The sequence below is a fragment of the Camellia sinensis genome, chromosome 4 (assembly GCF_055761805.1).
Source record: "Camellia sinensis isolate YWXY chromosome 4, ASM5576180v1, whole genome shotgun sequence".
Classification (NCBI taxonomy): domain Eukaryota; kingdom Viridiplantae; phylum Streptophyta; class Magnoliopsida; order Ericales; family Theaceae; genus Camellia; species Camellia sinensis.
Window position 1 is genome coordinate 179,483,345 of NC_138964.1, and position 72,089 is coordinate 179,555,433.

Consider the following 72,089-nt stretch of genomic DNA (forward strand, 5'->3'; position numbering starts at 1 on the left):
GTCGATGTAGCACATCTTTTGCCTTTAGGTGGCCCCTCTTAGTTTTCTTTTTTTTGTTCACCCAAAGGGGAACCATCAGTGGTTTTGCTGTCAACCTGAAGTTGGGAAGTGGGAGATACTACCAGCACAGGAATAGAAGTCACCACTTTCTGCAATTTGTTTGAGGGAGATCTAGGTCCAAGTCTCCTAAACCTTTTCTCTTGAGAGATAGATGTTGTAGGGCCTGAGATAAACCCCCCTCTAAGACATGGGTTGGATTCAGAGCCAAAGTTTCCACAATTGGGCCTTTCAAAGAGTTTGTATCCAGTACCTGTGAGGCCCTAGAATGGCTTGGGCTATTTGGAGGTTCTGCAACAAAGAAAGTGGGCATTTTGGGTAAGCCCAGAGCTGCCTTGATGTTTAAACTGGGTATAAGGCGATGACCCACTACAAGATTGGGCCCACAACCCCTTGGTGGGTCAAAGGAGATAGAAGAAGGTTTCCCTAACGATGTATGCCCTAGGCCAACTGTGGAGGGTGTACTGGAGTATAGCTGTCCACTGTCGAGCGCAGAAAAAATGGGCTGAAGTCCACCACGTGGCACGTCAGGGGTAGAGGGTTCTGATTCTGCTCCTGATCATAGGTAATGCGCATGGGTGTACCAGGAGTACTAGCCAACGGTCATGGTGGGGACGTCTCCGGCGGAGGAGAGGATCCTTTCCCGTGGTTTTCATGCGCCGGTAGGCCTAAGGAATCCATCCGATTTGTCTGTTTTGCTTCGGCCAGAATTTGGTGTAGACAAACTGGCTTCCAATTCATCCACTTTCCGTCGATAGTGCTCTATAGGTAGACCAGTGATTCCAGCAATGCCTGTGCTTAGCGCTGGGCCATAACCAGATGAGGCTCCCTATTCTTTGGAGGCGAATTTGCAAGTCTTGCTTTTATGTCCCAATCTGCCATAGTCATAGCAGAAGTCCGAGAGCTTTTCGTATTTGAAAAAGACCCGTGAATCTGTGTTTCCCCGTCCCCGTTGCAGCCAAATGCCCCTAGGTAGGGGTTGCTGGGTATCAATCTCCACTCTAATCCTTAAGAAGCTTATATACAACAACAAACCATCAGTGTGAGCTTCGACCCGAATTAACCTTCCTATTATGTTCTCCAAGATCTTACCATTATGTTTAGTTAGCTTCTGAATGGGGAGGCCATAGACTTGTACCCAAAACTGACACCATTTGAACTCTATTCCCTTCGTCGACTGCCTCGGTGAAAGGGGTTGAAAGATTAAAAGCCAGCCCATCACTGACCAAGGGCTGTCACGGAGGATTCTATGTCTGTCATCTTCATCACTGAATTGAAACAAGAACATATTAGCATTCCAAGGGGATATTGTGCGTTCCCCTCTTGTTCTCCAAGATGCTCGAAGAATATTACTCACTGCTTCCCTACAAGACACAGATTAGATATGTCTTCATTCTCCCCGCTTCCATCCTCCAGAACTAGCCCAGTTGGATCAGCCAGAGGGGATGAAGAAAAAGGCATCTAGGTAAGAAGAACCATGAATGACGAAAGAAAAAAGAGAAACAAGGTATGGAGAGAGGAAAAAGAAAGAGACAAAAGAGGGGGGGGGGGGGGGGGGTGGTGGAGGTTCGAGAAAGAGGCTTCAAGGATGGAAGAAAACTGGATAAAGCAGAAAAATCCTTAGGTAATAACTCTCGGTATAGAGAGAGAAGCTCTCATTCTAGAGAGAGAATGGGAAAAGAATTGCCCACTATTTTTTTCTTGTTTGATAGCTTATACAATTTTTTTTTTTTTTTTTTTTTTTTTTTTTTTTTTTTTTTTTTTTGAGGGGGGTGTTAGGGTGTGGTTGAGATTTGAGAAACAGAAATAAGGAATATTAGAAAGAATTTATTTATTGGACAGTGAATTTTAAAAATTTTGTGTAAAAAACCAAATAATTACATAATATACTATGAAGATTAAACTAGTTTAATATTTTTGATTTTATTAATTTAAATTCTAAATTTTTTAATTGATTCCAATTGAAGTCATCCATCCATTTCGATTTATAGACACTAATAATAGATTTAGATAAAAATTTTGAAAGAAAAAAAAAAAAGTAAAATGTGAATAAAATATAATTATATTTTAGGATTGGGCAAAAAAAATTAAGAAAATCATAAACTAGTCCAATCTAGCCAAACTGCATTGCTTGGTTTGGTTTTCTCAATGCATAATTCGGTCTTGATTCTTAAAATAGGTGCGTCATATTTTACAATTTGATCTGTGATTTTATAGTTATGATTTTGATTTTAAATCAAATCAGACCGTTTAGATAGATATATATATATATATATAGTTTGTTATTTATTATAGACAAGTATCTTATTAGTATTCTATATATATTTATAAGTTGTTAACTCTTTGTTTATGAGTGTTATTGTATAATAGTAAAACTAGTTCTAAATAATTGTTTAAAGATTTTTATTTGTAAAATAATGATATATTACTTGATATTTGAGTAAGTTGTAATTGCGTTGTAAATGATAACAAAATTTGTGAAAATCATAGTTCCAAACCGATTCAAACTGCATTTTCATAGTTTGGTTGGATTTAATTCTAAGATTTTCATGATTTAATATGATTTTAAATTTTATTTCACCGTATGTAGTTATTTGATTTTAATTTACTTCAAAATCAAAACACGGTCACCCTTATTATATTTCACTCACATTTTTCTTTTTCTTTTCATTTTTACCTATCAAAATTTATAATCCAATCATAGTTTTACATTGAAATGGTGATGATGGTGGTTATGACAATGTGATAATGATTATGAAGGTAAAGGTTATAGTAATTGTTGCCATGATAGGGGTAATGATAGTAATGAAGTTGTAGTTGTGAAATGATAACAATGTTTATGATAACAATGACAATGATAATAAAAATGTTGGTTGTTAAAGAGTGGTGGTGGTGGTAATAGTGGAGGTTAAGGCGGCAGTGACAGTAAATGTGAGGTTATATTAGTGTATCTTAATTCACTTATTTATTTTTATTTTTTTACTTTTTAACCTACATTTTAAGAGAAACTTAATTTTTTAAATAATAGTAATTGTGATTATTAAACGGATTTAATTGATTATCTCTTAATAAATTTAATTTTAAGTACAGAATTAAATTTTTTTTTAATCCAAACCAAACATGCCTTGACATGTGCACGTTTTTTTGTTTTTTTATTGAACTATTAGCATGTACACACGTTAGACAACATCGAAGAAAACTGCGGTCGTACACGACAGTCCATACACGTAAACCAACAACAGCAAGGTGTAATCTGACGGGCTTGGAGATCCCAAATTGCAGACACCGTGGACAAGCTTCGAATCTTCATTCGTGCACTTCCTTCCACCACGACCACCACCGCCGCCTTCAATCTTCCACCAAATCCACCATTAACGTCTTCGATTAAACCCCCCTATTCAATTCAAACAACCACCCAACTCCTCTCTGCCTTCTCCATCACAAAATTCCCAATCAGCTAGTCCGGTGAACCTCGCCGATGAATCAGAAATTGGTCCCTTTCTTATGCATTTTCTTGCTCTTCGCTGTGTTTTCCGGCGACGTTTCATGCTCTCAAGTTTCGAATGTTCCGTTTACTAGTCTAAGTCGGAACGATAATCTCAATGCCCTCGCTGCACCGCCGGCGAGGCGCTCTCTGTTGTCTCTCTCTGAGTGAGTTCAATTCTGCTTTTGCTTTTTTGTTTTTTGTTGTTGTTGTTGTTGTTGTTATTACTTGTTTTTTGAACTTTAGTTTTAATTGCAAACGAGGTAAGTGACATAGATAGAGGGTTAGGGTTTGATCGTAGAATCGTTAATGCTGTTATGATAAGTGCATGTTTATTATGTGCTTGTTGTATAATTCAATATACTCTATGGTGATTCCAAGCTCTAAACATAAACACATTACAGTATTCAATTCGAGCATTTGTCCTATTGCCCTAATTTTTATGTTGCCATCAGGCAGTTGAGGCAGCTGCCTTGTTGATCAATATTATGGAAGCCCTCATTGTCTTGTAGACTTGTGGCCAAATTGTATAAAGTCCCAATTTTTAAATGACACATTTATAATTTGTGCTATAATTGGGATTTTGTTTAAAAGGCCACATTTATTGTTACACCTAAAAGCCCTTTAACAAGAAAAAGAAAAAAGAAAGCTCAATATATATAACTTTTTTTTTTTTTTTTCCATTTTATATTACATGGCAAGATACTATTCACCTTCATTACTTCTTTAATGATGATTTTCAAATAAAGAACCAATCACAAGAATTCATGTATACAGTGATATAACTATTTATTTATTGAGCAATGCTATATATTAGTTTATTTTGACTTTGGCGTGAACCAATCAATAAGCCCAACTTAAAGGCATCGCCTTAGTTAGGAATCAAATTGCCTTGGGCTGGCCCTGGTTGCATGGTTGATATTTCGTGTTGGGCTTTTATATATTCTTGAAATGTACTCTCTGGTTTCATGGTTTCTAATTAGCTATGGAAAATTAAAATAAGATTGTGTCCCAAAGCCTGTCCACTGTGTCCTTGCCTGTTCCCACCATGTCCAATGAAAAAAAAGTTGTAAAAAAATGGACACACCAGATGGCGTGCCGGACACGTGTCCCTACTTACCATGTCCATGCCCCATACATGTAGACACTGCTTCACCCAATACCTATTTTGAAGTGTCAGTGTTAATAGACATTATTCATTTAAAAGTTTTGTATTCATGTTTGGCATGGACTCTACCAAATTCATTTACATGCATGCAACCATTTTAAATCAATCAGTTGACCATGAAACTTCCAATTTTTCAGCATATCTAATCTTTTTGAAGTTTCAATTCCCGGATATATCCTATGTCCGGGGAAAAAAAAAATCCCAATATATTTGTTGGCTTGTGTGAGGTGTGATTATCTTCAAGTATTTATGCTGGCCTATATTGTGCTTGTTTTCATTTTCGTTTTCATTTTTGGTTTTTTGTATTTGTTTTCCCAGACCACTGTTACGATAATTTTCTTTAAATTTAGTCATGATTTTAACTTGCTTCCTTTTTTGTAATTATAACCTTATCTTTGCTTATGCTTGATTATTATTATTATTATTTTTATTTTTTTAAACAGCGAACATGATACTGCACTGGTTGCTGCCCTGGATGGTACAATCCATTTAGTGGAGCCTAAATCCAGGAAAGTATTCTGGTCATTCACATCAGGACCATCAATTTACTCTTCATATCAGGCTCCTGTTGAGGGCGATAATGATAAGGAAAATGCCTCCCAACTAGGCAGTTTCTTTATAGATTGTGGCGATGACTGGGAATTGTATATGCATGATGCCTTTGGTAAGAGGGTATGTCTGAAAATGTCATCTCTATCTTTCTTATTTATCAATGCTTTCTGAAGTTGTCTATTGATATGGGGTTAGCTTTGAGATTGTGGATCCTTGTGTGATAAATAGCCTGAAGCTGACAGGTTTTGCTTGGACTAAGGCCTTGTTTGGGAAGTGGCTAAATTAGCCAAAAAGCTACTATAAAAAGTCAACTCAATCTCTCTATTTTTTTGCACATCTTTCATAAAGGCCAAAAAACCACTAAAAAGGCCAATTCCCAAACAAACAGCCTGATCCGCGTTTGTCCCTTGTCTATGAAGCATGGATACTTCTAAAAGGGGGCCGTATCCATATTGGATACTGATACTTCTTGGATACTTGCAGATACGTATCAAATACTTCCTAAACGTATCCGATACTTGATATTAATTTTCTTGAATTTTGAGAAGTATCAAATACTTTTGGGATATTCTAGGTCACGTATCTGAACTATTTTGAAAGTGAGATTGTTATAATCCTTGCATGACATTAGAGAAGAAGAAACTAGTGAGATTAAAAAAGTACCTTACTTTTTCAAAGTTTATCAGATTGAGATATTTATCCCATATCTATATCTTTAACTTTTTAAAAAGTAAGAATAAATAAGAAAATATGATAATATTAAAATCGAATTTCAACAATTAAAAAGCAAGGAAACTTGCAAGTAACACTTTTGCATATAACACATTTAAGTATGAAAAAGAAAAGTATAAGGGCAATAAAACAATTTAGACTTGATAATGAAATGAAATTTTCATAGGACTTAATGGTTAGGCATTGACTCTGAAATGAATGCATAATTCTTAATTTCTAAAAATGATTTTTGCATTGAGGTATAATACAATACTAAAAATTATGAAAATATATTTTTCCGCGAATGTTTCATGCCGTACTAGTATTTTATTATTTTAGGCTTTGTCGTATTGCCGTATCTATATCGCACTCGTATCCCGTATCTGTATCTATGCTGCATAGTCCCTTGTATGGACTACTATTTAATGAACATGGGTATGTGTTTTTTTGTTATCTTGCATAATGGAATACCCAAAATCAATTCCCATCTAGTTATTGCTCTCCCCATTTGTTGAAATGAGCACTCATCTTGCCATGTCCTCTTCTTGTTATCATTTGGGGACAAGTTCTACTTGCTGGTGTTTCTTATGGGTCTAAACATGCAGCCTTTTAGTTCCTTAGGACAGCTTATGAATTATAGAGAAATTTTTATATGGGACGTAAGTTTATGTTATTCAAGCAAATTGTACTAATATATTATAAGACGAACAAAATATTATCATTTTGTTTCTTGGTTTAGTAAAAGATAATTTATCATTTTTTGAACTCTTGTACTGTAGAAACAGAATATTAATTTTGCTCTTCACATGACTCCATTTTCTATTTGTAATTTCTCTTTAATCTAAATGTGATTAAATGTCCTCTATGTTATCATAATGGTCCACCTTTTGAAAACTTTTCAAAACCAGTTGATGATCAAATGCAAAAATTTTGTCTAGTCATGAATATTTTGTAAAAATGCATGAGGTTACTTATCTGGGCGTGGTCAGTTGACTTTTCAATTGATCCATGCAAAATGCATGTATTCCATTACTACTCTTTTCAACAAATTGTTTACCTTTAAGATATTGTCTTGTACAGGTGTCCAGGGACGAAATTAGGAGAAGACTATGAGGGGCCTGCATGGCCCCTCTGTTTCTGTGAAAATTATTGTTTGCCCTAAAACTTTAAAACATATATATATATATATATATATCATTTTATACATAAAATGGCTCCCAATATAAAAATATATATATGTTATTTTTCTTCCTTCTTGAATTCTCTTTCTATTTTACACCCAAAAAACTTATTCATCTTATTAGAAATTGCTTCTATAGTGTTTAAATTTTTTTTATGTATATATAATTTATATATATATATATATATATCATATTATACATACATGTGTGTTTTGTGTATATGGTGAAAAAATTTTTTTTTTTTTTGACTCCTCCGATAATGAAATCTTAGTTCTGTCCTTGCAGGTGTCCTAAACCAAACCAAACCAAATCAAACCAAACCAAACCAAACCAAGCCTTAAGTCCCATCAAATGAGGTCGGCTACATGAATCCTTCTTCTTCACGAAGCCCTATCAAAGGCCATTTCGCTAGTCAAATTAAGTAGATCCATATCTCTATTTACAACGCTAACCAATGTTAATGTAGGCCTATCCCGTCCCTTAACACTTTCATCTACTGTTACAGCATCGCATCTCTTCACTACTGATTCTCTCTCAACTTATCTTCTATCGGTGCTACTCTTACTCATTCCCAAATAAACTCATTCTTAATTCTGTCTTGTATAGTCTTACCACACATCCACCTTAGCATTCTCACCTCAGCCACACTCATTTTATCTACATATTGTTTCTTGGTTGCTCAACACTCTGTCCCAACAACATCGCTGGTCTAATAGCTGTTCTATAAAATTTACCTTTAAGTTTAGTGGGTATTCGTTTATCGCACAGTACCCCAGACGCACTTCTCCACTTACACCATCCCGCCTTGATCCTATGGGCCACATCTGCATCAATCTCCCATGTTGTTGTGATAATCGACCCTAAATAACGAAAATGTTCACTCTTAAGCAGTTCTTGGTTCTCAATCTTCACTTCTCTTCGGTTTTCATTGTTACTGTTACTAAATTTACACTCCATGTACTCTGTCTTAGTTCTGCTTATCCGGAATCCTTTAGATTCAAGAGCTTTTCTCCAAATCCCCAACTTTGTATTAACTCCTTCTCTAGTCTCATCCACTAGCACTATATCGTCTGCAAAAAACATACACCATGGCATGTCATCCTAGATATTTCTCGTCAACTCATTCATAGCTAAAATAAAAAAATAAGGATTTGAGGTAAATCTTTGGTGTAATCCTACAGTAATAGGAAATTCATTTATTTCTCCAGCAAGCGATCTAATAGTGGTCACCACCCCTTCATACATGTCCCTAATTACATCAATGTAACTTTTTGTCACCCTTTTCTTTGTTAACACCCACTATATTATATCCCGAGGCACTCTATTAAATGCTTTCTCAAGGTCAATAAACACTATATGAATGTTTCTTTTCTTTTTTCTATACTTTTCTATTACTCTCCTCAAAAGATAGATCGCTTCCATTGTTAACCTACCAGGCATAAACCCAAATTGATTCTCTGACACTTTTGTTATATCTCACAATCGGCGTTCTATCACTCTCTCCCACACTTTCATTACATGACGCATTACCTTGATTCTTCTATAGTTGTTGCAATTCTAGACATCTCCTTTATTCTTATAGATTTGCACTAAAATACTCTTCTTCCACTCATCTGGCATGCTCCTAGTCAACAAAATTTTACTAAACAACCTAGTCAACCAAGCAACCCCCTTTTTTCCTAATGAAAGAATTTATTTCTTGTTGATACATTTTTTCTAGCTATGATTTTATTTATTTATAATTTCTATCCCCGTGTTTTTCTAGTTTCTTTATGCTATGTCCTTTGTGAAGTGGGTGGATTAAATCATTCAAAACAATATGAATGGAAGAGAATTTATATGGCTAGAAGAGTTTGAATATAGAACTAAGGAATTTTAGGATGCTCCATAATACCCTATGGCCTATTTTGGGAAGTGGCTAAAATAGCCAAAAAGCCACTACAAAAAGTCAACTCACTCTCTGTACTTTTTTGCACGTCTTTTCATAAAAAGCCGAAAAGCCACTTCCCGAAAACAACCCTATGTGCTGTTTTTCAAGCCGTTCCCATATTTAGTTTGTTCTACTAAGGGCAACTGTGCAGAATTTGCAAAGATGGCAAGGGGCATATCAGGTAAATATGCAGCTGCTTATTACTTCTCTTGGTGGAAACCAAAGAAGGTTGTGCCTCTTTCATTGTCGATTTTTGTGTCTAAGACTGTTTTTACATACACAGTGAAGTTGGCCAATTCTTATAGTGAGCCTTTACGTACTTTCTATGAGACCTAACTATTCCTAGAAAAGCAACCTATCTGGTTCTAAGGGCAGTTGTTACTGAACAACAAATTCCTAGAACTTATTGGCCTGTTCTAAGCACTAGACGAAGTGAATCCTTTGTGCATCTGATGATGCCTGAGGCATCCAATGTACTGGAGGTGGGCTGCGTAATAAATTGCAAGGTTATTGTTATTAAGGCTAATTTCTGTTATGTATTTAAGGTGTGTTGTTAATGCCCGATGTCATGATGTGATAAAATATATTAGTGAGTCTCAAGTAATATGATTATATCATAAGTTTAGAATTGTTGATCCAAATACATTTTTGCTCTTGGGATGTGTTTTTTCTGAGGTAGGTTTTAATGTTGTTGCATCAAGATTTTCTAAATAGAATTACCAAACTCAACAGAGTTTTGGTGTCATGTTTTGTTGAGGACAAACTCTTACTCAAGTTATTAAAGGCAATAGAGTCAAATGAAATTGAATAGGAGTTGCTTAAAGATAAGATCGCCTTCGAAAATCGGTGTCCTCTCTCCTGGTCTGCCTAATTAGGCTGTGGACCTGTGGTCTAAGCGCTATCAAGGGGTTCTCTCTGATCCATTTTTTTTGTTGGTAGGGGGAGAAGAGTGGAGAAAAAGAGAGCATTTATATATTTACTTTTTAAAAAAAGCACAAGAACTATAGTCTCCATAAGCCAAGGAAGTTACGCATGCAATTTGCAATATGAGATCCAAAAGAAGCAAGTTGCACGTCTTTCTGCTAAAAGTTTGCTTTTAAATCAGCTGACCTAGGTTTCCATATAAGCAAGCAATCTCAAGGTTTTGGAAATCAATTGTTAGGCTGCATAGTTTCATTGATTCAAATTTTCTTTTGCGAAAAGTGTCGTGATTGTTAAACTTCTAGGTTGCAGAACCAAGTTGGCTTCTTCTTGCTTATGAGTTTCACAGGGTGAGGCTGTTATCCTTTCCCTTTGTTTATTTTCAAACTCAAACTTTCATTACTAAATTTGAAAGCAGCTATCTTGTTTTCATCCTGAAAGCTAGGATTCTGTTAACTATTTTCCTATACTTTTGAGACTGTTTTGAGTCTGGAAAATTTTCTTAAGATTTGTTAGGACTGATTTTGATGGATTGGAGAGAGAGATAACTGCTCTCCGCCTGCCGTGAACTTAATGACTAGGTATATTCCCATGGTATGCTTTTCAGTTAAAAAACATTTACGGAGCATTATAGATATTGATGCACCCTAAAACTGTTCTGATTCTGGAAAGTTTTCTCAAGATTTGTTAGGACTGATTTTGATGGATTGGAGAGAGTTATAATTGCTCTCTTCTGGGGTGTGAGCTACAACTTAGGCATTCTGGTGTTTTTCATACAAGCTTATAATTATGGCGTCAGTATATATAGAGACTACAATACAGTTTGGGATTTAAATAATCTGATGATCGTTGACCCTGCTTCTGGGCTCTTTTTCATGTCAATGTTGATTACATGAACCATATTTTGGTATGGTACTAACTTTTTGTCATAAGCAGGTCCTGTTTGGTTTGGCTATTTCAGCCAACAACAACTTGTCCATTTGGTAATGGCTTATTTAGCCGACAAAAGAGAAAAAAGCAACTTTCCCACTTACAAAAATGTAACTTTTTTAGCATTTTCCAAACACATTGGCCATTTTATACTAAAAATCGTTGGCCAAACCCCACTTCACTTACCATATGCTCTTGAATACTTGTATCGTTCTTGCTGTATCAGAAACTGAAAGAGACCATTGAAGAATTCATCAGCATCACACCACTTATAGCAGATGACGGAGGGATTGTACTTGGATCCAAAAAAACTACTGTGTTTCTGGTTGATGCTAAGACTGGAAGGCTAATCTACACTTACAGGTTGTCTGATGAGAAGAGTGTGTTAAACAGCACTACCTTTAATGAACAGGGACAGTCTGGTTCTCTGAACCTTAACCCTGATGAGCTTCCTCTTTACATCACAAGAACTGATTATTCACTAAAGTCTTTTGTTCTAAATGCGGAGAAAGTTCTGTGGAACATGACAGTTTCTGAAATTGGGGCGGCTTTTCTTTGTCAAGACATTGAGAATTCATTTAGTGGGGCCCTTTCAGATCCAGGATATGGATTCCCTTCTGAACCTGGTGTTCACTTTAATATGCCATTGCCATGTCAATCAAAGGCTATTGTCTACCGCTTTCGCAGTCATAATATGTTAGAACCCTTTTATAAGCCTAATATGCTATCTGAAGCTCATGATCAAGATGTGATGCTCCCAGTGCTTCAAGCCAAGGGTGATAAGATACTTTCACTGCCTTCTCCAAATCTTTTTCACAATAGTGACAGTGATCTAGTGCCATCTTTGGCTCAAATGACTGAAAATTTGGTGATCTCTGGTATGCAAGATGTGAATGGTGGACTGAACCTACATTCTGAAAGGCCTAATGCATTGTCTTTCATTTCTTTTATCATCATTCTCGTGGGCTTTGTCACATACCGCTGTGCTTTAGTGGCTAGAAAAGACATTGAGTCGAATAAGCAGCCCAGTTCTTTAAATGCAAGAACTGTGTCTCCAAAAAGGAAGAAGAATCGGAAGTCAGGAAAGAATAGTGGCATTGTTGAGGACAAAAACACCTCATATGGTGATGGATATACTTCCTCTGAGAGTGGTAACAGACCATGGTTGAAACTAAACACATCAGTGCATGGTCACACAGATGGACGCACAATTGGGAAACTATTTGTCTCCAATGTAGAAATTGCTAAGGGGAGCAATGGTACCATTGTCCTTGAGGGAATTTATGAAGGTCGTCCGGTTGCTGTAAAACGTCTTGTCAAGACCCATCATGATGTTGCCTTTAAAGAAATCCAGAATCTTATTGCATCCGACAGACATCCAAATATTGTTCGATGGTATGGAGTGGAATCTGATCAAGATTTTGTGTATCTGGCACTGGAGCGTTGCACTTGCAGTTTAGGAGATCTAATTGAGATGTACTCAGAGACTTCGGAAATACCAACCTTTACTGAGGATCAACCTACAGGAGCTATGATAGAGTATAAAGTCCGCTTGGACTCAATGAGGAGCATTATGCAGGATGTTAAATTGTGGAAAGCAAATGGCTATCCTTCACCTATGTTACTGAAATTGATGAGGTCAGTTGAAAATTTTAATTTTGCAATTAGATTTTACGCTCAAGTTGTCACCATCTCTTGCTGAGTATGTCACTGTTGTGCTTCTATCAAACAATGGCATTCTTGTTCTTACCACAAGATAGATGTAACCAAACCTTAATGTCCATTAATTTTTGCCAGTCCATAGGTGAGTCACCCGCCCCCCCCCCCCCCCCCCCCCCCCCCCCCGAGTCATAAGTTGCCTTCTGATTTAGTGGCTGGATTTATGACCTACATCTTGAGTGCCAACACCAGCAAAGCAATTGTTTATTTCTGTGAAAACAAATGTGGTTATAAATAGAGACTAGATAACCTTGTTGGTCTTCCCAAGTATGTAGGTACCTGTTTATGCCAATTTAATTGGACTAAATTCAGTATTTGCTTGATCTTCTGCTTATCTGTAACACAGAGATGTGGTTTCTGGGCTTGTGCATTTACATGAATTGGGAATAATTCATCGGGACTTAAAGCCTCAAAATGTATTGATAATTAAAGAAAGATCTCTATGTGCAAAGCTTTCTGATATGGGTATCAGCAAACATCTTGTTGGGGATGTGTCTTCCTTGGGCCATCATGCTACTGGCAAGTATTCTTGACTAGTTATTACTTATAAAAAAAAAAAGAAGTTAAATTCTTGACTATTTATTATGTCAGCAACTGCATATATCCTTTGTTTACTGTGCATTTGAAGCTTTATAATCTGCGAGGTTTATAGCCTCTATTCAACCAATTGTGTTGGTTTCTACGATCCCTTTGCAGCCTCTGCTTGACATATAAATTTATGTAGATTACGATGTAATAACTTAAAGTTGATTCGAAGTTAATTTTGGTTTATGGTAGACCTGAGAGCTATGAAGAATAGACACGGACACGGACACGGGACACAGCAGGGGACACGGCAAATTTTTATTATTTTAATTTTATATATATTTGCTATGTAGATTAACATTATGTTACCAAACAATCAAAATTAATAAAAACTAATATTAATTCAACATATATATATATAAACCACTACATTTAAACAAATTAATAGATCATCTATATTTGGACATACATGTCGTCAGCATGTCCCCGCCGTGTCCCCTAAAAAAAAAATAATAATAATAATTAAAGGCGTGCCCCCGTGTGTCTTAATGTGTCCAGATTTTGACACACGCGTCCCCGGTGTGTCCCTGCCATGTCCCCTGCAAAAAAAATAATAAAATTAGGACACACCATTTGGCATGTCCCGTACGTGTCCCCGGCGTACCCCTGTGTCTGACACCGCTACGGTACCTATTTTGAAGTGTTCATGCTTCATAGCCTGGGAGAGCCAAGAGAATTATGCTACTGTCTCTCTCTTCATATGCACTGCCTGGCCTCATAATTCACAAAGGGTTACTAGTTCTTTTGTTCAGTATTTTATTTTATGACCTATTGCAGGTTATGGAAGTGCAGGATGGCAAGCTTCTGAACAGCTTCTCCAAGGACGCCAAACTCGAGCAGTTGATATGTTCAGCTTAGGTTGTGTTCTCTTTTACTGCATCACTGGTGGTAGACATCCATTTGGTGATCGTTTTGAACGTGACATCAATATTGTTAAGAACAAAGCGGACCTCTTCTTAGTGGAGTATATTCCAGAAGCTGTGGATCTGATATCGCGTTTATTGGATCCTAATGCTGAATTGAGGTAAGAACCAAAGTTTTTAAAGGCAAATGTGTAACTCGAATCGTTTTTCTCCTCGTGAGGTGAGGCGTAAGCATTTTAAATTCAAATTTTAATAGTTAGTAAATAAATTGAATATTTTTAAATATTACAAAAATAAATAAAAACAACTTTAAAGGTTTAAGTACTTTTCTCCTTGAGGCATTGAACATTGCACTGTAGAGAAGAAAATCTTGCCTTCATTGAAAGTTAACATTCTTAGCTTTGGCGATTGTGCTTCTCACTTGAGCATTAACGTTGTGTTTTTTTTTTATTGATCATTCACTACTATAAAATATAGTTGCAACTTTGGTGATTGTACTTCTCACTTGAGCATTAACTTTGTGTTTTTTCTTGATTGATCATTCACTGCTATAAAATATAGTTGCAAAAGGAGTTTCGTTTTATTTTTGCTTTTTTATGTTTAAACTTGAAGCTTGGGTAACCAGCTTGGGGAATGATAGAATATCACCCCCTATTTATAAAAGAAGATTAGGGTTTACAAGAAATGCAATTTACAAGATGATCCCTGAGTGCTATCCCTGAGTGCTGATTACAGTGATTACAGACAGACCCTAGTGTGCCTTTCGGCGAATATAAAATGCTATCACTTAATATAATATGCTAACACTCCCCCTCAAGCTGGTGCGAAGATATCTATCATGCCCAGCTTGCCTACGATGTCATGAAATGGTTTATTCCCAATTCCCTTGGTGAGAATGTCAGCAAGTTGTTCACCTGACTGGACAAAGGGAGTACAAATGATACCACTAGTGAGTTTCTCCTTAATGAAGTGGCGATCAATCTCAACATGTTTTGTCCTGTCATGTTGAACTGGATTGTGAGCGATGTTGATGGCGGCCTTATTGTCACAGTATAACCGCATGGAGTCCGTCTGATCAATACCTAGATCATGCAACAATAATTTGATCCATAAAAGTTCACACACACCTTGTGCCATAGCTCTAAACTCAGCTTCTGCGCTTGACCTGGCAACCACATTCTGTTTCTTACTCCTCCAAGTAACTAGGTTGCCGCCAACAAATGTGCAATACCCTGAAGTTGATCTCCTATCAGTTACTGACCCAGCCCAGTCAGCATCTGTATAGGCTTCTACACGAAGATGATCATACTTTGAAAAATACAGACCCTTACCAGGAGCAGACTTCAAATACCTCAAGATTCTCATGACAGCCTCAAGGTGAATCTGATGAGGAGCATGCATAAACTGACTAACTATACTGACAGCAACAGCAATATCAGGACGGGAGTGAGAGAGGTAAATGAGCTTTCCCACTAATCGTTGATAGCTCCCCTTATCCACAACTTCTCCTCCTTCATCATCCCCTAATTTCTGATTGGGTTCCAGGGGGGTGGCACATGCCTTGCAACCAAGCATCCCAGTTTCCTTCAACAGGTCAAGCACATATTTTCTCTGTGAAATAAATATCCCATCCTTAGAGCGAGCAACTTCAATGCCCAGAAAATACTTCAAGCTGCCCAAGTCTTTGATTTCAAACTCTTTAGCTAAATATTTCTTCAATAGAGGTATTTCCCCACTATCATTGCCTGTAAGAACTATGTCATCTACATAAACAATAAGTGCTGTAGTCTTACCGTGTGAGGAATGTTTCACAAACAATGTGTGATCTGCCTGACTTTGTTTGAAGCCATATTTAATCATAGCCTGAGTGAATCTCTCAAACCAAGCCCTTGGAGACTGTTTGAGACCATATAATGACTTCCGAAGTTTGCATACTTTGCCTTCTGTTTGATGATCCTCAAAACCCGGAGGAATGTCCATATATACTTCTTCTTCGAGGTCACCATGGAGAAAAGCATTCTTGACATCAAACTGATAAAGCGGCCAATCTAGATTAGCTGCTAGAGAGAGAAGTATTCTGACTGAATTCATTTTAGTCACGGGTGCGAAGGTCTCCTGATAATCAATGCCATATGTCTGAGTAAATCCTTTTGCCACAAGTCTTGCCTTGTAACGCTCAATAGACCCATCTGCTTTGTGTTTCACAGTATATACCCATTTACATCCCACAGGTCGTTTGCCCGGAGGTAACTCAGTCAATTCCCAAGTGCCATTCTTCCTAAGTGCTTTCATTTCCTCAATCATGGCTAGTTTCCATTCAGAGGTAGCAAGAGCATCCTGAAAATGGTTAGGAATGCTAACAGAGGAAATATTGGACACAAACGCTCTATATGAGGATGACAAATGAGAGTATGATACAAACTGTGAGATAGGATGTTGAGTACAAGATCTCACACCCTTCCTCTTGGCAATAGGAACATCAAGATCAATGGACTCGAGAGATTCAAAATTACCTCGACTCTCATCAGAAGGAGGCGATGGCAGTGGGGTAGCAGAAACGGTCCCGTGTATCCAGTTAACTTGTTTTCTGTCTATGTCCCGGACATAAACATGCCCGTCCGTATTCTTGGTGACAGTGGGTTCTATAGTCCTAGTAGAAGAGGGGGGTTCAAGAACAACTGGTTCCACCATAGGAAGCACAGTAGTAGAGGGTGGTGCAAGAACAACTGGTTCCACCATAGGAGGCACAGGACTCACTTCACACCAAGGCTCCCCCGGAAATGAGGACGGTGACACCGGAGAGGACAAGAAATAGGACTGGGATTCAAAGAAAGTGACATCCATGGACACAAACCACTTACGAGACGAAGGGTGGTAACATTTATACCCCTTTTGAGTAGGAGAGTAACCAAGGAAAACACACTTGAGGGAGCGAGGGTCCAACTTACCACGAGAGGGAGAGTGATTGTGGACAAAACAGACACAACCAAATATTTTAGGAGGAATAGAAAACAAGGACTGAGAACCGAGGAGGACGTGAAGCGGAGCCTGTTTGGCCAAGACCTGGGTAGGGAGACGATTAATAAGATGGGCAGCGGTGAGAACAGCGTCGCCCCAATAGGGTCGAGGCACATGCATAAAAAAACACATGCACCGAGCCATGTCAAGAAGATGCCGATTTTTGCGTTCGGCCACCCCATTCTGTTGAGGGGTATTTGTGCAAGAGGTCTGATGGATAATGCCATGAGTAGAGAAATATTGTCCTAACCCAGAATCGATGTATTCCCCGCCATTATCAGAACGAAAGATTTTGATAGTGGCCCCAAACTGAGTACAAATCATCTTATGAAAAGTGCGAAACACAGAGAAAACCTCACTTTTATCTTTCATGAGATACACCCAAGTAGCACGAGAAAAATCATCAATAAATGTAACAAACCAGCGATGACCTTTCACAGACAGAACACGAGAGGGACCCCAAACATCAGAATGTATTAATGAAAAAGGAACAAAACTTTTATTCAAACTGGGAGCAAAAGAAGCTCTATGTTGTTTTCCAAGTTGACAAGACTCACAAAGAAAGTCAGACACATGATGATTTGCGAAACTAGAAGGAAATAAATGCTTAAGTAAATGAAAGGAGGGATGCCCAAGACGCCGATGCCACAGCCATACATCAGCGGGGGTAGTAGAAGACGTGGTGGAAGAATAAGCAAGTTTGTCCGGTTGATCTAGGAAGTAGAGACCATTTGCTGCACTACCACTGCCAATCGTCCTCCCCGTGACAAGGTCCTGAAAAAGACAATGATCAGGAAAAAACGTCACACGACAATTCAAATCCTGGGTAAGACGACTTAAGGATAATAGATTAACAGAAAACTTGGGGACATGGAGAACAGAAGATAGATATATGGTAGGAGTGACTTGGACTAAACCTTTGCCAGAAATGGAAGAAACAGTTCCATCGGCAATCCTAACTTTGTCCTGACCTGAAGAGGGCTTATAGACAGAGAAAAGATCAGCGGAGCCAGACATATGATCTGAGGCACCAGAATCAATAATCCAAGGCAAAGATGTATGACATAGAAAAGCACAAGGAGAAGATGCTAAGTTACCTGAGCGGGCAAAGGACGAGGAAGCGGTACTGAGAGCAGTAGAAGATCGGCGGTCCAACAATTGGCGCAAAGCATCCTCCAGCTCAGTATCAGAAGCTTGGGTAACAGAAGTAGAAGTAGTATCAAGGGTATCAACGGCACTAGACTGATGAGCCCGGGAATAGGAACCACGTCCCCTAGATGGACCTGACCGACCTCCTCGAGAACCAGACCTATCACTGCGACCCCCGGAGGGAGTCCCATGAAGCTTCCAACACGTCTCACGAGTATGCCGCGGCTTCTTGCAATAATCACAAAATACAGACTCCTTAGCAGCAGATGGATGAGGCAGGCTGAGGCCATCTCGAGGAGTAGACAGTAATGCGGAACGGTCAGTAGAGACAGGGGACATCATAGCAGACCGGCGACTCTCCTCATTTTGTACATAGGAAAATGCCTCCTGAAGTGAAGGAAGAGTATCCATACTCAGAACCCGACCCCTAACTGGATCATACTCCACATTTAGGCCGGCCAAAAATTTAAAGACCCGTTCCCGTGCGATGAACTTCTTGTACCCGATAGAATCAGTAGGGCAAACGGGCTTATAGTCTTCCAGGTGATCAAGGCGTTTCCAGCCGTTGGTGAGGAAAGTGAAGTACTGAAGAACAGTTTGCTCCCCCTGAAGTGTGCTCTCAATAGAGCGGCGCAACTCAAATGCCTGTGAAAAATTCCCTTTGCGGGAATAGGTAACAGCCACAGCCTCCCAAACATCCTGGGCAGTCTCCATAGACAAGTAGCCCTCACCAAGTTCTGGAACCATCGAATGGATAAGCCAACTCATAATTAAAGAGTTGGTAATCTCCCATTGTTCATAACTTGAGTCAGTGGTACTAGGGGCCTGTATCCTGCCATCAACATATCCCATCTTCCCTCTGCTCTTCAAAAACATAGTCAAACTTTGGGACCATGCTAGGTAGTTCTGACCATTAAATAGAGAGGTGGTGATTTTCAGACTAGGGTTGGGATTCTCAATCATGGCAGTAGGTAGAATGGGACTCTCACTCTTTGGTGTTTGAGAAGAAGGAGACACACTGGTGGAGTCTGTCATGGATACAATACTACCGAACCCACAACACAACTAGGGGTAATCACAAACCTGGAAGGTGGTAGTGATATAACAGGCACAATGACCACTATAAAGATATAACAAAATTAAGAAACCATTTTTTTTTTTTTTTTTTTTTTTAATTTTATTTTTTGATTTTTTTTTTTTTTATTTTTGATTTTTGTTTTTTTTGTTTTTTTTGTTTTTTTTTTTTTTTGATTAATTTATGTAGATATCAGGATATATGCATATATTTATATATAAATATATATATATCAGGCTATTTATATATATATATATCAGGCTATTTATATATATATATATCAGGCTATTTATATATATATATATATTTATAGATAGACTAGAGTCGGAGAGTATACCACAGTGAGGACGACGAGGGACGACGAGGGACGACGAGTGACGGAGACGACAGAGCTGACGGAGACGAAGAGGGCGACGAGTGACGGAGACGACAGAGCTGAGGAGACGAAGACGAGCTGAGGACCTGAGGAGATCGGCGAAGCAGGAGATCAACGAAGACGAAGCAGATGATCCAATCGGCTGATGAAGACGAAGCGGCTGATGAAGACGGTGGCTGACGATCGACGAAGCAGATGATCCAACTAGGTACGGTTTTGAACCCTAACCCTAGAGCTCTGCTCTGATACCATGAAGCTTGGGTAACCAGCTTGGGGAATGATAGAATATCACCCCCTATTTATAAAAGAAGATTAGGGTTTACAAGAAATGCAATTTACAAGATGATCCCTGAGTGCTATCCCTGAGTGCTGATTACAGTGATTACAGACAGACCCTAGTGTGCCTTTCGGCGAATATAAAATGCTATCACTTAATATAATATGCTAACAAAACTATCTTCTAAATTATGTTTAACAAGAGCCTAAGGCAAACTCTTCATATGCGTATACAAGACGCACCTAAGGCGCATGCCTCAGACTGTGATGCGCAAGCTTTTTGGGGAGTATAGCCTTTAATCAAAGCCTTTTAAAGCCTTGAGGCAAGCCTCGATAAAGCCCTTTAAAACTTTACTAAGAACTAAGGACATTGTTGCCTTGATGACTATGTGGCAATAGTTTTGAGTTGTTGCCTTTCAATGCATGTATTTTTTTTTTTTTCCCTTCGTGATATTCGGAGACACTAATCTGTTTCATGGAGGGTACAGAATTATTAGACAATATACTGTCATTTATGAACTGCTAAAAATTGCAATCTGTTGAATGAAAATAATGTAACCTCTAGTGTGATGTACAGAACATAATGGATTGGCCCAACTGTGGTGTTAGCTGTACCTTCTATCATTAATACACTGATGTTTTTGGGACATTTATGCAATGACTTTTGCTGGCTTCTCAGTTCTTTGATTTTTATTTTATTTTTTATTATATATTTATGACACTAATTCTCTGAGTTCTACTATTCTTTTTGCAGGCCAAAGGCATTGGAGGTGTTTCATCATCCTTTGTTTTGGAATTCTGAGATGCGATTATCATTTTTCCGTGACACGAGCGACAGAGTAGAGTTGGAAGATAGGGAGACTGACTCTGTTCTTCTAAAAGCATTAGAAAGTATGGCTCCTGTGGCTTTGGGCACCAAATGGGATGAAAAGATGGAACCTGCATTCCTTAATAATATTGGACGGTACAGGCGTTATAAGTTCAACAGTGTTCGCGACCTACTTCGGGTGATGAGAAACAAGTTAAATCATTATAGAGAACTCCCTATTGAAATACAGGTTCATTTCTCATGCCAACAGTGAATAAATTGGGTTGTGTTCTTGTATGTGTATATATATGTATATTTTTAATTCTTGGATGCTTGCTGTTTAGGATCTGAGAGGAAGATGACCCATTTCTTCTCTGCTCATTGAACTCTGTTTTGTTTTGTTTTCATGCATTTTTATATATGACAGTAATGACAAATTGATATTTAGCAGCTATTTACCAGTGTTCTTCAGAATTGAAGTATCAGTTTTGTTCTTTCTTTGAATGGCTGATATGAGTTTGATTTTTGATGTTTATTTCAGGAAATCTTAGGACCAGTACCTGATGGATTTGATGACTATTTCGCAAGTCGCTTCCCAAAACTGTTGATTGAAGTATACAAAGTTATGTACAAATATTGTGGGGAAGAAGAATGTTTTCAAAAGTACTTCAAAAGCAATGCAGTTTGAGTCTTTACTCCAAGAGGCTGCCTTGTAAAGGCTCATGGTCTGCACAAAATAGTTGGTATCCAAGTAACTACTGATGGTATGATATTTGGTATTTATAGTTCATCAATTGTAAATAGTGTATGCATGTAATTATGGCTGTCACTGAATGATGTATCAATTAACCGTTTAATCTAATTAGCTTTTATAATCCCGTATTTATCTTTTGGTATTCCTCTTCATTGTTCATCATCTCTTGATTTTGCTTGGAGGAGACTTCATAGTCTGCATTCTGCAGTGGGTTGTGTATCATGTAAATGTAGTCTGATTGAATTATGGACAACGAAACACACATTAATTTAACCTTATTGGCTTGTATCTGTTGTGGAATTTTTCAAAGTGGTTTTTAAAATGTATAGTTTAATTTTAGATGTTTTCAAAACTTTGTTTGTTTTTTTTTAAGAAAGCTTGAAATAAGTTTGGTGACTTTGTCCCATATTGAAAAAAGAGGAAAATATGGAGCACTTAATAAAGTGTTACATAGAATATTCCTTTGAATAAGGAATTGTAAGGTGAAAGCTAGTGTGCATACATCCACACCATCCACACTTGCGCGCGTGGCGTGGCCTGTGAGGTGTTTGATGGTGCACCTTGCACTTAGTCCGGACGCAATTTGGTCATAGCCATTGATTGGAGATGCGTGCGATCGTACGGATGAGATGGCACCCGATCGTGATCAGGTGTGAGAATGATCTGCATCGTAGATTGTTGATTTGCACTTAGCCCGGACGTGATTTGGTCATAGCCATTGATTGGAGATGCGTGCGATCGTACGGATGAGATAGCACCCGATCGTGATCAGGTGTGATTAGTCAAGGCATCTTTTCGGTGTGAGAATGATCTGCATCGTAGATCGTCGATCCAACGCATCAAGACCCTATAAATAGGCTGCGAAATTAGTCATTTCATTCCATCCACAAAATTCAGAAGCATTCCTACAATTATCTCTCTCTCTTCTCTTGATTTTGAGTTTTTGATCAAGAGTTTCTTAAGTAAATTTTTGTTTTTTTTACTGGTAATCAAGTTCTGCAGATTTGATTATCAGTATCTTGGTTTTCTTAATTATATCAACAGTATTCTGATCTACTGTCGTCAGTGCAGACGTCGATAGACTTGATCTTTAGATCAGGCTTCATTGTATCCTGGAGGCGAATTTGCTGTAACCCCCTACACACCTTCTGGTGGGTGCAAATATTGTCTTTAGGAAAGCGACTAAGTAATGTGACTTCAAGCATCATATTTCTATTCTATATAGACAAGTTCATCGCTAAGATTTGAAGACCCGAAGACCACCAATTGAAGAATTCAAGACGAATTGTTCCAACAATCTAAAGACTATTTAGATATTGCGATGTCTATTCAGAAAATGACTCAAGATTTCATGAAGCTTGACTATTTTGATGGAGGAAATTTCTGATGCTGGCAAAAGAAGATGCACTTTTTGCTCACCACTCTCAAAGTGATCTATGTGCTAACTACCCCTTATCCGGTGGAGCAAGAAGACGAGACTATAAAGCAAACCCGTACCAAAACCAAATGGGAGAATGACGACTACATTTGCTGAGGACACATTTTGAATGCATTGTCAGACTCTTTGTTCGATGTGTATCAACATCTGGAAACGGCAAAGCAACTATAGGACATATTACAGTCAAAGTACCTCACCGAGGATGCCACCAGTAAGAAATTTTTTATTAGTAATTTATGCGTTTCACTATGATTGATACAAAGCCCATTATAGAACAATTCCATGAGATCCAACATATTCTGAGTCAGTTTCAATAAAAGATTATGAACATGGATGAATCTATTACAGTTTCATCTATAATAGAGAAACTGCCAACTTCTTGGAAGGATTTTAAGAAAATTCTGAAACACAAAAAGGAAGATCTTACTTTAGAGAAATTGGCTCAACACCTTCGAGTTGAGGAAGAGTCAAGGCTTCTTGAAGGTAAAGATAACCAATTGGCTCAGACTTCCAAGATCCACACGGTGGATAATGGCAAGAGGTTTAACAAAAAGAAGTGTCAGCGTGAACCCCAACCCGAAAAAGATGTTAAGAAGCCAAAAGACACTTGCTGGCACTATGGCAAGCCAGGGCACTTCAAAAATGAATGTCGGTCATACAAGAAGAAGTCGGAAGCATCAAATGCCAAGAACAAGTTTGTGGCTGTTATATCCGAGGTGAACATGCTCAAAGATGCTGGTGACTAGTGGGTTGACTTAGGAGCAACAAGGCACGTCTGCAATAATAATAGTCGTTTCACTACTTATGAACAAGTGAGTGATGGAATAGTTTTTCTACATGGACAACTCTTCAACTGTTGCTATCAAAGGCAAAGGGATGGTAGATTTAGAGTTCACATCTAGAAAAGTCTTAAGTCTTAGTAATGTTATCATGTACCTGATGTCAGGAAAAAACCTTGTATCTGGAAGCCTACTTAATAAGCATGGTTTCAAGTTAGTATTTGAGTCGAACAAATTTGTCTTGTCTAAGGGTGAGATTTTTGTTAGGAAGGGCTATATGTATCAAAGAATGTTCAAACTTAATGTTATCAATAATACATCTGTTTCTGCTTATATTGTTGATTCTCTTTTTTTATGATATACTTGTTTAGGTCATGTTAATACTAGGAAAATGCATGATATGGTTAATTTAGATTTAATTCCTAAGTATGATAATGATATGTTTGAAAAATGCAAATTTTGTGTGCAATCTAAAATCACTTGCATTCTTTTTCCTGAAGTGATAAAATCACATCTCTGTTTGAACTTGTGCATAGTGATGTATGTGACATGCATAGTGGTAAGAAATATTTTGTAACATTCATTGATGATTTTTCTAAGTACTGTCATATCTATCTTTTGCATTCAAAAGATGAGGTGCTTAATAAATTCAAGATTTTTAAGACAGAAGTAGAAAATCAATTTAATGTCAAAATAAAGAGATTTAGGTCTGATAGAGGCGGTGAATATCATTTTCCAGAATATTGTGAAAAAGTTGGTATTATTCATGAGAAGTCTACACCATACACACCACAACAAAATGGAGTAGCTGAAAGAAAGAATAGGACATTAACAGAAATGATTAATGCTATGCTTTCCTACTCCAGTTTAAGTTCTGGTTTTTGGGGTGAAGCCTTGCTCATTGTCTGTCACATACTCAATAGAATTCCTCTGAAGGGAAGAAATGTTACTCCTTATGAACTTTGGAAAAAAAAGAAACCTAATCTTGGTTACTTGAAAACATTGGGCTGTAGAGCAATAGTCAGATTGCCTGAACCTAAAAGGAAGAAATTAGATGAAAAAGGAATTGAATGCATATTCATTGGCTATGCTATACATAGCAAAACATATAGGTTTCTGGTAGTAGAGCCCTATGGTTCAGTGAAAACAAATACCATCATTGAATCACGGGATGCAATTTTTTATGAGAATTGTTTCACAACCATTCCAAGGTTGGATTCTAATCAAGAAAACGAATCAACTCCTTTGATGTCTACAGAGGAAAGTGAACGACACAAACCCATTGAGCCTAATAAGCCTATTAAGCTAAAGATGAGTAAAAAGGCTAGGACTGAGAAATCATTTGGCCTTGATTTCATTGTTTACCTTATAAAAGGAACTAGGAAAGCTTATTGTAAGCAAACAATGATTTCTTTGAATATGGATTCAGATCCATTAACCTTTGAGGAGGCTATGAAGTCTCAAAATGTTGCTTTCTGGAAAGAAGTAATAAACGATGAGATGGATTCTATCATGGGTAACAATACCTGGATACTTGATGATTTGCCACATGGATCCAAACCAATTGGTTGTAAATGGATTTTCAAAAGGAAAATGAAAGTTGATGGCATGATTGACAAGTTCAAAGTAAAATTAGTTACTATGGGTTTTACTCAATAAGAGGGTATTGATTATTTTGATACATATGCTCTAGTGGCCAGAATTGCCACCATTCGAGTGTTGATTTCCTTAGCCTCAATCTATAAGCTTGAAATCCATCAAATGGATGTTAAGACCGCTTTCCTAAATTGAGAGTTAGATAAGGAAATCTACGTGCAACAATCGGAAAGATTTGTTGTACAGGGTCAAGAACACAAAGTGTGTAAACTTGTGAAGTCACTATATGCCATACATGGACTAAAACAAGCTCCAAAACAGTGGCATGAGAAATTTGACAAAGTAATAGTGTCAAATGGTTTTAGGATACATGAATCTGATAAGTGTGTATACAGTAAGTTTACTGGCAATAGAGGTGTAATCATATGCCTATATGTAGATGAAATGCTTATTTTTGGTAGTGACACTGATGTCATTGAAAGTACTAAAAGTTTCTTGTCGTCTAGTTTTAGTATGAAAGACATAGGCTTGGCTGATGTAATTCTGGGTATTAAGATCAAACGAGAGTACAATGATTTGATTCCAACCCAGTCGCACTATATTGAGAAAATTTTTAAGAAAATTAATCAATATAATTGTAAACCCACGTCAACACCTTTTGATTCAAATTTAAAATTGTATCCTAATACTGGAAGAGCTATTAATCAGCTAGAATACTCAAGAGTAATAGGTAGCTTGATGTATGCCATGACATGCACTAGACATGATATTGCATTTGCAGTGGGAAAACTTAGTAAATACACTAGTAATCCCATAGTGTGCATTGGCATGCTGTTAACGGAGTACTTAGGTACTTGAGGAAAACCATAGACTATGGAATAGTCTATAATGGCTATCCAACAGTGCTGGAAGGATTCACAGATGCTAGTTGGATAACTAACTGTGAAGATCACTCGTCCACGAGTGGTTGGATTTTTACTCTTGGAGGATGAGCTGTCTTTTGGGATTCTAAGAAGCAAATATGCACTCAACTATGGCGATAGAATTTGTAGCATTGGCTTCTTGTCGCAAAGAGGCAAAACGGCAAAGGAATCTCTTGTTAGAGATTAAGATATGGCCAAAACTTATGCCACCAATATCTTTGCATTGTGCTAGTGAAGCAACTCTATCATAGGCCTACAACCATGTCTATAATGAAAAATCCAGGCATATAGGACTGAGACATAGCTGTGTTAGGTGGTTAATCACAGAAGGTGTGATTACCATTAGTTATGTAAAGTCAAGTGAAAACTTGGCTGACCCCTTAACAAAGGGACTTGCAAAGGATTTGGTGTGGAAAACATCAAAAAGGATAGGTCTTAAGCCCACTTAACATAATCACTCCTGGTAGAAACTCGACTCAACGCTTGAAGAAACATCAAAGTCTTGAGTTTAATGAACGCAAGTACACTATATGTCGTGATTGCAAGCACTTAGTGTTATTTCATTTTCATCCCAAGGTTGAAGTGCTTCGTACCTATAATGTGAAAAGAGGATGATGAGTTAGCAAACTCTTAATAAGCTTACAACTGAGTTGTTAGGGAACTGTAAATTATAAGGGTACTCTCAGTAAGCTTACCTATGTGAGTGTAGGAGGTGGTGCCGCTTCCTATGAGTCTGAGGGTTTGACTCTAAAGCGCTCATGAAACAGGATATAGACACAAGGCCAATTCACGTGTTGGTTTGTTTAAATACTTGAGGTAACCTGAACTGTGCATGAGGCATGTCCGGTTAGTCGTATAAGATCGCTAGTTCAAAGACAAGTCTACTATACCATCTTGACTAACTTTGAGATGTTTTCACTAAGTGAATGATTCAAATTGTAAGATATCTTCACTTGTGCATAAGGCTGCCAAGTGAACTAAGAGTCATCATCTGGTATTTTGAAAATGGTGGGGGAATGTTAGGAAATTTTTCAAAATGATTTTTAAAATGTATAGTTTAATTTAGGTGTTTTCAAAACCTTCCTTGTTTTTCTTTAGAAAGCTTGAAATAAGCTTGGAGACTTTGTCCCACATCAGAAAGAGAGGAAAACATGGAGCACTTAATAAAGTGCTACATGAAATATTCCTTTGAATATGGAATTGTGAGGTGAAAGCTAGTGTGCATGCACCCACACGAAGCACCATCCGCACACGCACACGCGCGCGCGTGGCATGGGTTGTGTGGCGTTTGATGGCGCACTTTGCACCAACGCATCGGCGCCATAAGGGCGCTTTCCTATTTGCATCGGACAGGTTGGAGAGATGATGTGGATCCAACATGGAATACAATCAGCTCTACGTGGCGTCCGTTGGCAATGAGTCAACCAACTGATCGAACGGTTGTATGTCCGATCTGGAGTGATTTGATCATAGCTGTTAATTGGAGATGCACGCGATCATACGGATAAGATGGCACCCAATCGTGATCAGGTGTGATTAGTCAAGGCATCTATTCGGTGTGAGAATGATCTGCACTGTAGATCGTTGATCCAACAGTCAGATACCATTAGATCAGGTGCATCAAGGCCTATAAATAGGCTGCGAAATCATCCATTTCATTCCATCCACAAAATTCAGAAGCATTCCTGCAATCATCTCTCTCTCCCTCTTGATTTTGAGTTTTCAATCAAGAGTTTCTTAAGCAAATTTCTATTTTTCTTACTAGTAATCAAGTTCTGCAGATTTAATTATCAGTGTCTTGGTTTTCTTGATTATATCAAGAGTATTTTGATCTACTATCGTCAGTGCAGACGCCGGTAGACTTAATCTTTAGATCAGGCTTCATTATATCTTGGAGGCGAATTTGCTGTAACTCCGTACACCCCTTTTGGTGGGTGCAAATATTATCTTTAAGAAAGCGACTAAGTAACGCGACTTCAAGTATCATATTTTTGTTCTACATAGACAAGTTCATCGCCAAGATTTGAAGACCCGAAGACTACCAATTAAAGAATTCAAGACTAATTGTTCCAACAGTGTCAACCCACTTTTAGTTTTTTCGGTTTTCTGTTCCTATTGGCTAGGTCAGCTTATGCTTATATTATTCATAATTTGTTGATTTGCTGGGTTTATTCATGCCCTGTACCCTTGAGATGCCTTTGCGTTTGGCAGCATGATGACGTCAGGAGTGACAAAATATTGTCTGAGTCTCTGCCCTTTCCCTAGAATCCACTTTGGGTCGGAGGAGCAACAAGTCCTACTTCTTGATCAGCTGAGATATTGACCAAACAAATGTCTTATTGAATTCCTTGCCCTCACCCTTAGAGGAGAGGGTAGGTCTGATTTGCTTGAATGAGACAATAAGCTGAGGAGCTGGACAATAAGGGTTGCATACGAAAGTTTTGTACACACGTTGCAGTTCAAATATTTGTGAAACAGTCTCTACATTTGAATCCTGATGTTATGGGTTGGTCAAAGACCTTGTCGTTGAGGCAATATAGAAACCTCAATTTTAGGTTGAGGGGAGACCAAACCATGCCTTGGACCTTTTTCAGATTTGAGGTTCAACTGAGTGTCTGCATCTTCAGTGATAAGAGAGGTTCCAAAATTGGCCGTGGACAGGAGTTTATGGGCGCTGAAACATGAACTCTGTTAAAATAGCCGTCTGTTGTGTTTTTTAACTTTGGATAAGAAAAAAATACTAATCATTTAACCAATATTTATATAGCCAGAGTTTGCTATGTCTTCCTTTGCAACTTCACGGGACAACCAGAACCCTAGGAGTTGGTCTCTCAATGACTAGGCATAACCACAGAAACCGAGCACATTAGGCCACACAACTCACACAAGCCACCAATCAATGGACAACTTACCCATACCGCTCACATATGCAACACTGATCAATATTAACCTTACATCTCCTAAGATTATGATTCATGCTAAGTACTTCTACTTCATTCTTGAGTCAAAGATGGTGGAATGCTAGATTCGTTTAGAAGACGTGTCGGCAAACATAAGCACGAAATGTCTAGTTACTAAAGACAATAATTCCAGGGAACCACCATGATTTGGGTTATAGTTTGTCAAAAACAGTTTAGAAGAAATCAACATATATATATATATATATATTCATGCCATGCCTAGTTAGAAAGACACTTCCAAAGGACCAACATAGTTATAGCTATAGTAATAGAATTCCCAATATTACAGTAGATTGTGAAGATAAAAATAAAAAAAAAAATTTTAAAATTTGTATACCTTGGTTCTGGATGAAACTAATTTACTTCAATGCTAAAACTAACACTTTTTTCTGTACGACTTTTCTTGGAAGCATTTGTTGAATCATCTTCCCCATTCCCTCTATTTGAAGCCCTCTCCAGCTGCCTTCTCTTGGATCGGTTTTTCACAGTCTCTTCCTTTTCATCGACAAATGAGAGGAACGTCTGAAGACGTGCCGATCGGGAGCTTCCAGAAGACTCGGACTCATCAACGTAATGCTGGCTGAACTGACGTACCATCAGCATGAAATATATGAAAAGCGCGAGTAAAGAAGCTAATCCACATATGAGAAAGAGCCCTGAAAAGCTTTTGAGTTCAAGACGGTCCACTTGAAGCTTTGCCCCTTGTGAACTGCAAGCACTTCCTATCAGCCATTTGTCGTGTATTCGTTGGAGTTCACCATTTTCCGACAATTTCAGAATGGCTGTTGACATGTCGACTGCTAATGGCGAGTCACGTGGGAAGGCCTAATAAGAAACGAAGAACAAAACAGCATAATTCAATTATTGACAGATATATTGTCAACATTGAAACACATCGACATGTTTGGAAAGAAGGTCAAAACAAGAGCGCTTTAGCTCGAAGTAGAAGTCGAACATTTTTATGGAATATCCAATTTATGAATCCTGGAAATTACTGGGATGTTTTGAAGTCCTAATCTTTTGTTTTTGCCTTTGAATAACCGATTACATTAGTAATCAGATTCTAATTTGGCAATAGTATACAGCTCCAAAAGTTCACAGCCAACATACAAGTCCAGAGTTAAATTGAAAAAATAAAAAATGCAGGGTTTTAGTAGTTACTTGGATTAAACCCTAGTTTTTTTATTGCTCGCCTTCTTCCTCAAGAACTAGAACTGCAGAGCAGATCACAGTTGTGATGAGTTGTGGCCTCTATTGAGGATTCATCATGGGTTAGTGGTCATATGATCGGAAAGGAATGACTCATGATAATAATGCTGTAAAATGAACCAACCTACATGAATTGAGCTCAACTAGAAGTCGTTCAAGATTAACTTGTGAGATAAATGAGCCAAGCTGGATCTTATTTGAAGCACATTAATTCATTACCGAACTGAACAAGCTAATAAGCACTATTTATTGTACAAAAAAATAGACAACTTTTAAGGTTGGCTCCGAATTAGCTCAGTCAAAGGAACTGTGAATCTGAGATCAACTCAAGAGATAGCAAACCAAACTTGCTCACATCTTAAAGGTCATTAATTCTTGAATAGAGCTTGAACAACTGATTACTCAGCTCAACTCGTTCACAGCCCTAGTTGTAAAATGGTTCTCATTGAGATGGCAATGAAAAACCCTTCATAAGGAGCAAAAAAAAAAAAAAAGAGAAGAAAACCCCTTCATTATGTGGTTCTGATGTAGGTTGAATATAAAAGGTATAATTACGCTTCCTCCCCTGAGGTTTTGGACAATTACAGGGACCTCCTTGTGATTTATAAAATTACATTGTCATTCCCCATATCAATCTGAGTTTATATATGTGTGTGTTTATATAGCCGATTGAGGTTCTGTGGGCTATAATTGTGTTTGTGGGAGAGAGGGAGGGCCGATTGGGCTTCTATGGTAGGAGGTTTTAGTGGGCCGAGAGAGAGAGAGAGATGGGGTGGTGGGGTGATCAAATCAGCAAGGCAGGGGGTGGTGGTTCACGACAATAGTGATTGGAGAGAGGTGATTTGGGCTGGTGGGTGGTTGTAGTCGTGGTGGTTCTGGAAATTTCACATTATTCTTGAAATTGTTTCACTTCCCTGCAAAAATTCTAGGCTAGAGAGACGGCGATACGGAGAAGCAATTCTAGAACTTTCACATTATTCTTGAAATTGTATGTCACTTCCCTGCAAAAATTCTAGGCTAGAGAGACGGGGATCGGGAGAAGCAATTGTTTAACCACAAGGATAGAGGCAATCACAATACAAGTCGGGTTTTGTTTGACTACAAGTATAGTGTCGAAATTTGATTTTGTAAAAGGGCAAATTGGTAATTTTATATTTATCATCGACCGCAGTTATCTGACAACTCTAACAAGGTCAGTGTAATTTCAAAGACCAAAATTGAAGTCTTTAAAATGATAAAGAAATACTTACAAATCCCCATCCATTTTTGGTGAACTCTTGACCTACGATACTGAATTCACAACGGGTTGAGAGGAAGAGTTCTATATACGCCCGCTCATCAACAACAGCAGCGACACCACCTTTCTTTGGACCTTTTTGTAAGGCTTTCTCATAATCTTCTGGTGAGTTAAGAGGAATGAGTCTAGACTCATGAATGCCGAGTTCATCGCTCAGATAATTCTGGGCAAATGAACCATGTTGGTAGCCGATGGGATCATTGCTTGTTATTAAACTCTCTATCCCTTTAATGGGTGAAGAAAGCTGTTGTACTGTGAGGATTGAGGTCAGACTGGCAGTGTAGCTCGAATTGATTATTAGAACCACAAATAGCCATATGATAAGCACCAGGCGACCGAGCGTGCTGACTGTGTTTTCTCCTGCACAAAACAGAGAGAGAGAGAGAGAGAGAGAGAGAGAGAGAGAGAGAAGAATCAGTACTGGGGAAGCTCCTTCTAGTGGTGAGTCGAGAAGATCATTTAAACTAGTGCTGTATTACTTACTATGGGCAAAGAACAGAGTTGAAAAGCTAAACCTGCAAAGTGAAAAGACAAAGATAATTATTCAATAAGGAGATTAAATTGAATGAATCATATCATTTTCTTGGAAAATACACAATTGTAGGAGAAAGAAATGGAGAAACAATCACCACTTATGTTGCATAGACTTGCGTATGAGTGTTGGGTGTGGATTTGTATCTAGAGTTCGCACCCATCAAACCTTAAATTTAAGGGTACACAGAGTTGGCAAAAAAAAGTATTATGCAATATTAAATAGTGTTATATTAACATTAAGTGTCAAACAAGCATTTACTCATTTTATAACAATTATACAACAATATATATATATATATATATAATGATAGTGTAAAATACAAATATATAAAAAGTGTCCAAGTGTTGGTTGTATGACACGGATATTTGATTTTTGGTGCTTTAACCATGTGTTATCTGTCATGTAGCTTGTCGTTTGAGAATAAATTACACCCCCCTATGTTTAATCTTTTTTTAACAAGTTTCCGGGAAGTGCCTTTCCTTTTTTGGTTCATTTAAGGGGTGAAGAAAAAGGTTGATTAGAAAAAGGTTGGTTAGAGACAAATTGTGCAAAGAGGCGATTCGGATTGAAAGAAGGGAACTTAGACTTCAACAGATTGCTAACGTTAATGTACATGCACTAGGAAAGTCCTCTTACAAGTTAGAATTAATATTTCTTAGGAACTTACCATAGAGTAGTGACAATTTGTCTCCTGGGAGGGCCACGGAATTCATCATTTATCCTATGCTCCAAAATCCATACAACTACTCCCACAATAAGGAAAAAAATAGCCGTGACGCCCCACATCTTCGGAGTAAATGGCCTCAAGAATGCCCAAGTGCTAGAGTTCAATTTCCGAATTGGTGCCACTACGACTAGCCCAGACTCAACATATGGTTGTGTAAAATCTGCCATCTTTGTTCGGTTAGTGATGATCGCAATGTCACCTATTGCAGCGTCATAGACCTATACACGAGAAGAAAAACTGAGGAATTAAACATATAAAGCACACAAACGTTTTAGAGTTATGATATGAACTCGGTATCTCATACTCACCCCTGCTGTGATCAAGCGCACAAGCTCAGTGCAACTTGGGTTTTCAATGCCATCTCCAAATGGTATTAACTTATATGGAACTGCATATGGCAACAAGTTTAGGGCAGCAGTGAAAACATCAATACAGTACCCTTTGAACATATCAGTGCCTGGCACTTCTGCTATGAATTCACGATAACTAACTCGGTTCGGGACTCCAATTTTCAATTGCCTTCCATCGTTTGGAAAAACCCACCCACGAGGTTTATCTGTTGTTTCCCCAGGCCAGATTACGCCATATAGTTGTTGGTTCGAACTGGAACGATTAGGTGGCTTTGTGTAGAGAATTTCTGGAGGCACAATCGATAACCCGGAGTAATTAGACCAATAACCAATCGTCCTAATGCCCGTGCCAATCACATTGATTACTTCATATGCAGGACGAATGAGGGATTTGTCTGAATCAAACCTGATAGGTCCGGTTAAACCAGTCAAATTGACTTGTAAAACGCTGTCGCGTAATAAATATCCTCCATCAAAGATGCTCATAGCATCTAAATGCAAATTCCCTCCACTTAGACTGTTTAACTTCAAATCCTTTGAAAACGAAACGTTTCCTCCCTGATCAAAAAAAGCATCAATTGCATGTGCAAGCATCCAAACAGTGTCATAGGCATATAGACCATAAGTATTCAACCCGATTGGGCCATTAGCTGTTTGGTTACTTGTCAAGTTGTTCCACTGAGAAACAAAGTTTCGTTTTAGCTCTGAATCTGGAGTGTACATTCGCAGCGTGATAAGCCCTTGCATATTTTCCATTGTTCCCCAAGGGAGCGGAGAACTAGTGTCCACAACAGTCGAGAGCCAATTTGTCGCTATCCAAACATACCCACTTCCCATCATTCCAAGATAACTTGCCACGGCAAGTACATCAAGACCCCAACCCGGAGAAGCGTGAATAACAATAATCCGAGACTCGGCTAAAGCCACCTTAACCAATACATCTGTGATGTCAGTTCGGCTCGGTTGAGCATGCAAAGGTGCTTTGTAAGAGATCTGACAACGTTTTGTGGCAAGTTGATCAGCTAATGCAGCTATCCCATTCCTCCCATCATCGTCATCAGTGTAAGAATTTATGTATTATTGATTGATATTGATATAAGATTGTTGTGTATATTGATTGTATGTGATGTAATTACAAGAGAAATCAACTCTCTCTTTATAGAGAGAAGCAATATACATTGGATTCCAAATGATGGGCATTACCACCGAAAGCAAAAAGAGAAAAGAGAAAGCTATACAATTGGCAATATTATATTAACAGCCCCCCTCAAACTCAAGGAGGATAGGTACTAGCCAACTTGAGTTTGGAGAGAGTAACAAAACAGAAAAATAAGCTGACAATTAAAAATGGGATAGGAGACACTGTATGGTCGTGTCGGACCGTTGTAGCAGACAGTTTACGGGGTCATGTCGGACCGTTGTAGCAGACACTGTGTGGTCGTGTCAGACCGATGTAGAAGACAGTTTACGGGGTCATGTCGGACCGTTGTAGTAGACAGTTTACGGGGTCATGTCGGACCGTTGTAGCAGACACTGTGTGGTCGTGTCAGACCGATGTAGAAGACAGTTTATGGGGTCATGTCGGACCGTTGTAGCAGACAGTTTACGGGGTCATGTCGGACCGTTGTAGAAGACAGTTTATGGGGTCATGTCGGACCGTTGTAGCAGGACAGTTTACGGGGTCATGTCGGACCGTTGTAGAAGACAGTTTACGGGGTCATGTCGGACCGATGTAGCAGCTGACCGGAATCAATGTCGGGACAGTTTACGGGGTCATGTCGGACCGTTGTAGAAGCTGACCGGAATCAATGTCGGGACAGTTTATGGGGTCATGTCGGACCGTTGTAGAAGCTGACCGGAATCAATGTCGGGACAGTTTATGGGGTCATGTCGGACCGTTGTAGCAGCTGGTTGTGGTGGTGCACCAAGGGGGCGACTTAGGGAGTGCGCCATGGGGTGACTTGAACATGATACTAAGTGCGCCATGGGGTGACTTGAACATGATACTGTGTATAACCCCCCCTCAAACTCAAATAGGTTGGAAGATAAAAACCTATTTGAGGTTGAAAAGGGATTGATAAAGCTGACTGGTGTAGAAGACACTGGATGAGTGTGTATATAGGCTGCCCAAAAAATATACATGGATGTAGATATCGAGCCCTTAAAAGTTGTGCCCTCAAAAGGTGTGCCCAATCTGTCAAAAGGCGTGCCATCAAAAGGCGTGCCCGATGCATCAAAAGGCGTGCCAAAATGATGGCGAGGCACGTGAGTGCCTTGGCTGGCGTGCCTGTTTGTCTGGCGTCAAGAGGCGCGCGATGCGCGTGGCTGCCTCGGCTATAAGACGGAGGCTGAGGCTGAGGCAAAAAACCTGCGAGAGATATTCTGAGAGAGATTTCTGAGAGAGATTCTGTAACACTCTGTTTTCTGAGAGAGATTGCTGAGAGAGATACTGTGTAACACTCTGTTGCCTAGAAAATGGCTGCATCGTCTTCCCGCGGGCTGCTCACCCTCTTTCCCGAGCTCAACGAGTCCACAGGAGAGAGAACTGGTGCGGTGTCCCGTGAACCTCAACCAAACACCACTGGGTTTGCTCCGTTGAACTTTCCGATGCAGTCGGTAGAGCAAAAAATGGCAGTGCAAACGGATGTGGAGGCTAATCAGTATACTTTGAAGGCATGTGTGGAAAGCATGACGGCGGTCACAAATTTGTCGAACCGGCTGCAGAGTAGAACAAATGAGGTGCAGCATTTAAACTCCCAGCTGGCTCTGCTCCAACGCATGTATAAGGATGCGCGAGCAGAGATAAGCGTGCTAAGGGCAGAAAACAAGGAGCTGAAGCGGAAGGCCACCGTGATGTTCCGATTTGGAGGGCCGCCATATGCTGCAGTGGAGGAGCAGGGAGTAGTGATCGTGCCCAGTGGAGTGGGAAGCACGGAGGCAACACCGTCAAGGGCCGCCCAGGACGGAGGCAAGAAGAAAAGACCGGCGGCAGAGTAGAGAAGAAATGTCCCGCCTGTGGATGTGGGTTTTTGTTTTTTTTTTTTTTTTTTTTTTTTTTTTTTTTTTTGTTTTTTTGTTGTGGTTGTGTGGTTGTTTTTGTTTTTGTTGTTGTTTTTTTTTTTTTTTTTTTTTTTTTTTTTTTTGAAAAAAAAAAAATAATAATAATAATAATAATAAGAATGGAAAACCGTGGGCTTCAAAACTATATAATAATAATAGATTAATGGTTTGATTGTGTAAGAATAAGAATAAGAATAATAATAATATAGAGTAATAGTGAAAGCATGTGCCGGGTGGAGCAGATAAAGAAAAAGAGAAGATAAAATAAAATAAATAAAGATAAAGTGGGGATAAAAGGAGATGATTATGTTTGTTTTAAAAAAAAAAAAAAAAGAAAAATAAAAAATAAAAAAAAAAAAAAAAAAATCAATCACGGTGAGTGAGGAAAGGAAAAGGAAGTGGAGTGTCAGATCCACTCACACTTGTTTTTTTTTTTTTTTTTTTTTTTGTGTTTTTGCTTTTAAACAAACATGGTGATTATGTTTGTTTTTAAAAAAAGAAGAGAAAAATAAAAATAAAAAAAATCAATCACGGTGAGTGAGGAAAGGAAAAGGAAGTGGACTGCTCATGATGCATCCTAATCATATCATTCCATGAAAGCTGTCATTAAGCATGGTGTGCAGCCAAACAAGGCCCAAATCAAACTCCTCCACCAAGAGCTGGAGCCCAATAATCAGCTCCATTGTCATTTCCAACATGATGAGTGCAAGATACTGGAACCAAGCACAACCCTCTACTCCTCAAGTCCTTTGGAGCTTCCTGGTTTCCCTGACCAGAGTCCACAACAAGTGTACAATTTCTTTCTCCTTGGACAGACTGTTGGTGCCTCATGTTTGCTGAAGCATTGCAGAAGTAAGGGGATGTTGCAGGATCATCAACCACGGCGTCCCACCGGAGTTGATGGCGGAGATGAAGGCGGCGACGCAGTTTCTGATGGAGCTCCCGGTGGAGATCAAACGGCGGTGATGATGAGGACGATACTGAACCGGAACCGCAATCGGGACATGGAAAGCAGGGTTGGGACCAAGTCACCTTGGTGGCCCGAGGCGAAGAAGAGGAGGAAGAAGATGAGTTGCTGCGAGGGACGAACTCGGGTGCAGCGGCGGCACCATCGACGTGGCAAAGGTGGCGTTGCATGAGCTTGAGATGGGTTGAGTCGCAGATGAAGTGGCCCGGATTCTCTACCATGAGCTCGGCTGCTTTGACAGGTCTTGTGTAGATTTCAAGTCTTCCATCAGAGAACAACACCTTTACTACTTCTACGCCATTGCTGCAGATTATTGAAGGAGCACAGGATGTTGCTGCATTACCCATGACTGAAGGATGAATGAATAGAATGAATGTAAGGATGGGCACAGAGACGGGTTGTAAACAGAGATAAGCAAAGAGATCAAACTGATATTATTTGGATATAAGCGTTTGCAGCTATGGATGGAAGTGTATTGGGTGTGAGAGTGTTAGAGAGCATGCCCGAGGGAGGGGGCTAGGACAGTGACTGAGATAGAAGAAGCTAGCGTATGTGTAGAGGTCCGGCGGGCGGCCAAGGCGAGGTTGCCACCCGCCGGTGAAGCAGAATGACTAGGTTGTTAACCTTGCTCTGATACCATGTAAGAATTTATGTATTATTGATTGATATTGATATAAGATTGTTGTGTATATTGATTGTATGTGATGTAATTACAAGAGAAATCAACTCTCTCTTTATAGAGAGAAGCAATATACATTGGATTCCAAATGATGGGCATTACCACCGAAAGCAAAAAGAGAAAAGAGAAAGCTATACAATTGGCAATATTATATTAACAATCAGCATAGATTGCAATCACTTCTCTCCATTCATAGTACTCAACAATCTCTGAAATTGCAGCCATTTGGTGCAGATCATTCTGTGTTGTTCTCACAAAGAACGGATACTGAAGTGAAGACAAGGTCGGGTCTGTTGCTGCAAAGGATAATAGAGGGACTTGGAGTTCATCAGCAATATGCGCAATCACATGAGCTAAAACAGAAGATTGGGGGCCAATGATTGCCACTGTTTCGGTCTCCATGAATTGTAAAGCTGTTAGCAGTAAACAAATATAAAGATTCAAATGGTTGGGATCAAAATGAGGTAGTAAGAGCACCTCCAATCCTTGAGTCTTTTTTTTTTTTCCATCAAATCTGATTGAAATTTTGGTCATGGAACACTCCAATCCTTTCTCTCTTTTTCTGCCAAATCTTTTTGAAAAATTCCAAACTTATCCTAAAAACTTGTTTTAACCATTTTTTATTAAGAAAAACTATCTCCCAAACCTTACTCCTCAAAAATTTCATCAACTTTGATTAAAAATATGTTGGGAAATTGGTGAATGATTTGATATTTTGATGAAATGGTTGGAACACAGTTTTAGCCAATTTTACATCAAATTTGAATTTGATGAAAAAATTGATTTAAGATTGGAAATGCTCTAATTCACTAGTGTCTAAATGATGAAACATGAAGCTCCAAAATGAACAAGAGTTGTTGCAAGTGTGTACCTTCTACGATACCCATAAATCCGCTAAAGTTTGAATCGTGCATTGTGAGTTTCAGTTTGGTTCCTCCAAGGATTGTTGGATCGGAATTCACATCTTCGATTGCAGCTTCAATGGCAATTTTAGCAACTTTGCCGATTACAGAATTAAAAGTGAATATCGACCCAATGTTCACAACATCAGGTCTTTTAGAACTATTTGTACTAATTCCATTGGAAATATATCCATTGTTAAAAACCATAAATATCAGTACCCATACTAGAATCATGGTGAACTGTATTTACAAACACCAACACCAAATTTCAATCTGCAAAGAGAACATAGGAACCTAGTTTAATATCAAAGTTGTTGTTGGAAATTCCAAATTCCAGCTCTGAAAAAGCTCAAGAACATGTTATATTGCTTAAACCCTTGAAAATTCTCAGCAGACAACCCATGAAGAGTAAACAAAGATAGTTAAAATGAATGAATAAATAAATATATTAAGAACATCAATATGAAGATTCAAGCTCTAAAACTATAAATACAGGCTCGTAGGGGAAACATAAGCAACCTATTATAGCCCTAGTGAATATGAGCTCAAAATCAACCTTGTTCATGAATAAAACCAAAAAGTTGGTAAGATCACAAATTCAAGAACATATATGAATACTGTTTGGCTAAAACTGCAAAATAAGAACCACCCATCGTAGCATTAACAACTTGGTGGCAAAGGAGGTCCATTTTAAGTGCAAATAATCAAGTTTAAAAACAGAGTTTTAAAAAAAAAAAAAAAAAAAAAAACAGAAAAAGGTAGTGCAAAAATGAAGCAATCTCAGGAAGCTTGAAAGTAGACAAGTGAGAGAGAGAGAGAGGGGAGAGAGAGAACTCACAGAGGGGGTTTAGAAAGAAAGGAAGAGGCCATCCATTACAACCCAAGATGAGGGAGTGAAAAAGAAAAGCAACAATGAGGCAATTAGGCAAAAGGGTAAAGGACAAAAACAGAGCAGACTAGAATGGGATTGTTGAATTCCACAGTTTTTCCACTAGTAAAAAAGATCATGCCATTTAATTTAGCAAATGGGTTTGACGATGATGCGTGCCAGAGCCAAGGTTTGAGCTGAACTCTCTCTCTCTCTCTCTCTCACCAAGCTTTCATCTATGCCGTATAGAATAGAAGTAGCTTTTTTCTTCTCAGGTTAATTCAGCACTACACACGTGCATATGTTTGCAGAAAAATGTTTGGGAACTTCTCTCTCCTTTTTTTTTTTTTCTTTTTTTTCACCCCCACAATTCCTTTGATCTCAACTAGATCTCAACTATTCATATATGCATGAGATCCACTCATATATATATATATATATATATATATATATATATATGTATGTGTGACATCTATACCATCAATGATTGAAATTCAAAAAAAATTGTAAAAATTTTCAAAAAAAAAGTCTCAATCATTGTTGATGTTTGCATATATCTATATCTATATATATATATATATATATATATATAAGAAAATAAGTGAGATCCGTTTTTAAGAGAACCTCATAACCTTCAAAGTGATCCACACCACTCATGTATTTGTGGGGCCATATCATGAGTGGTGTGGATCACTTTAGAGGTTGTCGGGGTCTTCTAAAAATGAGGTCTACTCCAAAAATAAGGTCTCTATCATTGTTGATGTATGTATATATATATATATATATATGTAAGGCACTTAGCTGCTTGAGGTTTGTCTTTTCTTTTTAATTTTGTCATTTCATTTTGAATAATTTACTAATGGTAGCCTATATGTTGAGTAAAGATTTTTTCGTAATTACGTAAGTATTCTTGATCAATTATGCAACAGGTTTTTTCGTAATTACTTAAACATTCTTGATCAATTATGAAATATATATTTTTGTAATTATGCAAACATTCTTAGTCAATTATGAAATATAAATATTTTATTTTTTTGACAAATTACATATACACTCATAATACTAGAAATTACAATTATCGTTTGTTATAAATTTAAATTTAACACAATATTCAAGAAGAGGAAAAATTCTCATATCCAATAATAAATTATCAAAATTATTTATTAAAAAATATTTCTCATATCATTAAAAATTATTAACTGACTTAATGATTTATTTATTAACAAAGGGGTTAATTGAAAATTATTTTTCTTATCATTAAAAATTGTTAATTTACTTATTAATAAAATTGATTATTTGTTATGCGAGTATGATTTATATATTAATAAAATTAGTCATTTGTATATATATATATATATATATTTTTTCTGCTTCTTTATTAATTCAGTAACTTATCTTAGTAGTTTTCTTTTTTTTTTTTTTTTTGATAGGAGAATTATCTTAATATTTGTTTTATATTTATCTGTTGAGAAAAGCTACACACCTGTTAACACCATAAATCTGCAATTATTATTATTATTATTATTATTATTATTATTATTATTATTGTTGTTGTTATTTTTAAGACACGTGGCATCCTCTTATTTATTTGGAAGTTAAAAGAAGTTATAGAGATGATGGAGAATATAAATGATAAAATGGATGAGTGGAATGACACATGGCAAGACAAGAATGGAGATGGAAAAAATTGGTAGTTACTAAGTAGTTATTGTTGTATTTTTTTTCTCTATAAATAGCCATTAATGGCTACATTGTAAAGATCCAGAATTCAAATAAAAGACAATTGATTTCAATATTTCTTGTCATTTTCCTTATTTTAGGAGTAGTTTAACATAGATTTATACTTCGAAGTATTTATTTTCAGCACTTTCTTTTTGAAGCATTTTATGCACTTCCTTTTCGAAGCATAAGAGTAGAGGTAAGTAATGATTACTTTGATTGTTCACTCAATCGTCTTTCTCCGTCTCCCTCATTCTTCTTTTAATTTTTCTTTTCTCTACACTTGGCAAATTTGAAGTCCTCTTTGTTGAGGCAAAAGAACCGTCAACGCAATCGCTTGATAATTGGCTTGAATTTAATCTGTAAAGATTTTCAATCCTTGCTGGCACACTCGCATTTATGATATTTTTCTTCGTAGGAAAAATAAGCCAACAACACCATAATTTTATTTTTTTTTATAAATTCGAAAGAAATGTTAAAAACTCATAAATTTACCTAAAATGATATGGTAATAGAATTGGAGTCGACATTATTGGGTGTATAACAAATCAAAAAATATACATATCATACTACATAATTCTATCATATATCTAATAATTTATTCTATTCAATTTCATATAACAATATTTTAATTTTAAAAAAATTATCAAAATACAAAATTTAAATATACTATAGTACGGGTCTGTATAAACTAGTATATATATAAGATTTTCTTTAGTGAAGATGACTTGTATTTTTTTTTTTACCGGAATTGTTCCATTTGTTTCAACAAATTACTTCGCTTGGTATATAAGTTAACTTTTTGATTTTTTTGATTATTTTAACTTACGGTTAAAAAGTCTTATTTATGATGATTTTTTAGTTTTTTTTTTTTTACTTTTATAAAAGAAAAAATAAAATGATTATAATTTGAATATAATATTTTATTTTACTAACTTTTTATTTAATTTTTTTTTAACTAAAATATCAAAAAAAAAAAAAAAAAAAAAAAAAAAAAAAAAAAAAAACCTCCCAACTCTTTACGCTAAACGAGTGCTTTGTCAGGGTCTTTTTAGCAAAAGCCTGTATTTTAGCATTTTTTACTCAAAAGATTCTTTTTGCCATTTCATTTTCTTTCAATAACAATGATTTGAACTACTAAAATATACATTATGAATAGCATTAATACATTAAAAATAACAAAAAATAAATAAATAAATAAAAACAAGACATAAAAAGTGAACGAAACTCACTGTCATATCATTAATGCTCTCTCTAATAATCTTTTTTTAGTACTCCCAAACATTTTTCTTCCTACAAAGGTGCGGCCCATTCTTGGAATTTGGGTGGGTAAGCAGCTGCAGTTGACTCTTTCAGCAGTTGAGTCGTTGGCTATTGTTAAGAGACTGCCATGATGTTTTAGAAGGGGGGTTTGTTTTGAATTTTTTTTTCATAATTCAAATCATTTATACTGTAAAGTTATTCGATTAAATCATTCATGTCAAAAAAAACATTTGGTTAGACACCTATAATTTTGTAGCAATAACACATTTGGAGAAGGAAAAAAAAAAAGTTAACACGATTTTGATAATTTTTTTTTAAACAGCTAAAACCTAATCATGGAGCTACACATTTTCGATTAATTTGTTTTTTTTTAAAATAAGAATATACTTGATAAACCTTACAATATAAACGGTTTGAATTATAAAAAAAAAAAAAAAAAAAAATTAGAACAAGCCCCATCGAAATGCCACAGGCACTGCAAGGTACCTTACTTCGCCAGGATCCTTTAACTCTCTCGGTTTAATAAGTTATTAAATTATTAATTAGATTAATTATGTTGCTATCCTTGTATATAAATTTTGTATTATTTTGATATTCAATATTTAAATTGATGACAATATTAAAATAAAATTATTCAACTCATCTCATCTTATTTTCACTAGAGATACACAAATCAATAAATAAATTGAAAACCTGTAGTGTTAGTTTAATTTAATATGAAAAGTATTATATACTTTTTAACAAAAATATATATATATATATATATATATATATATATATATAAGCAAATCTTAAAATAAAATAGTGGATTTGCTACTAACTACATTTATAACTAAATTAGGTAGGAAAATATATAAAAATATTTTTAATATTTTATTTAACTGTAATGAATTTAAATCACTATGCAATGATAATTTAAAAATTATTACTTTAACTTTGAATGTGCTTTAAAATATGATACTTTAGAAACATAACAGTGACTCTAATTGGTGTATTGAATTATATTAAAACAAAATATCATTTAGCCTCTTAAACTTTCACGCATTTTTTAATTTGACATTCAGACTTCAATTAATATCAATTTTACATCCAAATTTGCCAAATTTTGATCAATTTGGCCCCTGCCATCACATTCCATCAACAATTGGACAGAATGTGATGACGTGGAGGTAAATTAGTTTTTAAGGTATAGTTTGCGGGGTAAATTGATTTGTAAGGTAGAATTTGGGAGGATAAAATGAAATTTTAAATAAATTTTGGCGCCACGTCAACACATTTTGTCCAATTGTAGACAGAATGTGATGGCACGGGCTAAATTGATCAAAATTTCAAAAGTCTGGGTATAAAATTGATATTAATCAAAATCTAAGGGTCAAATTGAAAAATGCGTAAAAATTTGAGGGGTAAAATGATATTTTCTCTAAAACACTACATTAATTATTCAAAATTTATATAATTTATAGAATGGAATTATCATTCCATCAAATATTTATTTTACACTTGGTTTATTAAAATAATGATAAAAAAAATGCATTATAAATGATTGATCATTTCGTTAAAAGCAGTCCAAGAATGACTATTTTACTCTATTCTACATCATTCCAATGAACCAAACAAAGCGTGTAATCAAAAAAATTTATTCAATTTTTGTACTCAATGTAAGTGTACAATTAAAATAAAAATAAAAATAAAAATAAATAATCTAAAATATCATTTCCAATTGAACTTAATAACTAAAACATTTTTTTTTTACATCAATTTTACCTAATGAAAAAATGTGAGTGGTTTAGACGGTGAAAAAAAAAAAACACAAAATATTAAGATTTAAATTGACAAAATAAAAAATGGAGTTTATTTAGTTACCAAGCTCAAATATTATTTCAGTTTTTTTTTGTTAACATTTTTATGAAAAATGTTTACTTATCTGATATTTTTCTTTAAAAAGAAAATTCATAATCCTCTATAGTCAAAGAATGGATCACTTTTATTGGCACTTTTTTTTCTTTTTTTCTTTTTTTTTTTGTTTTGAAGAATAAACCAATGAAAAATGATTTGCACACAAAAGGATTATATCAAAAATCACATTAGGAATAATGTGTCAATGGTATTTTTGAAATTATAAAAATTAGAGGTGCTTTAATTAGAAATGAATGAATCACATTACATTAGATTTTCTTTAAATTTTAATTTATAGCTCACTTCTCATAAATAATGGCAGTCAATGCAAAAAAAAAAAAAAAATTTCATCTCTTTCATACTAAAATTTATATTTTATATTGTTTATCTTTATATTTTCAAACTATATGTATAAATTATGTTGAAATTATATGATTCATTATATTTTCTCCAATTCCTATTATTTATAATGCAGTTTTTACAAATATATCATACTTCTAATGATTTAGTCTATTTAATTTTATTAGAGAATATTCTCACTTTTAAAATTATTATACAAAAAAATTAAACATATAATAATAATAGCATGCGCCTTGCAAGGATCTTTTATTTCCTAGTATCCAAGTATATATACACACACTAGTGAAACAAGACCTGCGCGCTAATTTTTTTTTAATTTTGATTTTAGATTTTCAATTTAATGTAGTGTTTGTTTTATTGGAAAAAAATATAAAATGGAATGCGTATCTTGTAAAAGTTAAAAATTAATAATTTCATTTTTTTTATTAAATTTGATGGCATTCAGCCTTTATTTAAATTAATTAAGTATTGTTTGATTGTTATTATCCGAAAATAAGTTTTTCTTTTCGGAATTAAATAAAGTAGAAGACTAAACAAATCGAACCGTTCATATTATAGAGTCCATAAAGAATATTATCCATAAAATAAAATAAAAAATCAAATTAATCGGATATATTTTGAATTGTTCAAAATTGAATTTCATGCTATTTTTTAAAAATAAGAAGTCTTTTTATATAATAATTGAAAAAAAATGCATTTTATAAAATAAGAAAAAACTATGGCAAATTCGTTAGTCGTATAAATGAAATAATTATATTATGATCTCTTTTACATTAAAATGTATATCTTACATTGTAGATATTTATGCCTTCATTTTATCAGTATTAGTTTTGATCATTTTGGTTTTACTAAAAAAGATACCAATGTAATTACGCTAAAATTGTAGGATTTGATATATTTTTTTCAAATCTCAAAAGAAATCAGTATAATTTGTTCTATTTATTACCATTCTTATTTTCTGTTGATTTATCATTTAATTTACACCTAAATCAAACCAATCTCATCCGTCAACACCCTTACAAAACAAAACTGCCTAAGGGATATAACTATATAGATGATAGTGATTTCTTGCATGCGGAATGCAAGTGAAAGAGTGGACTTGTTTCTATCTATGTCCACTAGAACGATAGTAACTATTTTTAATGTATATCTATTTATGTTGCTGTTTCTCGTGGACGTGGACCACCACCAACAATAGAGGAAAAGAAGTATAACCTATATGGGAGCTGGGTTGTCTTTGATATTATAGAGTTTATTATGGGTTTTGTTTTGATTATGTAAGTTGTTTATTTTTTAAGTTATTTTATATATATTATTTATATAAAAAATTAAGTCGATCTAATATATATATATATATATATATATAATTATGTAATTTTATTATATTTGTCTTTAAAAAAATGAACGACGGAATAATTTCAATAATGGACCGTGCATCTTTTTCAATGATAAATGTAATAAAATTATATAGCTACAGATATGGGTGTGTGCAGTGCACTTTAAGCAGTTTAAATGTAAAATTATAAGTCGAATAATGAATTGGAAGACTAACAAATAACCAAATCGCGGTTTGGGAGGTTTAGGACGAATTGACAAATTGAAGAATATTTTTATCCAATTATCAAGCATTTACATAATATATAACACTAATTTGCATAATATTTTTCATATATATAACTACCTGAGAGGTAATTTATATATAAATTGGGCTGAGCTAAGTAAAGGGCCATTCTGTGGGCCACGGTAAGAAGGGCTGAGTAAAAGGGCCTTGTAATTAGTCCGATCCAGAAGAGCCTTGCAGATAGTCCGGTCTGAAGGAGCTTGGTGGTTAGCTCGGTCACCACAGTCGGCGCGGTGACAGTTAGCTCGGTCATACTATATTGGGCCGAAGTATGTTGGCTTCTGCTTAGGACCTTGCTGTTAGATAGCTCGGTCCAAGCTCATTGTGGATAGCACGGTTTCAGACAACCTAGTTGGAATATATCAACCGAGGTACACACGCAGTGAAAGGAAGAACCGAGTTAGCTAGAGCTCGGTCTAGTCTGCGGCTTTAGCGTGGCCATGTTATCTCGGTCGTATTGACATCCAACCATGGTAAAACCATCTCACTTGGTTTAAGCAGTGAGGGAGGTGTTAAATGATAAGCATTATCTTTTAAGAATGTGATTCCTAGGAGGACTCTACATGGAAGAGTAAGAGTCCTACTAGGATTGTGCCACGCGGAACCTATAAAAGCTTATAACATCACCTATGGAGAAGTAACACAACTTTGATTCCCGAATACACAGAGCTTTTGTCTATTTGTCTATTTTGCTGACTTAGGCATCGGAGAGGTATCTGGCACACACCTGCCGGGTAACTCACGTTTGTGTTTTCAAGAAGTAAAGCGACGACGTTTGGAGGAGCGCGGACTTGATCAACAGGATTACACAAAAAAATTATTTCTTGCTCGTACAATTGGCGCCGTCTGTGGGAATATCAGACAAAGAACAAAACTTCTTGATCAAGTTTCCCTCGCTAGTTGAATGGCGCACAATGAAGATTTGCCGCAGTCCGCCATCGACGGAAAAACCCCAGAGGGGGGTGGGAGGCGCGAAGGATTGCCCTCTATCCCTCACATGGCGGACTTAGAGCCCCAGCGACAGAATCCCCGGAGGGATGCAAGGGGGAGACAGAACAACAGCCCCCGTCACTCTCGCTCACAAAGTCCTGAAAGGCAAAGGCGAAGAATCGACTCTCAAGCTCTAGAGGATCGCGTAAAAGAGCAAGATAAACTAATAAGGAAGATGGCGGCAGATATGGAGGCCATGAAGCGCCAGATCAAGGGAAAATGGGTGGCGACAGGAGAGGGGCGCAAAGGCAACACGCCCCCTCGCCACTCGGAGGGTCGTGGTAGGCATACCGCACCGTCGCAAGCAGAAAGTAGGAGCCTCAAAACAGGCGACACCCAATCAAGGACTTCCAGAACTCATTACTCTAGGTCTGAGAGAACGAGATTATTGAGGTCTTACACTGAGAGAAGCACCTATCAGCTCTCACATACGCACCGGACATCATCCAGGCAAACGGAGTTGCCTAGATCGTCTGACTTACAGACTGTGCTTGAAGAAAGGGCGCGACAGAAGGAGGATGCCAGGGTACGCGACCCGCACAGAGTTTCAGTCCCTTAGCGGTTGGCTCCTCGGGCGCATGGAAGCGTCGAGGTTGGAATGCCAATACCGCACCTTGCCTACGAACCAACAGATAAAGCATTGGCAAGGCTACATAGCTCGCCATTCATTCCGACGATTGAGAATGCACCCTTACCTTCAGGCTTCATCCAGCCTAAATTTACGACTTATGAGGGGAAGACAGACCCTTACATGCACCTAAGTCACTTTTGCCAGGTCATGGCAGTATATAGACGAAACGAGGCTTTGGTGTGCATCCTATTCCCATCCAGCCTTGGCGACCTAGGTTTAACCTGGTTCGAAAGGTTACCAGAAGGCAGTATAGCCTCCTGGGCGCAATTAGCAGAGGCGTTCGTGACAAGGTTTAGAACGAACACCAAGACACCAGTAGAAATCGATCAGCTACTCTCCATTGACATGGGCGACAAGGAGACGTTGAGATCCTACAACAGCCGTTATTGGGAGACCTTCAACCAGATAGGATATTGCCCCACAAATTTCACCATAGCGCAATACAAAAGGGGTCTTCCAGTCAGAAACAGGCTGAAAGACTTAATTACCATGACACCTCCCCTCACAATGGAAGCCTTAATGGAGAGGGTACACCAACACATTCAGGTGGATAAGGACGGCGCCCGTGCTAAAACAAAGTCTAGTACAGTCGCAATACCAAACAAAAAGACTTCGGCAAAAGTCAACACGGTAGAACGTCCAAGCAAGAACGGGCGAGGCAGGTGAGACAACGGAGAAGACCAAGATAAAAGATGGTTGAGAGTCCGCACTGCCATTACCACGGTGTTCAAAAAATCGATCTATCGGATTCTCAGCGAGATACGCGACGAACCCTTCGTCAGATGGCCAGCTAAATTGGGAGAAGCACAAAAGGACTATGACGAAAGATCCCGGTGCACCTTCCATAAGGAAAAAGGGCACCACACTGAGAATTGCACGCCATTGAGACAACACCTGGAAGAGTTAGTGGCAGTTGGGCATCTGGACAAGTACATTGAAGGAGGGACGCAGCCAGCCCCCCAAAACCGCGATCACCCAGACGGAACACTGATTGACGCCCCACCTCAAGGCGTGATAAACGTAATACATAGGGTATTCGAGCCTGAGCGAGTATGTGAGCTCAGTGGAATGATAAAGAAGGCTGAGCACTTAAGGGAGGTATTAAGCGCACAACCCTCTATTAAAAAGGGGAAAACAGAGGCCACAAACGTCATGTATTTCTCAGACAAAGACTTGGCAAGGATATATTGCCGTCACAATGATGCACTGGTCGTCACTCTCCGCGTCAAGGATTACGACGTCAAGCGAATTTTGATTGACCAAGGGAGCTCATGTGAACTAATGTATTACGAAACCTTCAAACAATTGAAAATGGAAGACAAAAACTTGGCACCTGCCGTATCTCCCCTGATCGGATTCAACTCAATGCCAGAGTGGCCAGTCGGTAAGATAATCCTCCCAGTCAGAGCAGGAAGCATGACTAAACAAGTGAAATTCTGGGTATTGAAAGTGCCCTCCACTTACAACATAATCTTGGGAAGGACATGGCTGCATGCCATGAGAGCAGTAGCATCAACCTACCATCAAGTAATGCGATTTCCCAACGAAGCCGGGGTAATTGAAGAGGTCTATGGAGACCAAATTATGTCCAAGCAATGCTTCGTCACTGTAAATGGCAGTCGAGCTGCCAAGGGGTTTGTTCAGATGGTGGAAAAACCCGAGAGTAATGAATTGTTTGCGGATGTTGGCAAAGCCACTGAACAGAAGGCAGTGGAAGACTTGGTATAGGTAAGAATAGATGAAAAGAACCCGGATAAGTTCTTTTTGCTTGGCTTATCTATATCCAGCACTGAGAGAATAGAGGTCATGAAATTCTTGACCTCTAACATCGAAGTGTTTGCCTGGACGCCGTATGACATGCCTGGCATTGACCTAAGCTTCATCTGTCACCAATTGAATGTCCACTCAACTGCCAGACCAATTATACAGTGCACTCGCAGATCGGCACTCCACCATGCTGAGATAGTGGCGGAAGAAGTAGAAAACCTGCTAGAAGCAGGAGCTATCAGAGAGGTGCACTACCCCAGATGGATCTCCAATACAGTAGTGGTACCTAAGAAGAATAAAAAATGACGCGTCTGTGTGGACTACAAAACGGTCAACAAGGCATGCCCAAAAGACAGCTTTCCTCTTCCACGGATAGACCAACTGGTAGATTTGACGGTAGGACATAACCGTCTTAGCTTTCTTGATGCGTACAGAGGGTACCATCAAATCGCCATGTATGAGCCAGACCAGGAGGTTACATCTTTTACGACGCCAAGAGGACTATATTGTTATAAGGTCATGCCCTTTGGCCTTAAGAATGCAGGAGCAACATTCCAACGGATGGTCACCAAGATGTTCAAACCATTGTTAGGCAGAACAATGGAAGGCTACATCGACGACATGGTGGTCAAGAGCAAGGATAAGAATGACCATCTCAGGGACCTAGGTGAGATGTTTCAGATCCTGAAGAAGCACAAGCTACACCTGAATGCATCCAAGTATGTGTTCGGCGTAGGATCTGGCAAGTTCCTAGGCTTCTTGGTGACCAACCAAGGTATAGAGGCAGACCCTTCTTAGATCAAAGCAATTCAAGATCTAGAGAGGCCCATCTCAGTAAAAGACGTACAGCATCTCACCGGTATGGCAGCCGCACTCAACCGGTTCATCAGTCGGTCGTCAGATAGATGTCCGCCATTTTTTCAAGCATTAAAGGCCAAGTTTGAGTGAGATGAAGAATGTGACCGCGCCCTAGAAAGTTTAAAAGAATACATGTCTTCTCCACCACTGCTAGTGACCCCAATACTTGGAGAAGAACTATTTTTGTACCTGGCAGTTTCGCAGCATGCAATCAGCGCAGTGTTGGTCCGAGCGAAAGGAATCCAACATCTGCCCATCTTTTATGTCAACAAAACATTGCTGGGCACGGAAACTAGGTACTTACCGTTGGAAAAATTGGCCTTAGCCTTGATGATGGCATCAAGGAAATTGTCGCATTACTTCCACGCCCACACAATAATCGTCCTCACAGCTTTTCCATTAAAAGCTTTGTTTGAGAGGGCGAACTTTTCTGGACGAGTCTTGAAGTGGGCAGTCGAGTTGGGGCAGTTCGACATCAAGTTCCAACCTAGAACTGCGATAAAAGCCCAAGCCTTGGCAGACTTTGTCGCAAAATTCATCCCAGGAAGTCATCATATCTGCCCAGTCGACCTGACCAATACAACCGAACTGGGGTTGGAAGTTGACGTCGGAATAGCGCAACCCCTAATGCAGGATACCCAATCAGACCTTAAGGCAGACCAGAGTAAAGTAAGGGAGGAAGAAGCAAACCATGCTACACCAAGCCAAGACTCATCAACAAATAAAGACTTGGTACAATCAGATAGCGAGGGGCAAACAGCAAGCATGGACCTTGAAGAAAACACTTGCAACACTTTTGATCCGAAGGCATCATCTGATCCCTCTACTTGCTGGAAACTATTCGTTGGAGAGATGTGGAAGCTTTTCGTAGATGGCGCGTCCAACAGGCACGGTGCAGGACTAGGCATAGTCCTCATCTCACCAGATGGCCTAGTGGTGGAGCAAGCAATCAGCCTTGGCTTTCCAGCATCAAACAACGAAACGGAATATGAAGCGCTTCTGGCAGGCTTAAAATCAGCATCCTACATGAAGGCCACCAAGCTAATGGTTTATAGTGACTCACAGCTGGTGGTAAACCAAATTTCAGGTGACTACGAGACAAAGGATGACAGGATGGCTAAGTACCAAGAGTTAGTCAGAAAAGAAATCAATAAATTTGAAGTAGTACGGATAGAGCAGATCGGCAGGGAAGAAAACAGTAGAGCGGACGGACTAGCAGGCTTTGCTTCAATGATAGATACCTCCATCCCTCATCTATTGCTGATTGACTACCTACCAAGACCAAGCATTGAAGAACCCGAAGTAGAAGAGGTATGTTGTGCTGAACTAGGCCCTTCATGGATGGATCCCATCATATTGTTCCTAAAAGACGACGTCTTACCGGAAGAAAAGAAAGAGGCCAACAAAATAAGAGTAAAGTCACAGCGCTTTTAGCTCTCCCCATCAATGGCATTGTACAAGAAATCCTTCACAGGACCTTACCTGAAGTGTGTCCACCCCAGCAAGGTGGAAGCATTCTTGTTCGAAATTCACGAAGGCGTATGCGGAAGCCACCAAGGGGGGAGATCATTGGCTTACAGAGCAATTTCGCAGGGATATTGGTGGCTTTACATGCAAGCAGATTCGGAGAAGTATGTCAAGAAGTACGAGAAATGTTAGAAGTTCGCACACCAAATATATCAATCAGCCAGAGAGCTTCTACCTTTAACTAGTCCGTGGCCCTTTGCAATGTGGGGCTTGGACACAGTAGGACCACTTCCGATAGCACCCGACAACAGAAAGTTCTTCCTCGCAACAACAGACTACTTCACAAAGTGGGTGGAAGCAGAAGCACTAGCATCAATAAAGGAAAAAGATTGTGAAGAAGTTCGTCTGGAAAAATATCATCACTCGGTTCGGTATACCCAATGCACTAATATCAGACAACGGCACTCAGTTCGACGGCAAAATCTTTAGAGGCTTTTGTGAGGAGTACAAGATAGAATTCTACAACTCTACACCAGCATACCCCCAAGCAAATGGCCAGGCAGAAGCATCAAACAAAGTTGTCTTGGATGGATTGAAGAAAAGGTTAGAGAAAGTAAAAGGAAAGTGGGCTGAGGAGCTTCCTCATGTTTTATGGGCTTACCGTACCACACCTCGACGATCAACGGGAGAAACACCATTCTCCTTAGCCTACGGCATGGAAGCAGTAATCCCACTAAAAGTTGTCCTCCCCACCATTCGAAGCGAAAATTTTGATCCAAACTTAAACGGAGAAGCCATCACATTAGAGCTTGACCTTGTGGAAGAAAGAAGAGAAAGAACGCTAGTTCATATCGTCTCATACCAACAGGAGTTATCCAAGAAATACAACAAGACCGTACATCTAAGGCAATTCAAGATCGGAGATTGGGTATTACGCAAAGTAATGGGAAACACCCAGGTACCGGTGATGGCAAGTTAGGGCCCAATTGGGAAGCACCTTACAAGGTGGTTGGATTAGCTGGTAAAGGGACATACCACTTAGAAGACGAGGGCGGCAAAACCATTCCCAGGCCATGGAACACTGCCAATCTCAAACTATTTTATTTTTAGCTTTTCTTTCAAGAATTTGTAATTTTTTCTTTCTCAATAAAACAAGTAGTTCCTTTTCAGTATAGTTGTTTTTTTCTGAAAAAGATTGTTTTAGTAAGTTAGGCGCACTGAAAGCATAGTTGGCTAGAATAACCAACTTAGAGGTTGGCTGAAAAAACCAACACCCCTCTTAAGCCCAAGATAAGGATTCAGGCTGCAGGACGTTTGTTTGGAATAACTAAACACTTTATTCTAGGTTGGCAGGAATAACCAACTTAGAGGTTGGCTGGAAAAACCAACACCCCTCCTAAGCCTAGGATAAGGATCTAGGCTGCAGGACGTTTGGTCAGAATAACCAAACACTTTACTCTAGGTTAGCAGGAATAACTAACTTAGAAGTTGGCTGGAAAAATCAACACTCCTCCTAAGCCCAGGATAAGGATCCAGGCTGCAGGACATTTGGTCGGAATAACCAAACACTCTACTCTAGGTTGGCAGAAATAACCAACTTAGAGGTTGGTTGGAATAACCAACACCTCTCCTAAGCCCAGGATAAGGATCCAGGCTGCAGGACGTTTGGCAGAAATAACCAAACACTTCACTCCAGGTTGGCAGAAATAACCAACTTAGAGGTTGGCTGGAAAAACCAACACTTAGTACTCTTCAGCCGAAGTAAGGATCTAGGCCGAAGAGTGGTTGGCTGGAAAAACCAACACTTAGGCCTCGTTTGGCAACCTTTCTTTTTAGCCAAAAAGTCAAAAAGTTACTAAATTAGCCAAAAAGCCAACAACCCATATCAAAAAATCAAAGATTCTCTTTTCTCTCTACTTTTTGCACATCTTTTCGTAAAAAGCCAAAAAGTTATCCCAAACATACTAGTTTTTTTTAGCTCATATTTTAGCCAAATAGCCAAAAAGTTACTAAATTAGCCTGTTCCCAAACGAGGCCTTAGTACTCTTCAGCCGAAGTAAGAATCTAGGCTGAAGAAGTTGGCTGGAAAAACCAACACTTAGTACTCTTCAGTCGAAGTAAGGATCTAGGCTGAAGAGAGGTTGGTTGGAAAAACCAACGCTGGAAAAACCAACACTTAGTACTCTTCAGCCGAAGTAAGGATCTAGGCTGAAGAAGTTGGCTGGAAAAATCAACACTTAGTACCCTTCAGCCGAAGTAAGGATCTAGGCTGAAGAGTGGTTGGCTGAAAAAACCAACGCTTATTGTTCTTTAGCCGAGATAAGGATCAAGGCTAAAGAGGTCGGTAGGTATGGCCAGTCAGATTGTAAAGTTATGACCAGGATAAGGTATCTCGGCCCAAGAATATTATACTTCATTCAGATTACAGTTAGAAAGTTACATGCATGGCAGTTAACCGAAATAACAGTTGGAACAAAAGAGATTTCATTGATAATGCAAAGCCGAAGTACAAAAGGTGGGGCCATAGCCCGGTTACAAAAACTCCTAAAGTTAGCATCTAAAAAAAGAAAAAAATACAGAGTCAAGCAAACAGATCGTCAAGATCAGCATCCAGTTCGACTCGGAGCCCGGTTTCAGTTGGTAACTCGGTTGTCAGGTCCTCTACTGGTGGTTCCACCCGAGCTAACTGGATGACAGGATCATTGATGACTGGGGCATTATTAGGCATGGCCTCTTCATCATCATCCTCAGATTCAAGGAATTTTTGTTGAATGGCGGCTGTATACTCCGCCATACAGCTCGGTATGAAGTACGATGGAGGGTTTGGGAAAACCTCAGTCTCTGGACCGTGACTGAGCTGTTCCACCACCGCCTTCCACCCGCACTTAAAAAATAGATCCTTGGCAGCTTCGCACTGCAGAATGTAAGTTGTTTCACCTTCTTTGAAGCCGCGGTCTTCTACATCACCAATCTTCTTCTCGAGGTCAGTTATCTCGGTCGTCTTTTTCTCTTCAATGGTAGCAAGCTCACGCAGGTAGTAGTCTTTTAGCTCAGTCAAAGCTTTTTGCTTCTCCACTTTGGCTGTGTTAACTACACCGGTGAGGCGTGCGACCTCAGATTCAAGTTCGGCCATTTTCTGTTTGGCCTCGTTTAGCTCGGCCGTCTTTTGTTCAGCCTCTACCAAGGCTTGCCTTGTTGTTTTGCGTAGCTCTAGCACACGCTTATGAGCAATCTAGTTTTTCTGCATGGCCTGCATAAATATGGTAAGCAAATCGGAGTAAAAACCGAGCTAACAGTTGCACAAAAAAAGGGAAGATAAAGGAAAGAATGCTCACTAGCACCATTGATTTTGTGGCCGAATGGATAGCTTTTAGCTCGGTTAGGTGGACATGATGATCCATATCAGGGGGCAGACACACGCTCTTAGCCAGATTGAAGGCCAGCATGTGATCTTTGTCTGCCACCACTGAATCTGTGTCTCGGATGGCTCGGTTCTGGTACGATAATTTCGGTGCCCAATCAGAAGAGTTAGCTTGGTCCGAGCTCTCAAGTTACGGGCTTAGAACTGCAGTTGGAGGAAGCATGGTTTCATCCTCATCGACAAGGCGTGGCTAGGGTGGAGAAATCCGAGCACGCTTACTTGCCCGAGATGTTGAAGGCTGATGGGTTGGCAGGGCTACCACGGCCTCTTGTGTTTGGCCGGTCGGTTGGTTTGTTTCGGTCAAAAGGGCTCTTACGGCTCTCTTCTTGGCCATTTCTTGTTCAGCAGTTAGTCGGATTAGGTTGATTTCAGGCAAGGATGGGTCCAGTTCAGGAGAGGCTTCCAACAAAAAATCTGTCACCCTAGTCTTCCGTTTACTACTGTGTCTATATGTCGGTTCAAATTCCAGTAACTCGGCCCAACTTCTATTGGGATATCGCAGCGCGGCACGAAGTGTGTTTAAGTTGGGGTAACTGTATTGGGACTTGAGAAAGTTCAAATCTGTAAGAAGTAAAAAAAGACAACAGTCAGTGCGGTTCAGCTTATGAAAATCAAGGTAAAAGAAAGCATAAAACTAAGCTGAGGTAATTGTACCGGCAACTCCTTTGTCCCAGTTTATTCGATCGCCTTGGATCTGGGCCTCATGATCTTCAAAATTCCCAGAAACCCAGAAAAAATCATCGTCGTTAACATCCTTATCCGGGGTATCTTTTATTATCTTTTCACATCGGCGCCTTATTCTTAAATAGTAAACCCACCCGTCTTCATTTGATCCTATGGAGTATTGGTGAAAGAGCTCGGCTAAACCGAGGTTAAGGCCAGTCCGGCGGTTTAGCTCGGCGATGCCATTTATTATGTGGTATGAATTTGTGGAAAGTTGAGTTGGGCAGAGGTTGGTTTGTCTGAGGAACTCGCAAAGGAGGGGCTGTACAGGAAATCTTAGTCCGGTTTCTATAATGGAAAGAAGTGTAAAGGGAACAAAGCCAGGGTTTCCCCAGGGTACGGTATCTAGTTCGGCTATAGTGAGATGAACATCATCAGGGATATGGTAGTCCCTTCGAAACTCGGCCATAGCACCTGGTGAGTTCACTAAAAACCTATATTTACCCATAAGGACTTAAATTATGTATAAATTAGCCTACAGTATTAGCTCGGCGCCAAGCAGATAGAAGGTATCTCAGTTGGACGTGCAAAGGAGAACCTGGGCAACCTAGTCAGAGTCTGCAAAGTGAAAAAGAAAGGTGTTAAGCACAGATCGTGGGACCGTGCTACAAGTAATATAGGCAAGATAAATGAAGTCCTAGCTCGGTTACATGGAATGCTATCTAGTCTTAGCTCGGTTTAAGCAAGGGGCTTCAGCCCGGTCGAGCCATCGGGGCAGCATTCTTAGTTCGGTTTGAACTAAGGGAACTGGTTTAGCCCCAAGATTTAGCTCGGTCTGTGGTTGAGGCTTTTTAGCTTAGTATTACGCAAACCTAGTACGGTGCGATAGCTCGGTTAAAAGAAACAAAAGGTCCCCAACTTATGGAAACCACAAGTATGGCATAAGTTTTAGTGCGGTTGTTGGTTGTGGCTAGGCTTGCATCTAATACAAACAGTATCCTAGTTCGGTTGATGTGTGATTTTGGATCAGATACATCGTTCTTCAGTTTATTCGTGAGTACCAGTGGTTATATTACAAAGGTTTTTCCAGAAAATGGAAGCAAAAATGGAACGTATGCTTTGAAAAACATAAACATGCTTTGTGTTGCAAAAAGAGAAGCGAAATCAATAGAAAGAAAGGAGATCCGAATCACTTACCAGTTCAAAGGTGACGACACTGAAGATGGAGGTAGTATCAACAAGAACATGAGCTCCACAGTTGCAAGAGAATAAGGGAGAAGAAGTTCGAAGAGAGAGAAAGTAATGAATAGTGGAGTGATAGATTCAAAATGACGGGTTTGTTTTGTGTAAAGGGAAGGACAAAAATGCGGGACTATTCAAAAAAACGCAGAGTATGAAGACGGCGTGACAGTTGCATTTGGATAATCAGAGTCTGCCATGTATCCTTGGAATAGAAATCGATTCAGTTGGAGACTTCAGAGACATTGTGACCGGACAGATTGATAGCACAATGTAAATTTGGCTCGATTGGAAGGCTAAGGTTTTTTAGCTCGGTTGGAAGGCTAAGGTTTTTAGCTCGGTTAGAAGGCTAAGGTTTTTAGCTCGGTTAGAAGGCTAAAGTTTTTTTTAGCTCGGCCGGTAACAAGTAATCCCAATCATGCTACGCAGATGGAATTAAGGGGCAATTGAGAGGGTAATTTATATATAAATTGGGCCGAGCTGGGTAAAGGGTCATTCTGTGGGCCACAGTAAGAAGGGTTGAGTAAAAGGGCCTTGTAATTAGTCCGGTCCAGAAGAGCCTTGCAGATAGTCCGGTCCGAAGGACTTGGTGGTTAGCTCAGTCACCACAGTCGGCGCGGTGACAGTTAGCTCGGTCATACTATATTGGGCTGAAGTATGCTGGCTTCTGCTTAGGACCTTGCTGTTAGATAGCTCGGTCCAAGCTCATTGTGGATAACACAGTTTCAGACAACCCAGTTGGAATATGTCAACCGAGGTACACGCGCAGTGAAAAGAAGAACCGAGCTAGCTGGAGCTCGGTCTAGTCTGCGACTTTAGCGTGGCCATGTTATCTCGGCCGTATTGATATCCAACCATGGTAAAACCATCTCACTTGGTTTAAGTAGTGAGTGGGGTGTTGAAGGATAAGCATCATCTTTCAAGAATGTGATTCTTAGGAGGACTTTACATGGAAAAGTAAGAGTCCTACTAGGATTATGCCACACGGAACCTATAAAAGCTCATAATATCACCTATGGAGAGGTAACACAACTTTGATTCCCGAATACACAGAGCTTTTGTCTATTTGTCTATTTTGCTGACTCAGGCATCGGAGAGGTATCCGGCACACACCCGCCGGCTAGCTCACGTTTGTGTTTTTAGCGAGTAAAGTGATGACGTTTGGAGAAGCACGGACTCGATCAACAGGATTATATGAGAAGATTATTTCTTACTCGTACACTATCACTTTATAACAAATTTCACATCTTAAATATCTCTCATTCATTTTTAGTTTGATATTTTATTAAAGGTTAATATATATATATATATATATATATATATATGTGTGTGTGTGTGTGTGTGTGTATTAACTATAGTGAAGCGAAGCGATTTCAAAGGCGAGTTATAAATAAATTTTAAAGTTTAATCTGCAGTTAACAGATAGAATAATGCAGATCGGTACGATTTTAACGAATTTGATATTATTTTATACAATCCTAACTATAGATATCGGATCGTTTTTTTTTTTTGTTGGTGTTGATAATCTACACAAAGTATGCTAAAAATAGCCAACTCAAATAATCAAAATAAAATATATGATAAATCTCACGATCCAAACAATGTCGTTCGATCCACTGGGTTAGAGACAACCCAACTCCTAATATATGATGCATTTCTTTTTTATGTCGGAGGCTAAATGGTAAATACACCCACTTGTCCTAGCTTAGAAGTTAGTTGGTTAATTTAATATAAATTCATAAATAAAAAAAAATCAACTTAGTTGACATATTTTTCTTTCTTTTTTTTTTTTTTCTTTTTTTACTTGTTTAATGGCTTTTCTAAGTGATTGAAATTGACTTTTTTTTTCTTATTAAAACTGAATATGATAAGCAATTTAAAACTTTTTTTTAAAAAAAATAAAATGTGCTTATAAGTCATCCCAAATAAAACCTAAATAAGCCTTCCGCCTCAAAAAAGTAGGGTTTTCTTCAGGAAAAAATTAGGAAGAATTGGTGAAAAGTCCTGTCCAAAAGAATATAAGACATTAGATCAAAGGTAAAATCTTATTTTGTGATAAGAATACGCCAGAAAAAGGTCATCAAAAAATGTGTGATATTCAACAAATAAATTGTTAAATGAGTGACATGTATCACATTTCAACAGATAGTTTAATATATTTCAATAGATATATAGATAACTTGATTTCAACAAACAAGCTGATTTCAACATATTGACTGATATGTTGATTTTAACAGATAATTGTCTTTTTTTGACAAATTATGTCCTTTTGAATCAAAGTAATTAGAGTTTGGGCTTAATTGTCCAAAAAATTCAAAAATGGACGCCTGAGTGCCCTTAAAACTAGTCCCTTAACATAATAGAAAGATTCAAAGTATTACGAAAAAATTCTTTGGTCAAAAAAATTATCATAAAATTATGGAATGAGGTCTAGGCCGATATCAAGACCGAAAGCCCACATACATGGTTGAATATGATTAACCTAAGACTGTTAGCCTCATATGAAGATTAAATCATGGGAAAATTATAATGTAGGGTGTTTTTTCAACAAAATATATATATATATATATATATATATATAAAAATTAATGATAAATCTTACAAATTTTAATAATTAAAATTAAAAAATTTCCTTTTTTTTTGTGTATCACTGATAGGTTATTTTCCCTTAAATCATTGCCTCCCGTGTATTTCGATTTGAGCCCATAAGTTATTTATAATTTTAAATTTAAGGTGTATATTTAAATTTCTTATTTTGGGAATTTTTTACCTTATATTTTAAATTTTGAGTAATTTTTTATGTCTTTTTTCCCCTAAAATTATGCGCTTTGCTTGTTTGTTAGAAAAATATTTTTCGTTTTTTTTGATATTTGATACAATAAAAAATGAAAGTCAATAGAAAATAAATATGAAAAATATTTTCTATTTTTGAATGGTGAAAAATATTGTTTGGACAAAAATATTTCCAATATCATCACATTATCACTGCTACCACCACCAAGGCCGACCCTGAGATTTAGGGAACCTAAAGTGAACTTCGGAAATGAGGCTCTCTTACATTAATAAAAAAAGTTCATAAATAAAACGATAAGTTATAACAACTTTTTTATTTATTTGTAGTCACAAAAAAATTTACTTGCACATATAACCATTAAAATTATAAACAAAATAATTTAATGAAACAAAATTAAGGCAAAAAAATTAGGAAAAAATTATTCAATTAAAATTGATAAAGACCTAAGTAAAAAAATTATGGTAAAATTATTTATTCCATTAAAATCTAATAGATAAAGAAGGTAAAAAAAAAATAGGGCAAATTTATTATTCTACTAACTGATAAAGAAAGAATGTAGAAAAAAATTATGGTAACTTTATTTAATAAAATCTGATAGTGCGAGAGAGAGAGAGAGAGTGTGTGAGAGAGAGAGAGAGTGAGTCGCTCGCTCAATGCTGTGCTGCGTCTGCCTGCCCTGCTTTATGCTCATGCTTCCTTCTTTCTTCATCACTGCATGAGAGAGAGAGAGAGAGAGCAAAGCACTTAGCCCATATATTGTATGTATTGTTATTCTTGGTCCAAACAATTTTTTTTTTTTTTTGTATATATTTTCATCTTAATAAATATGGGCCAAACTTCACTTATAAATAAAGATGGGCTAAACCATACATGGGCCCAATAAAATATTTTGGGATCCTTTAAATTGATCCTTAAAAAAAAAAAAAAAAAAAAAAAAAAAAAAAAAAAAAAAAAACAATTAGGCCTATAACATATTACTAAATTGGAGGCCCTATTTTTGGGCCAAAATTTTGGAACCTAAGGCTCTCACCACCGCCTCGCCTCAACCCTAAACAACTTCATTACTACTAATACTAATGCAACTATATATCGATATATTATTTTTAAAGACACAAACAAATAGAAAAATGCTTTTCTTTTGAAAAAAAATAATAAGAAATATTTTTTACTGAAATCATTAGATTGCTATATTATTAATGTAAGCATGTTATTGCTCAGTCATTGGTGAAAAAAAGCTATTTTTAAGCTAAAAATCTAAAGGCGTAAATTACAAATACACATCATAATATTTGATTAAAATACGAATTGCTTCTTATAATTTTGAAAATTATATTTCACCTCTGAGATTTTTAATTTCATAATAAATTGCCCATTTTATTAATAAATCATCAAGCCAATTAACAATTTTTAATGATATTAGAAATATGTTTCAATTAATAATTTAAGTAACTTTATTATTGTATAAAAGAGCAATTATGAATTTTATTTTTTAGTTAATTCTGTTAAATAAAAAATACTAACAAGAAGATATTTGTAATTTTACAAATTATAAGAGACAATCTATATTTTAAGCAAATCTCAAAGAGTATATTTATAATTTACCCAAATCTAAAGTGTTGAATATGTCAGTCATTTTCGCTGAAATTTTGTCTTGGAAATCATTTCTCATTTGTGAATGCCTGATCCTATTTTTTATTTATACATAAATATTATAAAGGTAAATTACATTTTTTTAAAATTTTATTAATTTAAAATATATACATTTAACCATGTGTCAATACGATTCCTTATCAAGTGTCATTAGCAATTTAGATGACGAAAGTCACATTGAAAATTTAGCAATCCTTACACAAGAAAATAAAATTATATCAATGATTCTTATAACTTCTTATAATTATTTTTTTGGAAAAATATCATTTCGCCTCCCAAATTTTCACGTATGTTTTAATTTAATCTCTAAATTTTGATTAATATCAATTTGACACACAAACTTTTCAAATTTTAGTCAATTTGATCCCTGCCATCACATTCCGTCTGCAATTGGACGGAATGTACTGACGTGGGGGCAAATTAATTTTTAAGGTATAGTTTAAGAGGTAAATTGATTTTTTATTTGGGGGACAAATTGATTTTTAAAATATAATTTGGGGGCAAAATAAAATTTCAAATGAACTTTAATATTACGTCCGCACATTTCCATCTAATTATAGACGGAATATGACGGCAGAAGTTAAATTGATCAAAATTTTAAAAATTTTAATATAAAATTAATATTAATCAAAATTTGAGAGCCAAATTAAAAAAAATACATAATAATTTAAGAGAAAAAATGATATTTCCACTATTTCTTTCAGCCATCTAATTTTGCAGTTGTCTTTTAATTTCATGGATTTCATGTCAATGTTGCATTTCAGTTTGAAGTCTATGTCAAGGCCTAAGGATAATAATAGCTATGAATTGAGGCTTCAATAAGTAGGGTATCTCTCTTTTGTGGAAAAATCTCGCTAGTTTGGATAGTTGTTGTTTTAATAGGTTATTTTAATTTTGATTATTTTAGAAGATTAAAATTTTTATATTTAAGAAGATAATTTGATTTTTTTGTAGTTAGATGTAATGTTTGTGAGATAAAAAATAAAATGATTATGGGTTTAATGTGACATTTTATTTTATTAACTATTTTAGTCTATTTTATCTTTTAGTGCTATTTTAGTCAAAAAAAAAAAAAAAAAAAAAAAAAAAGTTGCTTTCCAAACACCCAATAGAAGGAATCTAATCATTAATCTAGGTATATATCCGTAGAAAAATGATTGATACAAGTGTGGGAGAGGAAAGGAATTAGAGAAATGTAACCTTACTTATTCAAATAAAATACATATTTTCATTGATAGAATTTAACAAAATATTCCTTTTAAGAATAACATATCCAATAACAATTGCTTTGAACAACTCTTCAACAAAAAGATATTTATCCGGAAGGGACAATCTTTTCTGAATTCTAGCACAAGTGACAATTTGAAGATTTGAATCTTCGTTGTTGTTTTTCTTATTTTTTGTGTTGTGTGTGATGCCTAATTTATGTTTTTTTCTAAACATCACAATTTAATTTACTAAGACTATCTCTAGTAGTTTATTAAATCTATCATTAAAGGTTGATTTTAGATGTTCTAAAAAAGTACATTTTTTAATTTATTGGCTTATATGGGTTGGGTTTGGGTTGAGTTGGGTTTGATGTGATGTGTTAGAGAGGTGATGTGATTTAAATAAGATGATGTGACTTAAATAGGATAGTGTCTTTTCGACTTTTTGTATTATTTAGGTTATGCCAAACTTGGCCTAAATTTAAATTTAATGAAAAAAATTATTTTTTGCTCTTTTAACGGTTTATCAAATTCATCATCAAATCTAGGATTTCACTTTTCTTTTATTAAATTGAGGACCAATGTACCTTTCATCAAATTATTGTTTATCACCGTTAGATTTTCATCATCGTATATTCCCTCAGATGATCACCTCAAGACAAAAATTTGTAAAAAAATTACACTGGCCGGTCGACTGGTCTACCGGTGATTTGATAAAGTTACAAAACTCTCAGTTGAAACACCTGATATCAAAGAAAATTTTTATTCAAATTTAATAAAAAAATTAATGCACTATTAAAGATGCCTTAATATCTCTTATTGTGCTTATCCATTTACCAATGGATATATTGACGATGATTGATATAACATTCTTAAAAATGAGTAAATGAAATTTGATAATATTTATTGTAATAATTTATTTTCTTACTGGTAGATTGATTCTTTTGATGTTAATCTTACAAGTTTTAACTGTACATTGAAATATGCATTTTTAGTTATGAAAGTTGTTAAAACTAATGTGTGTAATAGGATGGATGATGATTTTTTTAACCCAAAAAAACTAATTATGTTGATAAAGGTGAAGGTAATGCTCTTGAATGCTGTGAAAATTTTATTTTTATTTTTATATTTTGTCTCAATTTTCAATTACACTCTCAAATTTCAAATAATTTTAATTTTACCCTTAAAATTTTTAAAATCGTATCAATTTTGCTTCTACCGTCATATTTGAAACGGAAAAAGTTAAAAAAAATTACATTTTAACCTCAAATTTCAAAAGAAATATGCAGACCTACTCTCTTTTACAGCAAACCACCACCACCAACTACCACTTCAAGTCCTTCTATCTCTTTCGTCATAACTCCGTTTCACCTCATTTTTACGTCGTTGGATTCATCTCACGACCTAATTTTTGTATCAACTCTCACACACCTCGTTCCTTTTATTTTTGCATGCCGTCAAAAATCCGAAAATTGATTAAAAAAATAGGACTTTTTTTCTCATTTTCGATTTTTCTTCAAGCCAACTTTCAGATTTCATATCTTTCTCAATTCTTGACGGTGCTAGCTCATTCTTTCGCAATTCTCTTTACCTCACTTCCTACTTCATCTTACCATACCTTGATTTCTCATTTCTTCATGCAATGGGCGGTTTCGGTATGCCAAAAGTTGTTCAAAAACTAACTTTGAAAATTCCAAAACATTCATCTTTTGTTTCTTTCTCCTTCATCTTTCCTCATTCTTCTTTTTCTTCTTCTTCACTTATAACATGATGTGGAACATGATTCTAGATGGTAACAGAGCTGGTGATGGCGGCGGTGGTGGTCCGGTAATTGTAGTGGAGCTCACAGTGATGATGGACTCGATGGTAGTGCTAATGGAATTTGGTTGTGAAGAAGATGGGTTTGGTATTGAAATGTGGTGGTAATGGTAATGCTCATGGTGGTAGTAATGGAGTTTGGTGGCGGTGAAGTTGGTGATTTGGGGTAGTGATGTTGGTGAAGTTGATGAAAGTGATGAAGTTAATGAAGAGATGATATATATATATATAAGTAGATAATTGATATATATATATATATATATATAGACAAATGATATATAGATACATATCATCTCTTCATCACCATCACCATCACCATCACCTTACAACACTAAACCCACCTCCTTCACAACCAATTTCCATTATCACTACCATCAAGTTCCACAACCATCATCACCGCGAGCTTCGCCGCTATCATCGGACCACTACCACTACCATCACCAACTCTGTTACCACCTAGAACCATGTTCCACATCATGTTATAAGTGAAGAAGAAGAAGAAGAAGAAGAAGAAGAAGAAGAAGAAAAAGAATGAGGAAGATAGAGGAGAAAGAAACAAAAGATGAATGTTTTGAAATTTTTGAAGTTAGTTTTCGGATAACTTTTAGCATACCAAAACCGTCCATTACACGAAGCAGTGAGAAAGCGAGGTATTGTAGGACGAAATAGGAAGTGAGGTGAAGAGAATGACGAAAAAATAAAGTAGAACCGTCAAGAATCGAGAAAGATATAAAGTCCGAAAAATAGCTCGAAGAAAAATCAGAAACGAGAAGAAAAGTCTTTTTTTTTATAATAAACTTTTAGAGCTCCGACAGTATGCAAAAAGATGAAGAACGAGACGTATGAGAGGTGATACGAAAACTAGGCCGTGAGGTGAGTCCAACTACGTAAAAATGAGGCGAAAGAAGTTATACCGAATGAGATAAAAAGGCTTGAAGTGGTGGTTGGTGGTGATGATTTGCTGGTAGGAGAGGGTGGATCTGCATTTATCTTTTGAAATTTGGGGTCAAAATATAATTTTTTTTAACTTTTTTCGTTTCAAATGTGATAGTAAGGACAAAATTGATACAATTTCAAAAACTATGGGCTAAAATTGAAATTATTTGAAGTTTGGGAGTGTAATTGAAAATCAAGGTAAAAGTATAAAGGTAAAAGTATAAGAGTAAAAATGAAATTTTTTCTTGAATGTTTGTGATGGTAAAAAGTAATATTCAACGTGTTTGGTTTCAGTTTTTTAAAAATTATTTTTTATTTTTTTGTATTTTTTTTATTTTTAGTGAATATTTTTTAAAATTTAAGCAATTTTTTTACTTTTTTAGATGTACCTTACTTAGATGTATCTACATAGTAAAATATTTGTGAAAAAATATTTTAAAAAATTAATAAATACACAAAAATACGAAAGATATATTGACTTTTTGTATTTATTTTTAAAGATTTTTGGTATTTCGTAAATTTTTTAAAGATTTTTTCACAAATATTATAGTTTTTAAGTATATTATGTTAGATGTGTCTAAAAAAATTTTTAAAAAAAAATTCTTAAAATTTTAAAAAAATTCACTGAAAAAAAAATGAAAAACAAAAAAGTAAATTTTTTTTAAAAATAAATTTTGAAAATTGAAAACAAATAGATATATTGTATTTTAGAATTTTCAATAAACTTTCTTGATTGAGAGTGACATATATTTGGCCTTTTCAAAGTCAAAATACTAAATTCGTCCCTGCATATATATATATATATATATATATATATATATATATATATATATATATTTATGAAATTTGAGATTATTACTACATAATTACATTCAAATTGTTTTAAACTCTTACCTACTTTAATAAAAATGTAAGATTATTATGAGAAATGGGAGAATTAAGTAGTGTTTGATAATATATAAAACTGTATATATTAAGTGTAAATAAATTAAATTTGTTTGATAATTACAATTCTTATCACTTCAAATTGTAAGAACTTTGTTAAAAATAGTTAAAATTTTAAGTCACAATTATCTTACTTGAGAGGATAATTTACAAGTAAATTGGGCCGAGCTAGGTAATGGGTCGTTCTGTGGGCTGCAATAAGAAAGGGCTGAGTAAAAGGGCCTTGTAGCTAGCTTGGTCTAAAAAGAGCCTTGAAGTTAGCCCGGTCACCATGGTCAGAGTGGTAGCAATTAGCTCGGTCATACTGTAGACACCCCATTTTTGACCATCCTCAAGACTTGGACATCACTGTTTGAACGCTCGGTGATCATCCATGTTAGTGTTCGTTTTGAGTTCCCGGAGGCTTCGGCCGCGCGCCTTGTCTCAAGATCTCTTAACTTGCCTGTTCTGTGCTTGGTTTTGCACCAATGACTTGTGTTTTGTGCTTCTGAGGGTGGAAAGAGGCTTGTTAGCCATCCCTGAAACCCACCGGCCATGGCATGATGCCACCGGCCTTGTTTTTTTTTCTACCGACCAAATGTTTGGTCGGTCGGTATTCTCTTAGGTGTATCGGCTTTTTTTGTGTGGTCGGCCGACCATTTATCTGCCCGGTTGTCTCTTTTTTTGGCCGGTACCCCCTTTTTGCCTTTTTCAAGCATTGTGCATGCCAGCTGTGCCAGTTGGAATGCATGGACTTGTCCTCCATACACGTGTATGGAGGAGTTGCACTCTTTGCACCTTTTTTTGCTCAAGCTTCTTGGAGAAGCTTACACCCTTTGCTCAAGCTTCTTGGGGAAGCTTAACCCTTTGCCTTAGCTTCCTCAAGAAGCTTAGACCCTTTGCCTTAGCTTCTCTTAGAAGCTTGACCTCCTTGACCCTTTTGCCTTAGCTTCTTTAAGAAGCTTAGGCCTTTGTCTTTCTCTATAAAAGGAGACCTCTCTTCTTCTTTGAAGAGGTTCAGCAAATCAGAGTTACATAGCATATATACACCACTCTCTCAGTATATCTCCCTCTCTCTCTTCATTTGTGTGTGTTAGAGGGCCTAAAAGGGTGTTTTGTTCTTAGTTTTGCACTAAGACACCTAGTATTACACCATACTTCGGTTTTGGAGGTGTTGAGAGTTTATTCTTGGAGTTTTGAGTTGGTTTTGATCAGAAAAAGGGGACTGGACTTGCTGTTCTTGAAGTGTTCTTCAAGAGTAAACACTATTGCTTTATATTCTCCAATCTTGCACTAGCTTTTAACCTACTTTGCATGCCGTTTTGAGCTTTGTGTATAACTGATAAAAACTCTGATTTTTCATGCTTAAGATGTTTCATTAAGGTCTCTTTTGTGTTTGGAGTCGACCTCCTCCTCTTAGCCCTTGCTTGGCCCCTTTTGTGCCTTCTTTGGTTGAGCTTTGAATTCTTTTATGCATTGGCTTTCTCACCATTGAAATCCAGAGAATTTTCAGTGGTGAAGAAGAGGTTTTGAAGTCTTGCATAGGGGAGGAACACCCCTCTCCCTTTGTGTCTCATTTGTTCATGTTTTTGGCTCATAAGGGTAGCATGCATGCTTAGTTTTGTTTGGTCTTGTTTCAGAGGTTATTTGGAGTTTATTTAGCATGTTTTACCTCTGTTCTATGTTGGTTTATTGACCCCTTGCATGCATAATATACTTGCCTTGTATTCCTCCATTTTGCCTAGAAATGCATCTTGTCTTTAGACCTCCATGCTTGCATGTTCTAGCTTGACTTCATGAAGCTTTTGGTCATATTTCATCATGCTTAAGGTCTGTTGGGTGCTGATTTGATCATGTTTTTCATGTTTGGTATAGCCTCTTTGCATTTTGGCTTGTGAGCCTTGAGTGTGTGAGTCATTAGCTTGCATTACCTAGGCTATTTCAGTTATTTGGAATCACTTATGATGCCATTTCAGTCCATGTTTTGTACTTATATGCTTGCATTTGCTACCCTTTCAATGCCTTGAAGAGATGTGATCTTATGCTCCATGTTAGGGCCTTGGTGTATGGCTATGTGTTTGAGGCTTTGGGCTGCCATATCAGTGGGTTTTGGGGTGCATTTTGATGTATTGAAACTCTGTTTTTGGTTGTCTAGTCCATGCCATGAGCGGTTGGGGTGGTTGTAGTAGAGTGCCCTCCTTGTGGCTTTGAATGCCCTTTGTTTTGGGCCTATTTCTTGGCTTGTTTTGACCATGTTCCATGCATGTTCTAGTCTTATTTTGGTCTTCCCTAAGTCTATTTTTAGTCATCTTGGCCTTGTGGGGCTTGGTTGATATGGCCTTAGTTCAAGCATCTTGACTAGCTTTGGACCTTAAGCCCTTTAGCATGCTTTATTCACCTTAGGTGCATGATTTGGTAGCATTATTGACATGATTTCAGAGCTTGTTGTATTGCCACATCCTCATGTTTACTCCATTTTGCTCATGCTTGAATGTTGTGCATAGTGGTCTAGCTTATGGGCCAATGTTGTGTGTGTATCCTCCTCTCCTTTTGGCCCCTTAAATTGGGTGTTTTGGCCACTGCTTTGGGGCATGGATGAGGCCTCCCATTTCAGTTTAAGTCCATCCTTTTACATAGTTGCATGTTTGACATGTTGCCTCTAGTTGCATGCTTGCATTATACCGTGTTTGCATGTTCTTGTTACATTAGTTTAGCTTGCATGTTAGGTTGCATTGCATTGCATCTTGCATGCTTAGCACATTGTACATTTGCATGCTTAGGTTGCATTGCATTTGGCATGCTTTTTTAACTTAGCCTCATGTTGCATATTTGACCCATGTTGCATACTTGAGCCACATTGCATACATGCATTACATTTTGCTTGGTTTGGGGTGTCAAACCAGGCATGAGGGGTGAGGTGTGTTCGTACTCAAAGTGACGAAACACGTCTCAACCCTCGGTTGCCGATGCCCTTGACCTCAACATGATAGGGCGTAAGGCATTCATTTGTTTTGTCGCATGCATTCACATTGATTTGCAAACTTGGTGCCTTTGGCCATCATACATCGAAATGCGTGATTGGTGGCCCGAGGACCAAGGGCCACACTCCCTTGAGTCTATAACATGATAGGGAGAGTGGACATGCGCACATTTGTTTGAAAATTCCATGCCATGTCTTGTCTGTCCTCTGCTACTGCCAAAACAGGTTTCTGCAGGAAAATTTGGCCGACCAGCTACCTACAGTACCGACCGACCAAAAATAATTAGTCGATGGCTCAACAATTGGTCAACGACCATTTATCAATAGCCGGTCATCTTATGCCTTGGTCAGTGGCATCTCACAATGCTCAGGGAGCAATTCAGAGGCATCTCCAGGATTTTCACAGTCCTCAGAGGTAGAGGACAGTGCAAACAGAGGCAACAATGGCATGGCAGCGGGTTTCTGGGCAAGGCAAATCGAGCATGCATCATCCATGCATTCCGAGGCAGAGCTGCGGCGGTCTCTTTAGTTTCATATTTAGGCTGTTTTTGTAATTAATTTGTTAATTAATTAGAAGTTTTGTAATAATTAATTAGCTAGGATAGTTGGTTCATTATTCGGCCTGCATTTTTCTTTCGGACCCTCCGAGCGAGGGCAATTGTGTAATAAGTATGTGTGAGTGTGTGTATGTCTTCCAACCCCCACTTCTTTCTTTTTTTTACTTACCTGCTTTCAATGGTTAGTATTAGGGCATATTTAAATTAGCATACCTTATGCTATGCATGCGGGCATCCATACATTTGTCTTGCATGCACTGGGCTCGGCGCATCATACTAACTGCATTGTATTTCAATTTCAAGTTGAATACGTGTTAGTTGTAGCATCATCATATGCCATCTTAGAATAGCCGAGCCTATTGTAGTTACATCTTGCATGTGTCGCATTAGCCATCTTAACATGAACTAGGATCATGCATATGATTATTAACTAGTTTCTGCTTTGGCTTGGAGTACTCGGTAAGTATTTATGTTTTAGCATCCTTGCATGAGTGTAAGTGTTGCCATGATAGCATGCTTACCATGAGGCTATGTGCTTATGTGTTATAATTGCCTGAATGCCTATGGGTGAATGTTGGGTTGCTTGAATTGGAATAATTCGTCGAAACCTGTGTTTTAGCCTACTTGCAAGTAGCAAATTTTAATCCATTTTCAAAACAAACGGATATGCAATGTTTTGTTCCAATTCAAGGAATTCAGTCTATATTTGTATGTTGTGCGCATCATGTAGTAAATCTAGGCTAATAACTGGTTTAAGAACGCATAATGTTTTCAAAACAAGATATCATGGTTAGTAGAAGCCGATCTTCGGATCGGGCAAGCGGGGGTGCTCATAGCTGACCTTCCCCAATAGTACCCAAGCTCCCGAACCGAAGCAACTTTGGTGATGACGGACATGTGGCCTTAGGCAAATGAGTCAGGGTTTCCTAAATTCCCCCATAAAAAAAATATTTAGGTGGCGACTCTGTATCTGGCAAAGCAGTCCATGTTTGGCACTTCTTTACAAAAAATCTGTTTTCAAAAACGATTTGCCGGATTTGGACTCTTTGGTTCAGATTTAGAACCGTGACAATTTGAGTCCTGAACTGTAGTGAGCCCAAAACGAACGAAACGGGATTCACTCTCGGGGTGTTCGGGGACGTCTACAGTTTCTAGCGACTCTGCTGGGGAGTTAGAGAACTTGACTCGGACTCGTGATATCTTGTTTTGACTACACTTATGTGTTTCTTTGCATTGAATTTGCATTGGTGTGCCTAGGACATCGTGTTTGCCATCTGTTATTCCTGAGCGGTTAGCCTGAGGCTGCGTGCCATAAGGTTGATCGGTTACGGGCTCTGCCACGATGGGAACACAAACCCCGGTTTTACCGGGGTACCCTTTTTTGACCATTCGACCTAGTGTATATTCAGAATTCATAGTGACCATTCCAAACTAGGACAGGTTGCTTACCCGATGTTAGGTTGTTTGAAACCGCTACGTA

At 37.4% G+C, this 72,089-nt stretch overlaps 3 protein-coding genes across 8 annotated transcripts; 1 reads left to right on the forward strand and 2 right to left on the reverse strand.

Moving 5' to 3' along the window:
- Nucleotides 1-3,216: 3,216 nt before the first annotated feature.
- Nucleotides 3,217-21,681, forward strand: LOC114307852 (serine/threonine-protein kinase/endoribonuclease IRE1a). 6 transcript variants are annotated; one of them, XM_028253289.2, is made up of 8 exons: nucleotides 3,238-3,708; nucleotides 5,153-5,373; nucleotides 10,941-11,044; nucleotides 11,161-12,572; nucleotides 13,000-13,172; nucleotides 14,016-14,262; nucleotides 20,750-21,053; nucleotides 21,345-21,681. In XM_028253289.2, the coding sequence occupies exons 1-8, from the start codon at nucleotides 3,536-3,538 to the stop codon at nucleotides 21,489-21,491; spliced, it is 2,781 nt and encodes a 926-aa protein (XP_028109090.2). In that variant the 5' UTR covers nucleotides 3,238-3,535; the 3' UTR covers nucleotides 21,492-21,681. The 6 variants fall into 6 exon arrangements, with proteins under 6 accessions (XP_028109091.2, XP_028109090.2, XP_082723156.1 ...); XM_082867030.1 differs by having other exon boundaries at nucleotides 3,239-3,708; nucleotides 5,153-5,381; XM_028253290.2 differs by lacking the exon at nucleotides 10,941-11,044 and having other exon boundaries at nucleotides 3,217-3,708; nucleotides 5,153-5,381.
- Nucleotides 21,682-29,425: 7,744 nt separating this feature from the next.
- On the reverse strand, nucleotides 29,426-40,120 carry LOC114307851 (glutamate receptor 3.6-like). Its single transcript, XM_028253288.2, has 8 exons — nucleotides 39,818-40,120; nucleotides 38,949-39,252; nucleotides 38,237-38,490; nucleotides 33,330-34,427; nucleotides 32,962-33,239; nucleotides 32,243-32,274; nucleotides 31,713-32,119; nucleotides 29,426-30,078 (listed from the first exon to the last, which is right to left on the reverse strand). Exons 2-8 carry the CDS (start codon nucleotides 39,211-39,213, stop codon nucleotides 29,608-29,610), a joined length of 2,805 nt encoding a protein of 934 aa, XP_028109089.2. The 5' UTR covers nucleotides 39,214-39,252; nucleotides 39,818-40,120; the 3' UTR covers nucleotides 29,426-29,607.
- LOC145789726 (uncharacterized) lies at nucleotides 36,989-38,160 on the reverse strand. The gene has a single exon (XM_082867032.1). The coding sequence runs from the start codon at nucleotides 37,743-37,745 to the stop codon at nucleotides 37,071-37,073; it is 675 nt and encodes a 224-aa protein (XP_082723158.1). The 5' UTR covers nucleotides 37,746-38,160; the 3' UTR covers nucleotides 36,989-37,070.
- Nucleotides 40,121-72,089: the final 31,969 nt, after the last annotated feature.

Bases quoted from the DNA above. Each gene is read 5' to 3' on its own strand.
- LOC114307852 (XM_028253289.2), top strand. From the start codon at position 3,536: ATGAATCAGAAATTGGTCCCTTTCTTATGCATTTTCTTGCTCTTCGCT. The intron at 5,374-10,940 runs GTAAGAGGGTAT...TGTCATAAGCAG, and splicing joins GTATATGCATGATGCCTTTG to GTCCTGTTTGGTTTGGCTAT. The intron at 13,173-14,015 runs GCAAGTATTCTT...GACCTATTGCAG, and splicing joins CTTGGGCCATCATGCTACTG to GTTATGGAAGTGCAGGATGG.
- LOC145789726 (XM_082867032.1), bottom strand. From the start codon at position 37,745: ATGGGTAATGCAGCAACATCCTGTGCTCCTTCAATAATCTGCAGCAAT.
- LOC114307851 (XM_028253288.2), bottom strand. From the start codon at position 39,213: ATGATTCTAGTATGGGTACTGATATTTATGGTTTTTAACAATGGATAT. The intron at 38,491-38,948 runs GTACACACTTGC...TACTGCTAACAG, and splicing joins ATTTATGGGTATCGTAGAAG to CTTTACAATTCATGGAGACC. The intron at 30,079-31,712 runs GTAAGTATTTCT...GTTTCTTATTAG, and splicing joins CCAAAAATGGATGGGGATTT to GCCTTCCCACGTGACTCGCC.